Here is a 72089-nt window from a genome sequence, read left to right on the forward strand (position 1 = left end):
CTAACGCAACAGCTTCCAACAAAAAAAACAAAATAATAAAAAAAACTGTATAACAGGCTATCAGCACGTGTATTTCATCTTCGACCTGTTCACAAACGTCATAGGACAATTACTCCCAACCACAATAATCACAAAAGACCAATCCCCTCCAACAATAATAAGCCATGCATTTTTATAATGTCTAACAATAAAAATAGTAACACGAAACTCGACACTATCATTAGAAGCCCTCAAAACCAAGACTAGCAATTCCTACATACACGAAATTAATTATTTTAACTAAAAATCAACACAAAACTACTCCGTTAACACTAAATAACGCACGCACACGCCCCCTGGTGCTACTTACCCACTGCTATGCTCCTATATCTTGCGTCAATTCACCACCTAACCAACAATAGACAAACGAAATAATTAATACAAAATTTCCAGCCGTCTAAATTCATTCTAAGAGATGTTGTAATGTCCATTACCGCAAAAATCGACTTCGTATTGGTGCGGGTAACCCAGGCCTAACTCGAATAAATGTGGGTTGCGTATATCGAGCCTCTAATGGTTATGGGTAGGCGCCGAGATCGGAAACTGCTGTTGTCCGGACTATTTTAGCAGTAAAAACTCACCAAAACGATACACACGACGCTGTGTGCAGCAAGGACCCGAGCCACGACCCGCTGCTACCGAAATCCACGCACCACCGCTGCTGCCCGACACCCGGGCGCCGCTGCTGCCCGACGCCCGCACACCGCTGCTGCCCGACACCCGCGCGCGCCTGCTGCTGCCGGAAAACCGTGCACCCGTTGCTGCTCGACGTCGCGCACCGCCGCTGCCTGGAGTCGCCCGCCGCCGTTGTCTGCCGCGCCGCCTGCTGCTGTCAACCGGAGAAGGTAAGCCGCTACGTCGGAGGTCGCCGTCCGTCGAGTGCTTCGGGGAGGGTTGAGGCGCCGGTAGGAGAAAAAAAACGAAAACTAAAATGGGGGAAATAGAGGTGCTTCACGAATGGGAGGGATTTTGGGGCCTAGGGTTTTCTCCTTACCTTTCTTTTGTTTTTACAAAGAAGGGACCCACTTGGGCTAGGGTTTTTCCTTCTCCCTCTTGTTTTAAAACAAGGAAGACCCAGTTACCCAGATACTTAATTTGGGCCCAACGAACCAAAAGAATTGTAGAGAAAACAATTTCCTCGTTAAACAATAATTAGATACGTAAGTACACATCAACACTCATAACAATTACCGCAGCAGCTCGAAATAAAATGAAATGAAACAATTAAATTAAATAAAAATAGATTTCTAAGAAAGGAGGCCTCGAGACTCGAGGGTAAACTAACCTGAGTAACGCGGGGCGTTACACATTATCTACCCCAATGCCCTTTATCCAAAGAGTGTCGGAGGTCCTTCCTCAGAACACCAAGCAACGGGTCCGGAGCTTCCTCCAACCAAACGCCAGCGATCTGACCATCCACTACCACCTTCGCCACTTCATGAGCGCGTTTGTTCCCCCCTCCCCCCCCGACCGCGGTGAGTAAAGCGAACCTTTCTTAGCTACTTTGAAAGATGAATAATTTCAGACACAAGCATGCCTAACAGAGAACGATCATCCCTGTTTGTTTCAATTAGGTGGAAAACACGCAAAGAGTCGATTCCCACAATTAATTGGCTGAATCCTGTTGCTAACGCCACAGCCAAGGTCTCACGAATCGCTGGTGCTTTCGCTTCATCGGGTTCAAAGACACTGTTGATTTTCTGCATAAAAGTAAGATACACCTCACCTCTCTCATCTCTAATGACCACCCCAAACCCTACCGTCTTCGAGTTTGTTCTATCGACCACATCCGAATTGAGTTCCAGGTTATTAACGCTGGGAGGACACCAATCTGGTCGTTTCGAATGGCCATCTCTACGAGGTACCTTCGTCCCTTCGACTGCTGCTACTTTAGAATTGGATTCTGAAAATTGCAAAATATAGTTTTGTACCCAACTCCAAATGTGGGCTCCCTTCCCATCAAGCAAACTGCCTCAGAAAACGTCACTAAATTTCCTGTTGCGATAGTTCTAAAGAGGCCGAAACATACACCACAAGAATTCAGGGTTTCGGCGACGACAAATTTCGTCTCTAAGAGGTCAAAATTCGTCCCCAAAAACATTTGGTGACGAAAATAAGTCGTCGCCTCAATCGTCACCGTTGCTCGGTCTCGAGAGGGTTTCGGGGACGAAAATAGCTTTCGGCGACCAAATCTAGCTTCAGTGACCAAATGGATTTGGTCGCAGAAGACACTTTCAGCAACGAAATTCGTTTTCGTCTCCGAAGGTAGCTGTAACGCCCCCGATTCTCTGGCTAAGTTATTTTAAGAGTTACTTTGTGCCCTTGAACTTCTCCCTTTTGGATAAGTTAAATTCTTGGATTTTCTAATTTTAGAGTTCTAGGTTTGGGTAAATTAGAACCTAAAGTTTAATTTTGTTAGATTAAGATGAATTAAGTTTTCAAAATCTTTTAAGAGATTTTTTATTAAATCTTAACCAAAAATTTTGGAAATTTAATTCACTTTTGGATTTTATTGTTGGGTCTTGAAAATTAATTATTTTAACCAAATCATTTTAAGAGCGGGATTTCTATTAACATAAAGGATTATAATTTATTTCTAGAGGTAGCTGTTTCGCTTGAGATTTTCTTTTGAAGACCGTTACTTTTAAAGAAAATTAGATTTTTAGTTTCACCGACGGGCTTTTTTTTTAAAAAAAAAAATTGGGTTTTGGGCTTTTGGATTCTAAATCAAAAGGAGTAGAACAAAGAAAAAAAAAGGAAAACAAAGGAGAAACAAAACCCTAACCCACATTGTTTTATTTATTTATTTCTCCTCTCCCACTCTTTCACGTGAATAGCCTTCTCCCCCACCATTATTTTTTGTCATCCTCCTTCACCCAACCGCCCACCCTCCTCCGACGACCACTGACAACCTTCGACGATCAGCGGCACCCACTCTGGCGAACGACGGCGCATAGCTTCGGTGCGCCTGGCGGCGTTTTGATTGGGTTGGCAGCGAACTGGGCAGTGCAGCAACATTTTTGCAGCATGTGGTGGTGTCTCGGTGTTCCGTTGTTAGTCCACAACTTGTAGTAGCTTAGGTTGGGTGACCCACACCCTTTTGTAATGACCAACGACATATTACGATGGTTTTGGCACGCCCTGCTGCTGTAAAACACAAACAACATCCTTTCGTGGTGTTTGGCACTTACCCACACCCATTCGAAGCCCGATTCACATTACCCATCTTGCTTGAGTTAGATTTGAGTTACTCATACTAAACGAAGTTGTTTTGTGTTAATAAACAGCTAAACGAAGTCGTTTAAAGCAGTTTCGCCGCATTTCACTACTGCAAAACATGGACAGCAGTAGTTTCATGGTGTTCCGTGCTTACCCACACCCGTTCGAAGCTCGATTTACGTTACCCACCCTTGCTCGTGTAAGATATGAGTTACCTGCACTCAAACGGATTTGTTTTTGTGGTAACAGACCCTTTGAACCCTTCTTAGAATTGTTTTTTATGAGTGAAACTGTTTTTTTTTTATTTGAATGCCCTGGTATTGAGTCAAAGCGAAAATTAGGAACGTTGGGAGTGGGTAAGTAATTCTTACTTGGAGGGATGTTTGTTGTATGATATATGTGTTGTCGCTTTGTTGCCTGTATGACTTAGTTGATTTACATTCTTTTTACTATCAATATCGGTAGTGGATGATAAATTATTTGAAATTCGTGTTTATCATTGTGAGTAAGTGTGATACTTGATTACGTGTGCTTGCGAGCTTGTGTTCCCAAAGGTAGCTAATGTATTGATTTCTATTATAGATACGTTATAGTTTGATATGATGTATATAGTATTGTTTAGTATCATGGGATTGTTGATGTGTCTTGACTGGATGTGCTTATAAGCTGTGATTTTCTTCTTTGAATCATATTGTCGTTGTTATGGTATACTGTTTGGAATGATCTCTTGAAAGCTCAATGTTTAGACGATAAAGCTTGTTTGGAACATGAATGCTAGATTTGCTTTTTGAGTCTGAACCATGCTAAATGTGGAGAAACAAATATGGTTGTGTTGCTGAATCATTGTGAGTTGAAAGGAGCTATGTATGTATTGGATACATTGCATAATGGAATATTGTGTGATGTTTGATGTTTGAGGTGTGACATAAAAGGCATATTGTAGGATTTGTGTGTAAGAGTTGTTTTGTTGAACTGAATGGGTGAATATCGGGACCAGGGGGTCGATACGTCACTAGTTGTGTATCGAGGCTTCAGGTAAAAAATGGTCGTTGATCAATACATCAAGGTTTGGATAAGACAAGTGTCGAGACCTCGGGTAAAATGGTCGGGGGTCGATGCAATGAGTCGGGTTGGTAGACAAGTATTGGGGCCTTGGGTAGAAACGGTCAAGGGACAATACGTTGCGAGGTCATCGAGACCTTGGGTAAAATAGTCAAGGGTCAATGCAACAGTTCGAGGCCTTGGGTAAAATGGTCAAGAGTCGAACGCCAAACATCGTAGAGTAGTGTCGAGGCGCTAGGTAAAATGGTAAGGGGTCGACATGACTCGAAAGAGTAAGTCTTGGAGGAATAAAGTTTATAAAGAGCTACAGACTCTGGGAAGGTTTATGGTGTGGAACTTGAGTTTGGCATGTAGATGTATGTTTAAGTCAAGATTGTGTTCCACCTATGTATAACATGTTGTTTTAATGAGCATGATAATTTGTTATGCATATCGTGGAACTTTCTGTGATAAGCATGTTGTTTGTGCGTGACCCTTCAGATAAGGGCTGCTTACTGGGTACTGTGGTTGTACTCACCCTCTTTTTCCCTCCAGATTTTGCAGGTAACGGGGTCATTCATAGGATTGGTGATGGCAAGGAGGAGGCTTGATCGGAAAGACCTTAGAGTGCTACGTAGTTAATTTTCTTTTGGATAGGATAGTTAGAGTTGTGGTTTATACTTAATAGCAAGATTTGCTGAGTTTTGTTATGAACCAGAGTTACTTTATGCATAATCAAATATGTTATAGGTTGGGATTCTCTTTTCCTTAAAGAGTTTAAGTTTTGTTTAATTGTTGAATTGTGAGAATGAGTATTTTAAGGTTAATAAAGTGTTCGGTGGAATTGTGGAATAAAAAGTAGCCTTGTTATCGTGAGTGTTCGAATCCGAGTAGTGCAGTGGTAGCGTGGTGAGATTTTTGTCATCACTTATTGTTGCTAGTAGTTTATTTCTCTTGTTTAAGTGGGATTTTTAGGTAGTTATAGTAACGGTCTCTGTCTTGGATGTTGAAAATCCTGGGGCGTTATATAGCCTTCGGCGACGAAAAAGCTGACCTTCAGCGACCAAATGCTGGTTTCGTCGTCGATTTTATTTTATTTTTTCTCTCTCTCTCTCTCTCTTTCAACAATAAACCTAAATGTCATAGATTGAATTTCATATAAAACTTTACAATATTAAATAAAAATTAGTTTTACAAAGTAAACTTAAATTAAACAATATATTCTAAGAAGTCCCAAAATAAAAAACCTAAACGTATGAAAATGTCTCATATCATCAAATTCTTCATGAGAGATAATCAACTTTTTCAGAAGCTTTCGATACAGAAATGGAACGAACCTGAAAAAATAAATAACAAATAAACTTATGTTAACAAACACTTCCACAAGTTAACTCACCACTTCCATTCAAACAAACTTCCAATTCTAACTTATTCTACATGTCAAACTGAACATTCAAACTTTCTACATGCCATGAACTAAAAATGTTATTCTCATTTCATATGCATGAACTCAAAGTAAGCATTAAAAGTTAACAAAAACTCATTAAAACAACTTTCAAATTCACAAAACTTACTCTCACTAAGTCTAAAAAACATGCACACAAACTCTATCACAATTCACTTAAAATTAAACAACGTTATCCAAAAACTCTGAATAACTCACCACTTCCATTCAAACAAACTTCCAATTCTAACTCATTCCACATGTCAAACTAAACATTCAAGCTTTCTACATGCCATGAACTAAAAATGTTATTCTCACTTCATATGCACGAACTCAAAATAGGCATTAAAAGTTAACAAAAACTCATTAAAACAACTTTCAAATTCACAAAACTTACTCTCACTAAGTCTAAAAAATATTCACACAAACTCTATCACAATTCACTTAAAATTCAACAACGTTATCCAAAAACACTTAATAACTGCCCCCACCCCCCTCCCCCCAAACACTTTCATATATTAAAAGCCAGTAAAAACTCTCCAAAACAAACTTAAAGTGCACAAAACTTAGTCTCACTATCAAAACACACACACAACTCTCTTTTCTATATAACTCATTAACTTCAATCCAAATTATACAAACTAAAGGAAAAGTACGTACAAAACTCCCCAAAGTTAAGAAAAATTAATCTTCAAACTTTAAATTCTCACAACTTGCTTCTATTATATAAAACATCCACGATCATCAATTCATTTCACAATTCAACAAAATCATCCAAAACCACATTATACATAAACGTAGCTAAACTATACATGACATATGTTCTAAATGGCTACCATAACTGTAGGATAGCCACATTTACAGTTATTGAATTCTAACAACACCATACTTGACGTACCAATTCAGTTCAAAGATTCACTTCTCAGACAATTCACTTGCTATTAATATCTAAAACACTTCAAACATGCACTCACCAATTCACTTCACAGATTCACCAAAATCATCCAAAAATACTTCAAACATAAACATTCATAATACATGTTCTAAATGGCTACCATAACTGCAGGATAGCCACATTTATGGTTATTGAATTTTAACAACACTCTACGTGGACGTACCTATTTTGACGAGTTGGCTCCACGAGACTGACTCATAAGTTGTAGCACCATTGATCTCAAATCTGACATTTCATCACGTAGACCCATAATCTCAGAATCTTTGGCTGCGAGACGCTCATCTTACTCCTTGTCTTTATGAGAAAGACGATCCTCGAGCTCTTTGTCTTTCTGTGTGAGATGGTCTTGAAATTCTTCTCTTAGAGTATATTTTTCTTGTGACAGCTCTTCTTCCCATTGTGAAGATGGTACACCTGAAGCAGAACCTCTACGAGACTTGGGTTTCGGGCCCCAAGCAGCACTCTTAACGTAGCCTGAACGATAACCAAGAACTGTCTCCAATACTTCTAGGTCTGGTATCGGTTCACCTCCGTCTTGCATAGATGCTTCTCTAATACGCATCATGTCTAGCTGCATACATATTTCAAAAAGAACAAAATGTTTACACATAAAATTCAATGCGTAATTTGAAGTTAATTGCTATAAGATTTGTAAACTTACGTAAGCTGTCTCCGCTCCTTCGACCCAACCTTTAGTGTCAGAGTATCTCGTCTTCCTGAACAAATCAATTTCAGAAAATTAGTCACCTCCCTTGACTGGCGTTATGCTGAACGCACGCACTAAGCGTGGTAACAATTCTATAGATGCAAGCGCACACCTGTCAGAGTAATATAAAATGGATGGAGTATCCAAGTATCGATCCTCAAGGACTTCTAAATAATTTCCAAACTCTAAAGTTTTAATGAATAGTGAACGTTGAAATGAGTGATTTTTGTAAAATGGGAAGTGGTCACAAATAATGGTTTTGGATTTGGGATTTGGTCTTATAATGGTAAAACCTAGCCCGAATTACTTCAAGTTAGCCAACAAAGAATCAAGGATATGCTAAGGACGATATGCATTTTACTTTAGGAACCAACGACTACGCTTTTCACTTGACTTATGTCTAAGCAAGTTCAAAGTCCTAAGACATTCCCTAATTTGTCTATTATATGAGATATCTTAGTTTTAGGATGGAAATAGTCGCAACCTCGGGTTAAGGTCCTATGTCTAGGCTACTTAAGCGGAACCCTTATGTCTAAGGCGCTCCTCTCCTCGGTTTAACCACTCAACAATGCAAATAAGCAACCTTTTCAGTATTGACTTGTTAAGACTTACAGTGGCCTTCTCTAAATCCTAACTTTTTGGGAAAACATGTTGAGCAATGAGTGGAAAGCAAAAACACTACTTCTTAGCAACCCTTTTTAGAAATAAAAGTCTAACTATCCATAACCGGGCTAGAGATGAGAATTTAGAAAGACATATTGAAGAAAATACAGCAAGTAAAATGGTTGAAATGGAATGCATGTGTGAAAAACAAAAGTTAACTAACGGAGAGTTTTTCTTGGGATTGAGAGCTTCGCCATTCTCTTTCAAGCAAGGGGGAGTGTCACGTGCTCTTTCCTCCAAAAACACAACTCTCTTAACTAAAAATAAAGTAAAGGCAAAGGGAAGATAAGAAAATTGCTGGATTTTTATATATTTGAATAAGTAGAAAATAACTAAGTACAAATGGAAACAAAACCATGCTCAAAAAAGGAATGTAAAGTGCTCGGGATTTAAAAACCAAAAGCAACTAATGAAAGCAACTCAAAAGTACTTAGAAAGCAACAAAGAAACACTAAAAATGATCAAGAGAAGGAAGCAAGGCTTGATGACTTTGGTGGAGAAGATGCTGGAATTTATAGCTGTGCATAATTGGTTAGGTAGGTTCTAAAACGATGGTGAATCACCCATTTGAAACATCCTTGACTGACTGAATCGTGCTCAAACTGATAGTGGAACACTTCTTCTACACGTATGCATCGGTTGGAACCACCAAAACGCATTGGAAGACGCGTTTCATTAAGGGCAAAGTTGGAAGAAAACCAGTTTTTCTGCAGGCACGCAGGCGCCTGGCGCCTCCTGAGGTACTTTTCCGTCTTTTTGCTTCTTTTGATTAATTTCCACTCCCAAATGGTCCTAAAATGTCATAAATATAATATAAGCCGACCACAAACCATCATATATGAATTTTGCGTGAATTGGAACTCAAACGACCGAGAAAAAGTCCGAAACAAAGTTAAAACATAGTAAAAACAGCATCTAAAACCTTCTTTTTACGCATGTAAACAAGCGTAATCACACCCCCAAACTTAACTTTTTGCTTGTCCTCAAGCAAAACTTAGCAACTTTAATCAGCTTTCTAACACATGGACAAGGTAGAGCAAAAGCAACCGAGATGTTCAATCATAAATTGTCTCAGGGAAAAGATGTCAAAGCCTACCATTCTATTGCCTTTGTAAGCTTAGTCACTATAAACCAAGTTTGAAATGATAAAAACCTTCTCTTTCAAAATCCTTTTTCCTTTAAAAAACAGAAAACGTTTTCAAATACCCCTAAGGAATCTGCACACTCACTTCTTACATTAAGACTTTTACATCTGAAAGACCGGCTACTAGCCCCTGAGGTTTCCACACACTAACATCGGTTTCAACCACAGCTACTCGTAGAAAGACTTTGAAACTAACAGCTAGGTCATAAGATGACGACAATGAGAAACACGAAGCCACTTATCACCATCCTTACTGCTATTTTCAAAGTCAACACCCAACCTAAAACTAAATGGGTGTCTACAGTAGGACTCGAAAATCATAAATACATTTTCTTTAACTCTCATTGTTTTTACCACTCTTTTCTTTCTAACACAAGTCTTTTCCCCACTCTTATTTTCTCTGAACAAGACTCTTTTTACTCTTTTGCAACTTTTTTTTTCTTCTTTTTTTTTTAAGCTAAGTGCTTTTCAACACTTTCTTTCTTTCCAACTGACTCTTTTTCAAAAGAAAATATCATGATTTTTCAAATATAAATAACACTTTATTTTTCTGAAACAATGACTGAGACAACGACTGTCCCCCCCAAACTTAAGAGAGACAGTGTCCTCACTGGGAAAAGACTTTTGCATCTGATGAAAAATGCTTAACAGTAAAAAGGACAAGGACTTCCTATATAGGGGCAAAGAAAAAGCTTAAAGTTTGTAAAGATCAAAAAGACATAAAAGAAAATAAGTTTATCACATAAACGAAGGAAATAGCTCAAAGCTTAGTCAGGCATAGAACAGAAAACTCAACAATCTCTTAGAATCATCATTGACATGAAATCACATGCACAACACAGATGCTTCAAAGTAGGCATGTGAAAAGCTAAACTAAGGTTAAGTGAAGGCATACTTTAAGTGATCAGAAGATAAACGATATTAATTTATACATACTTCAACTGAGCTCGAAACATAATCAATACAAAAAAAAACATGCGTAGTAATGCTAAAATATGCAAACTACGTCATTAACCAAAAGAGTAATACACAAAAAAAATAGCAAAGAAAGAACCTCCCCTTCATGAAGTCGGAGGTTGTGGACTAGGATCAGTGTCGGTACTGGAAGATGGATGACCAAGGATAGCAGCTAGCGCTGGAGGCCATGAAGGTAAAACCGCAAAATCCAATGAAGCCCTCAAGTTGTAGATATGTTGCACGACTGCTCGAACCTGATCTCACAGCTGTTGGTTCTCCTCTCGAACACGACGGATCTCCGATGTAGGAGACGTCCCAGTACCTTCCCTTCTTTTTAACGCATGTGCGATAATACGCCGAATATTCTTCTCTTCCACAATTGGGGCATCTCTCTTAATTTGATCCTCAGGGAGCTGCACACCTTGTCGCAAGCATAAAGAAGTGATCAAGCGTGGGTGATAAAGCTTACCACGTGTCCGGTGGGCACACTCATGGATACTGGTATTGATCAATTCTCCATAATTCACATCTATGCCCTTTAGCATGACATAAACCAGCAGTGCCCTATCCTGAGTGACATGCTTATCATGCTCTGTTGGCAGAATTCTGTTTTTGACTATGTATAACCATCCTGCAGCAGCTAGGGAAACATCCTCGGGTTTTAGTTGTACCTTGCCATGAGTAGTCAAATCCCAAGTGGCAGAGGGCTTCCCAACACATTCTAAAGCCTCATCAAGCTGTTCTAGAGTCGGAGTCACTAACATCTTATTGCCGACAGCATCTCTGATATTCTTAATGTTGAAGGTGTGGTTGATCTGAGTGGCATCAAACCGTATTTCCTTCCCACGCACGATGGCTATATGGGACTGGGGATGGACAGCAGCGTAGAACTCTCCGACAAACTCCAAAGCCTCACATTGTATGGGCTGAATGAGTGGTCTCCATTCTTTATCTCTAGCGGTCTCCCTCCAATCATCAGGCACATCTCCTAGAGTGAGGTCGAATCCCAATTCTGTCATAATCTTACGGGATTTCATTAAGGAAGTTCGAGTGGCTAAAGTTGCCGCGTTCCATTTCGTCTCGACCTCCTCTCCCTCAGACAAGTCCAGTTCGATTGTATCAACTGGCCCAGGTGCCACTACCTTCTTCTTAGCTTCAGCTGCTTTAGCTTTCGCAGCTCGAGTTTTAGGTTCATTCATGGGCACTGTCAGCTTCTTAGCCTGAATTGCACGACGTTTTGAACTCTTTTTCTTTCGCCTCTTGTATTGGAACATTTCCTTTATCGTCTGCGTGTCCTCAGGATCTTCTTCGCTGGTAGGTTCTTGAGTACTATTCTCCCCAACCTTGGATCTACCTGTATCACACCCAAGCGGGTTAACTGCATTAGAAGGAATAGTGTGAGCATCCCTTACCCCGGGTAGAGTGGCCATCGGTGTGACGTACTCATCCGTTGCCAACGGGGTAGATCCAGTTGCCCCAGTAGGCAACTCTTGGTGACTACAAAATGCTCCTTCTGTAGGTGTATCCAATGGGGAAGGTTCCTGAGTATCTGTTCTCACCACTTCGTTCTCGGTATCCTCTGTTTCCGGCATATTTGAACAATTGCCTCGGGAAACCAGTAGAAAATCATCATTACCATCTACCGGTGTAATAATCAATGGAGATGAATAAAATTGCTCCTCATCCCTATTCTCCATAGACGAATCCTTAGGCGTCAGACGCCTACTACTCCCATCTTCCTCAATTTCTGGGTCCGTCATCACCTCCTTGCCCTTCCTCTTTTGCCCTATCGAAACCCCGGGCTCTAGCCTCTGGCTATGGCTCTTCTCTTGCTCTCCTCCATGTTCAACTCCTGCATCCATTGGCAAATTGGTTGGGATTGGCATCCTAGGAGGCTCTAAGGGTTTTAGTTGTCCCATGTTGAAGGTACTCAGTATGTTAGGGTTCAATTGGGGTGCTTGAGGTCCTCTTTCTAGGAATGGAAGTTGAGGTGGTGGGGGAACCCTAGGTGAAATCATCCCATAATTATGTGGAGGTACCCAATGACCCATTCCATAATAAGGTGGAAGGCTAGGAAATAGAGTAGATGGGTTTGGCATTCCATAAGGATGAACACTAGCTGGAATTTGCATTTGGGACAAGGGAAAATGATAGGAAGGAACCGGGTTAAACATAAACGATTGGTACATACCCGGATTGATCATTGGAGGAGGTTGTTGAGGATTTTCAGCCCTAAACTCACTGTTTTGAGGTATATTAAGGGTGGGTAGTTGCTGAAAATTTACATAACCATGTGGAGCCATTATAGAAGGTTGTGTAAGAGCTTGGGAAGGAGAAGTAGGGAGTGAAGTTTGTTGAGAAGAAGAAGCCATAGAAAGAAATAAAGGCTGGAATTTTCTGCTTCTTCTTGGTTGTGGCCGAAAATCGAAAACAGTGGTGGAGAAGGAGTGGTTTTGCCAAAAAAACAAACGGGAAGAAAAGATGTGTGTGGGTTTTTGTGTGGAGGTGCAAGGCTTAGGCAATGAATCTATTTAAAGCTTTCCCCAAACTAAATCCTAAATGGAAAGGGATTGAGATTTAAGTTCAACTAGGTTTCCTAAACCTAAAAGGAAAAAATAAGTTTGAATTCCAAATAAGATTAGGGAAACAAGAATTGAAGTATTTTTGAGTTTGAGGAGAGATTTGAAACTTAAATCACAAAGGATTAATGTTTGACCCAAAATAAAACCCATAAAAGTCAAAAAATGAAACCCAAATCACGAAGGAAAAAGAAATTTGAACTGCTGGAAAAACAGGGCAGGCGCCAGGCGCCTGCGTAAAATTTTTTCAACGTTTTTTTTTCTTTCTTTCTTTTTGTTTTTCAACGTTTTCAAAAACATTCTCTTAATAAGAAAAACTTTTTATAATTAAACAAAAAGAAAATACAAGATACAAAGACTTCCTTCCTTTACTTTTGTTCTTTCAAAAACGGATAAGAAGGAAAAACATTTTTTGCAAAAATTGATTGACCTGAAAGTTGAATAGAGGTTTTTCCTCTATCCACTGGTTCTCCAAAATACGGCTTAAGTCTCTGCCCATTTACTTTAAAAATATTTCCCTTAGAATCAACTAGATCCACTGCCCCATATGGGTAAACTTTAAAAATTTTAAAGGGACCAGACCATCTAGACTTAAGTTTCCCAGGAAAAAGTTTCAACCTAGAATTGAATAACAGAACCAGATCACCTTCTTGAAGATTGTTCGGTCGAAAACGCCTATCATGCCACTGTTTAGTTTTTTCCTTAAACAGCTTAGCATTCTCATAAGAAAATTGCCTGTGTTCTTCTAATTCCAACAATTGTAACGTCCTCGCTTTACCTGCAGCCGACAAATCAAAATTTAATTTCTTAGTAGCCCAAAATGCTTTATATTCTAGCTCAAGAGGAAAATGACATGCTTTTCCAAAAACTAGCCTATAGGCGGATATGTCGAGGGGAGTCTAAAATGTTGTCCTATATGCCCAAAGTGAATCATCAAGCTTCAAAGACCAATCCCTACGGTTAAGATTTACAGTTTTTTCTAAAATGTTTTTTATCTCCCTATTAGATATTTCGGCTAACCCATTCGACTGAGGATGATATGCTGTTGCAACCCTATGACGCACATTGTATTTAGCCAGCAACTTTTGCATAGACCTATTCACAAAATGAGCCCCCTCATCGCTTATCAGACAACGCAGGGTTCCATAACGCGTAAAAATGTGCTTTTGCAGAAAACGAATGACAACTTTAGAATCATTAGTAGCAGTTGCAATGGCTTCTATCCATTTCGAAACATAATCTACTGCTAACAATATATAAAGCTTACCATTAGAAGATGGAAATGGACCCATAAAATCTATACCCTACACATCAAATATTTCAATTTCAAGGTTCGGGGTTTGAGGCATTTCGTGGCGTTTAGATATATTACCTGTCCGTTGGCATTTGTCACAAACCTGGGAAACGTATGTGCATCTTTGAACAGAGTGGGCCAAAAGAACCCACTTTGCAAAACTTTGGCTGCGGTTTTGTGTCCTGCAAAATGTCCTCCATATGGAGACATATGACAAGCGTCTAATATCGCCTCGTGCCCTTCTTCTGCTACACACCTGCGTAAGATATTGTCAGGTCCTAGCTTATATAAAAAAGGTTCATCCCAACGATAAAATCGAACTTCATTTAGAAATTTCTTTGCCTGTTGCTTGTTGAACTCATAAGGAACTATTTGACTTACCAAATAATTTGCTATATCGGCATACCACGGAACTGAATCAACTCGCAAGAGTTGCTCGTCAATAAACTGTTCATGTATAACAGTTCCATCATCACAGAGCGGGGATTCCAATCTAGACAGGTGATAAGCAACTTGGTTTTCAGTACCCTTCCTGTCCCTAACTTCAATATCAAACTCTTGAAGTAACAAAATCCACCGTATCAAACGTGGTTTCGAATCTTTTTTAGCAAATAAATATTTTAAAGCATAATGGTTAGTAAAAACAATGACTTTTGTGCCTATCAAGTAAGACCTAAACTTATCAAAGGCGAACACAACTGCTAACAGTTCCTTTTCAGTAGTAGTGTAATTGAGTTGTGCACCGGTCAGAGTCTTACTAGCATAATACACAGGATGCAAGATCTTGTTTTTACGTTGTCCTAACATAGCTTCTATTGCATAATCACTAGCATCACACATGAGCTCGAAAGGTAAATCCCAATTAGGTTCGATAATTATAGGGGCTGAACTTAAACCAACTTTCAACATTTCAACTGATTTTAAACAGTCATCATAAAAAATAAATGGTCTATCATGTTCCAACAATTGACACAAGGGTTTAGAAATTTTAGCAAAGTCTTTTATAAAGCGGCGATAAAATGCCCCATGCCCTAAAAAACTTCTAATCCCTTTAACATTTGTGGGAGGAGGTAGCTTTGAAATGATGTCTATCCTAGCGTGGTCTACCTCTATTCCTTGCTTGGAAATTTTGTGACCCAAAACAATACCCACTTGTACACTGAAATGACACTTCTCCCAATTTAGGACTAGGTTTGTTTGTTCACATCTCTCCAATACTCTCTCCAAATTAACTAAACATGCGTCAAAAGTATTTCCAAAAACAGAAAAGTCATCCATAAAAACTTCTAGAATATTTTCTACCATGTCAAAGAAGATGGCCATCATACACCTCTGAAAAGTCGCGGGTGCATTGCATAGTCCAAAGGGCATTCGCCTGAAAGAGAACGTACCATACGGACACGTAAATGTTGTCTTCTCCTGGTCTTCTGGAGCAATAGTAATTTGATTATAACCCGAATATCCATCTAAGAAACAATAGAAATCCTTACCTGTCAGACGGTCGAGCATATGGTCAATAAACGGTAGAGGAAAATGGTCTTTCTTCGTTACCTTGTTGAGTTTGCGATAGTCAATGCAAACTCTCCACCCACTCACAGTTCGGGTTGAGATGAGCTCATTCTGCTCGTTGGCCACCACGGTTATATCCCCTTTCTTTGGTACACACTATACTGGACTTACCCAGCTGTTGTCGGATATTGGGTATATAACACCGGCGTCAAGCCATTTAAGAATTTCTTTCCTTACAACCTCTTTCATCTTCGGGTTCAACCGCCTTTGACTCTCAATAGAGTTCTTAGCATCTTCTTCCAATAGAATTTTGTGCATGCAAAAGGCCGGGCTTATCCCTCGGATATCTGCTATCGTCCATCCAATGGCCTTTTTGTGCTTCTCCAAAATCTGCAATAAAGAATATTCATTAGTAGGTGATAAATTGGAAGCTATAATACCTGGTAAAGTGTCGTTATCCCCTAGATATGCATATTTCAAATGCGACGGCAATGGCTTCTGCTCCAAAGTGGGTGGTTGCACTATGGACGGAAGTAACGACTTGCATTCTTCTTTTTGTATTTTTTCAACAGGATTAGTCACATCTTCTGGTCCTTCTGCTATCTTATCAAGCTCTTCTTCAATCTCTGTAACTAACAAGTCATAAAACTCATCAAACATAACAGGATTCAAGTTAGTTATAGCAGAGCACTCTTCAAAGTCTCCTGGTAATTTCATGGCGTCTAGAACGTTAAATTTAACTTCTTCATTATTTACCCTCATTGTAATTTCTCCCTTCCTCACATTAAAAACTATATCCCCAGTGGCTAGAAATGGTCTTCCCAAAATAATGGGAACGTCTAAGTCCGCCTCGCAATCTAGGATGATAAAGTCCGCAGGGAAAATGAATTTGTCCACCTAGACTAAAACATCTTCTATCTTTCCCTCAGGTCTTATGATAGATCTATCTGCTAGTTGTAGGGTAACCGTAGTAGGTCTAGCTTCTCCTATGCCTAAAGATTTGAAAACTGATAATGGCATAAGATTAATGCTAGCGCCTAGATCACATTATGCCCTTCCTAAGTTTTTTCCTCCTATGGAACATGGAATGGTAAAACTGCCAGGATCGTTACACTTTATGGGTAGCGGGCTGCCTACAGCTTCACTACTACATTTTGTCATGGCTACCAGTTCATGCTCTCCTATCTTTTTCTTCCTAGAAACTATATCTTTCAAAAACTTAGCATAATTTGGCATCTGTTCTAGAGCATCTACTAATGGTATATTTATATGCAATTGTTTTCAAATATCTAAAAATTTTCTAAATTGGGAATCATTATTTGTCTTAACTAATCTTTCTGGAAACGGAGGAGTAGGGGTAAAAGAAGGTTGTACCTGTGGAGGAACACTCGGGGTGTCCTCATTACCTTTTCTAATATTTTCTTTTTCTGGTGTTGTTGGATTTTCTGGTATCTTTAAAGTTGGTTCAGTGGACGGAATCTGTATATCTGTTGTTGGCATTGTTGGTCCATCATATGCCAGTCTACTTCTGAAGGTGACAGCTTTGCACTGTTCTTTCCCTTCTCGTTTTGGTAATTCAGTATGGCCTGGAAAAGAACCTTGTGGTCTATTCTTTAATTCATTGGTGTGTTGTCCCAATTGGGTCTCGAAATTCCTCATTGATGCCGCTTGGGATTGTATCACTGCGTCGGTTCGGGCCATGTACTCCTTCATCATATTCTCAAGATTTGAGTTGTTATTTTGAACTGGTGGAGTCTGTGTTCTCTGAATGTACTGCTATTGCGATGGCGGGATGTATTACTGTGTAGGTGGAACATAGGGCTGTTTGTTCTGCTGGCTCTGCCCTTGATTAAAACCGCTCGAACCTCCTTGACCTCCCCATGAGAAATTAGGGTGGTGCCTCCAACCTGGGTTGTAGCTATTCGAATATGGGTTAAAGTTCCTATTGTTCCCATGTCCTACATAAAAAACGGAAGCAGGGTTATGTGGACAATTATCATAAATATGGTTTTCACTGCAAAATGAACAAATGAGATCGTTGACTTGGCAAACAGGGGCAGAAGTGCAATAATCCGACTGCACAGGTTGTATCAGCGTGGCTAATGGATTTTTTATTCCCAACGCCATCTCTTTCAGCCTCTGGTTCATTGTAACCATCTTTTTTTGCATCGAGGTGGCAATGTCCAGAGCCAAAACTCCAGCTGGATTTTGCTTCTTTGGTGCTGCCCTAGATCTTTGCGAACACCATAGTTCGTTGTGTGAAGCTAAGTCATTTAGGATGTCGACTATCTCGTTGAATGTCTTCTTTGTAAAGGCTTCATTGGCATAATTGTTTAGCATCATCTTAGTAGGATGATCTAAACCTCTAAAGAAATGTTCTATCTGGATGCATGCCGGCAACCCATGGTTCGGACATTTCGTGATTAGTTCTTTAAATCTTTCCACGCCTCGTGAACAGGTTCACGATCATACTATCTAAAGGATATGATCTCCTATCTGATATCAGCGTGGCGAGTAGGTGGGAAGAATTTTGTTAAGAACTTCTCCACTAACGACCCCTATGTGGTGATGGATCCCGGTGGAAATGCATTGAGCCATGCTCTAGCTTGGTCCTTCAAAGAAAATGGAAAAAGTGTTAGTCTAAGAGCATCGTCTGTTATACCAGGTAATCGAAATGCATTTGCAATTTGAATGAATGATTTCAGATGATCATGTGGATCCTCATGTTCCTGCCCTCCAAAATGTCCAATTGTCTGCAACATATGGAACATCATTGGTTTAAGCTCAAAGTTTGCGTGGGCTGGAATAGGGTTGACTATCCCTGAATCAAAGTTCTGAAAAGCCGTGGCGGCATATTCTCGCATTGCCACATCTCCGTTGTCCGCCATCTGGATATGGTTGAATTCATCATTTCTTGCATGATCCCTCATATTACCGTTAACGGCAGGTGGATTAACCGGATCACGCGGTGGAATATCTGCCATTGATGTGCTCGTACTCTCTACCTCACTTTCAGGACTGATTTCACCTTCTCTCTCTTTTTGCTTTTCTAGTTGTTTTCGAAGTCTTTGCTCCTTTCGTGTTTTTCGAAGGGTCCGCTCAATCTCAGGGTCAAGGGGTAGAAGAAAAGATCTTGTGCTCATGCACTTTAACTTACCCTTGTGAGTTAAACGACCAAAAATATAGAACAAAAACAGTGGATGAAAATTACACCCAACAACAATTCACAAAAATAAAAACTAAAAGAATTTGAAAATAATTTTAAAACTAAAGTCCCCGGCAACGGTGCCAAAAACTTGACTGGCGTTCTGCTGAATGCACGCACTAAGCGTGGTAACAATTCTATAGATGCAAGCGCACACCTGTCAGAGTAATATAAAATGGATGGAGTATCCAAGTACCGATCCTCAAGGACTTCTAAATAATTTCCAAACTCTAAAGTTTTAATGAACAGTGAACGTTGAAATGAGTAATTTTTGTAAAATGGGAAGTGGTCACAAATAATGGTTTTGGATTTGGGATTTGGTCTTATAATGGTAAAACCTAGCCCGAATTACTTCAAGTTAGCCAACAAAGAATCAAGGATATGCTAAGGACGATATGCATTTTACTTTAGGAACCAACGACTACGCTTTTCACTTGACTTATGTCTAAGCAAGTTCAAAGTTCTAAGACATTCCCTAATATGTCTATTATGAGAGATATCTTAGTTTTAGGATGGAAATAGTCGCAACCTCGGGTTAAGGTCCTATGTCTAGGCTACTTAAGCGGAACCCTTATGTCTAAGGCGCTCCTCTCCTCGGTTTAACCACTCAACAATGCAAATAAGCAACCTTTTCAGTATTGACTTGTTAAGACTTACAGTGGCCTTCTCTAAATCCTAACTTTTTGGGAAAACATGTTGAGCAATGAGTGGAAAGCAAAAACACTACTTCTTAGCAACCCTTTTTAGAAATAAAAGGCTAACTATCCATAACCGGGCTAGAGACGAGAATTTAGAAAGACATATTGAAGAAAATACAGCAAGTAAAATGGTTGAAATTGGAATGCATGTGTGAAAAACAAAAGTTAACTAACGGAGAGTTTTTCTTGGGATTGAGAGCTTCGCCCTTCTCTTTCAAGCAAGGGGGAGTGTCACGTGCTCTTTCCTCCAAAAACACAACTCTCTTAACTAAAAATAAAGTAAAGGCAAAGGGAAGATAAGCAAAGTGCTAAATTTTTTTATATTTGAATAAGTAGAAAATAACTAAGTACAAATGGAAACAAAACAAAGCTCAATAAAGGAATGTAAAGTGCTCGGGATTTAAAAACCAAAAACAACTAATGAAAGCAACTCAAAAGTACTTAGAAAGCAACAAAGAAACATTAAAAATGATCAAGAGAAGGAAGCAAGGCTTGATGACTTTGGTGGAGAAGCTGCTGGAATTTATAGCTGTGCAGAATTGGTTAGGTAGGTCCTAAAACGATGGTGAATCACCCATTTCCAACATCCTTGACTGACTAAATCGTGCTCAAACTGATAGTGGAACACTTCTTCTACACGTATGCATCGGTTGGAACAACCAAAACACATTGGAAGACGCGTTTCATTAAGGGCAAAGTTGGAAGAAAACCAGTTTTTCTGCAGGCACGCAGGCGCCTGGCGCCTCCTGAGGTACTTTTCCGTCTTTTGATTAGTTTCCACTCCCAAATGGTCCTAAAATGTCATAAATATAATATAAGCCAACCACAAACCATCATATATGAATTTTGCATGAATTGGAACTCAAACGACCGAGAAAAAGTCCGAAACAAAGTTAAAACATAGTAAAAACAGCATCTAAAACCTTCTTTTTACGCATGTAAACAAGCGTAATCATCCATCTTCTTCTTTCTGCAATTGATAACACATAATTGTTGATAATCGATCTTAAGTAATATAAGTATATGGCTAAAAATATATTATTGTATTGTACATTCTCCTTTGCAATAATAGCAAACGCCTTCAGCTTCGCACGATAGTTGAATGGCATCTTCGCCCTGTTGCGTTTGTTGGTTTTAGATTTTTGCTAACAAAAAAAACTAAAATGAGAATATATATTGAATATAAATTCTAAAAAAAGAAGTATAAGTTATATTTGTAAACGACCTTCCACTCATTCGTCTCCTACCTATCGCACAGCATGTTCCATTCGTCTGGTTTTGCCAACAACTGCTCCGGAGGATTGTTGCGCGCAATCGCAGGTGTGGGATAACTCAGGTAATGTTGGTGCAATTTTGCCCTATACGCCTTATGTGTCAATCTCATCTCATGCTTGATGAATTTCATCATAACTCGATCTGATTCGTTGAAATCGAAATGACACTACAACAAAAAAACATCGAACATATATTTAAGTGTTATTATTGTTGCATCATAAAAAATTATAAACATATTAAGTAATTAATCTCAAATCTTGAGATGAGTTATTATTGCCCTCTTCTTAATTTCTTTGACCTCACTCCACTTATTAACCTTTAGGTTCACTTGTTCGCGTGTATGTACCCCGATCGCGATAGAGAATATGGTGGCTATGGGACATATTGGTTTATTAACTGTGTGGTCACATTCGAAATCTACCTTTGCGTTCCTTGCACGAACTTGATTTTCTAGCTCTATCAATCGAGTATATCCTCGCACACTTTATCTATTTATATGTTACCAAATAGTAAATCATACTTATTTATTGTACATATATTTAAATTGACGAACTTGGAGGAAAAGTCGGAACAGGCGAGTCTGTTGGTGGTTGATCACGACCCTGTACGTGTGCCTCTAACTGACCTGCTTGGTCTGGTCTCATTTTTCTGTGAACTTAGGCAACGAACAAAAAGTATTATATATTGACAAAACAAATACTCAACATAAATCAATTTGATGCATAATTTATCCAACATATATTTAAATCGACATACATGGAGGAATACTTATTCGCTATAGTACTCATCATCGACATCATCTATATCATTATCAGCTGACGCGTCCATATCATCTGATTTGTCATTTATAAAATCATCCACATTACTTGCATCTATGCTTCTATTGGACTGTTCTCGACCCTCAACGATAATAGAATCAACTTCATCTCGATGCAATGAACTATCTTGAGTGGATTCATCTATTTCGATCCTATGTCCTACTTCTAACAAAGAAATTTGATCATTTTCAACGTCTTCTTGTTCTGGAATATCCCATACACGTTTATTTAGAATATGTTGCACAACTTTCTAATTATTACCAAGTTTGGGATCATCCAAATAAAACACTTGTTGAGCTTGACCAGCAAGAATTAACGGGTCGTCGACATACAAATACTTAGACGTATTAATCGACTTAAAACCTAAGTCAACTCGAAGTCTATTCTTCTTAGAGTCTGTGTCAAATCACTTGCACTTAAAAAGTATGACACGTCTCCCCTTAGCATAATCTAACTCCCAAACATCACTCAAGACACCATAAAAGTTCATGTTATCCCCTTCTAATCCACACACCATGACCCCACTTTCGACGACTATCGCGTTCTATATTATAAAAGCGTAGTCTGTTTACAATACAACGACTATATGAACGTGCAATTAGTGAGGGCCCTAACGCAAGTGAATAAAGATCATCATTTAATTCGCCTTGTTCCCGTAATGTCAAAACCTGTAATAGATCATAACAAAATACTTAGCGATTTCGTTTTGTGTTCATCTACATTCAAACTCTAAAAATCAATATTAACTTTTTTTTAACCAATCAGGAAATTGTGTATTGTGTCGTTCATATAGGGCTGGAACATTATCTCCAAGAATTCGAATTCAGCTCAAATGTTGACTACAATTCCAAGAGAAAAACAATATTAGTGTTACATGTACTAAGTGTGAAATTAAAGTGAACGTAGCATAAGCCGAACTTACTCGCGATACGACTCTATCTTTGCACAGTTGTCAGTACATACCACTATGCAACTTTTCTTTCAATGACGGATAATGTTTTCAAAGTTGATGCCCCTAAAGGATGTGTTCTTAGCCTGAACACGTCAAAATGTCCACAATTTTTATAACTGACAATAGTATCATTGTTGCATTCATCTCTATTAAATCTCATTTCAATTCCACTCAGATACAATGAGCAGAAAGTCAACGATTCATTCATGACGAATGATTCGACTATTGAACCCTCAAGACGAGCTTTGTTCTTCGTCTGTGCATATTGTTTTAAGGTTCGGAGACTTCGCTCGATAGGGTACATCCAACTGCAACTAACTTGTCCCACAATTATTGTTTCGTATGGTAAGTAAACTGCAAGATGCATCATAACATTAAAAAATGCTGGTGGGAATATTCTCTCCAACTTACATAGTATGATTATAATGTCAGATTGCAATCGATCCAGATCATTGATGTGTACTGTCTTTGCACATATATCACGAAAGAAGTTACATAGCTCAACGATAGTCGTACCCACAAAATTTGGTACGTATGCTCGAATGACAATCGGTAAGAGTCGTTGTAGCAAAACATGACAGTCATAAGTTTTCAACCCCTCATCCTCTACGCTCACACATCTCGATATATTTGACACAAATCCATCTGGAAACTTATCTGATTTCCAGAATTTGCAAATCTTCACCCTCTCAGCAGCAGTCAATGTATACATAGCATGTGGTTTTACAACTTTATTCCCCTCTTTTTGTAAGTGTAAATCTCTTCGAATTTTTAAATCTTCTAAATCCAAACGCGCATTGATCATGTCTTTCGTTTTCCCATCAATATTTAACAAAGTTCCTACTAGATTGTCACATATGTTTTTCTCGATATGCATCACATCCAACTTATGTCTTAACATAAGTTTCGACCAATAGGGAAATTCGAAGAATATACTTTTTTTCGTCCAATTTAAATCTCGCTTTCTTTTACTCTTTTGTTTGGTTGGATTCTTACCAAAATTTGGAAAATTTAGTGTATTTACTTGTTGAAGAATCGCATCTTCATCCATTGACATTGGTGGGGGGCGTCGTTCTAACTTTCCATCATGCAGTCTATTCCCACACCAACTATGATTTTGAGGAAGATAACGTTGATGTCCCATGAACAAATTTTGCTTCTTATTCGAAAAGACGAATTGTCCTCTTTACAGATGAGACATGCTTGGTATCCCTTCGTACTCCATCCAGACAAGTCACCATATGCTAGAAAGTCATTAATAGTCCATAAAAGAGTTGTGTGTAGTTGAAAGTACTCACCACTTGCACAATCGTAAGTACGAACCCTAGTATCACATAACTCTTTCAACTCTTCAATTAATGGCTGTAAGTAAACGTCGATATCTTTTCCAGGTGACTTAGACCCAGGAATAAGCAATGACATTAATAAATTACTTTCCTTCATGCACTTCCAAGGAGGTAACTTATATGAAATAAGTACCACTGGCCACATGCTATACAAATTACTCATATTCCCAAACTAGATTAAACCCATCTGAAGCTAGTCCCAAACGAACATTTCGTGGGTTTGAAGCAAATCAAAGAAATGTGTTATCTAGATGCTTCTACCGCAAAGCGTCAGCTGGATGTCATAAGACACCCTCTGTCTCAACTCGTTCTTCTTTATGCCACCTCATTTCAGAAGCGAAATGTTTTGAAGAAAAGAACCATTTCAATCTTGGTATCAATGGAAAATGTCGTAACACTTTTTGGGGGACTTGTGAAGCTTTCCCATCACTGTTTTTATGATGAGGTTCACCATATACTGGACAACTTTGACATTTAGAATATTCTTTCATGAATAATATACAATCATACTTGCAAGCATGTATGGACTCATATGAAAGTCCTAAATCACACAGTCTTTTTTTAGCCTCAATGATGTACTAGGTATAGATGCAACTATTGTAAAATGCTTCGTTTAACAATTCAAGTAACATATCAAACAATTTATTACTCCAATTGTTAATGACTTTGATATGCATAAGTTTTACTAAAAAATTCAATAATGAAAATTTTGTACAACTTGGATACAATTGACTATGCGCTTCATTGAACAACTGCTCGAAATTGTTAGACGTGTCTCTTCCATGTTCGTTTGGGGGCATCTCAAAACAAAATTGTTCACCTTCTACATTTTCTTCTACCATAGGGTACTGTAAATCATTCAGAAGTCCAGACATATCACCATCCTCATTATTCATAACATTGGGTTCTCTACTTAATTCATTGTGTGAAGGAGTTTCACGTCTTGTATAACAACTTGAACGGATTGGTTCTTCTACATGGTATATGCATTGAGTATATGAAAGTGATATTCCATTTATAAACAAGTGTCTTTCTACCTCATCAATTGAAAGCCACTTTACATTCATACAATATCTACATGGACATCTTGTTTTTCCCATATTGTTGACGTGAAGTTTTGCCAATTCTATGAAATGTTTTACTCCTTGAACATATTCGGGCGAGAATCTATCACTAACCTTAATCCAATCCTTATTCATTCTCCATGATAATACTATTTAAAAAACCTCTAATTCAGTATAAATGGTCAATGTTGAATCCTAAAAGAATCAGATAAAAGATTAGGTTCATTTTGCCATCAACCTAAGGATATTTTTAAAATAAAAATATCTAAAATTTGCATTCAAAGTGAGACGATGAGGACAGGGGTGTGGTCATTATTGTCGATTATGAGTGTTGTAGTTAAAAGTAGGAGAGTTTGAAAGTATTATTGAAGGCTTAGATATATTCCTAAGATATAACCACTAAAAAAAGAACTAAAATATACTTAGAGAGGTCGCTAAAAATCTAGATCAAACATTCACAACCAAAATAACGAATTCATAATTCATTATAAATTCAAAACCAACACAATAAAATCACAAAGAACACATATGAATAAAACAATCATGCGCACAAGCATCGACTAATTTAAGTAGTTGACTTGATCACCACATATTCATTTGGTAGCTTTTAAACTAAATAACTAACAGTATTTCCTAGTTACTAAACCAATAAATTAAATCAGACAAACAATATTTCAACATCTCACAATCAAATAAAGTATGTCAAAATAAAACAATTAACAATTTTCATAATTTCTCAAATAAGTCATTTCACAATTTATCCAATAACTCATATAAAACATCTACTACTAAACAAAACATAACTCAAAGCATGTGTTAAAGATTACAAAACATCAAATAGAATTCACAATTTATCAAATGAAATTGACAATTTCTCAAATAACAAACAAAATAATATACATAAATATAATATTTTTAAAATACGAAAAGACCTAAATAATTCTAATATTATAAAAAAATAACATAAATAGGGTAAAAAAACAACCTCAAGCCTTGTTGAGGCGTCGACACGGCGACGGCAGGTGGCGGCGGAGAAAATGGTGAGGGCTGCGTCGAAGCAGGTACGGGCGGCACGAAATGAAGAAGAGAGGGTGCGGGCGACGCGGACAAAAGAAGGGAGAGTGCGGGATCGGACAACGGTGGGGATGGACGGACGACGACAGTGAGAACGGATGGCTTCGGGAGCGGCAACGACGAACGTGGCGACGAGAGAGATGAGGGGTGGGGACGGCGCGAGAGAGAGATAAGAGGAAGATGAGAAATGGAGGAATTAAGAAGAAATGAGTTGTTTGGATTTTAGGGCAACCTTTAGCGACGACATTTAAAGTCGTCGCCAAAGGTTCAAAAATTGTGGCCGAAAAAGCAAATTTAAAATTTGTCTTTGACCCTTTCGATGAAGAAATCATTATTTCGTTGCCGATGGCCACCTTCGATGACGAAAAGCCAAGTTGCCGCCGAAAGTCGTGCCTCTTTGACGATGAAACATACTTCTCGTCGCCAAAGATGCCCAGAAAGGGGCGGAAATTTTACCGCCTCATAAAATTTCATGGATTAACCCATGTTTTGGCGACCAAATATATATTTCGTTGCCGAAATATGGGTCTTTCGGCGACGAAATTGGTAATTCGTCGCTGAAAGACTAAGTTTCAGTGACGAAACCTGGTTTCATCCTCGAAACAATAAACTTTCGGCGACACATTACCGATTTCATTGCCAAAAGATTGGTTTAGGCAACGAATTTCAATTTTGTCGCCAAAACCGTGACTATCGAGACGAAATTAGATGTCGTCGCTGAAAATCTCTTTCGGCGTGGAAAAAATCTGTGGTCGCCAAAAATTCCGTCGCCAAAAATCAAAATTATTGTAGTGATAGTAAGTAAAAGGTCAAAATCAGTTGTATGCTTATCGCTAAACCACCATAAAATATCAGAGACAATAGAGACATTCTTTGGCCAATCCATATTGTAGAAAGGAGTACATGCCCAAACGAGCTTACTCTATTTGCATCGCCAAAACACATGAAAAGAGTCTTCCTTGCCAGCCCCACACGTAGAACACCTTCCCGATATGTCAACTCCTCGGTTTCTCAGATTTTCTACAGTTGGAAGGAAATTATTAAACAATCTCCAGTCGAAAAGCATCACCTTTGATGGGACATTTGCACTCCAAAGCCGTTTCCACCAAATTTCAGCCTGGCTAATATCTGATGGACTCACCCGAGCCTTTCTAGAATTGGCCACATGATAACCACTCTTCACGGTAAAAATGCCATTCTTTGTAAATTGCCACATGGTTCTATGAGGTTGATTAGACCGAGGAAGAATTATATTGGGAATATTCTCCACATCTCCATTATCAAAGCAATCTCGAATCAGAGGAACATTCCATTGTCCAGTTGGACCCCAAGAATCAGGAATCTTGTGGTCTTTCTCAACAAAAATTTGTTGTCCATTCCCCACCCTCCACCAAGTCCCTATACGTAAAATATTTTTCCCCCACATTAGACTTCTCCACAAAAAGGAGCATTCCGTTTGCATTGAGCTTCAAGAAAGGAGCAGTTTCTGAAACATTTGCTCTTCAAAACTTTGGGCCACAAGGGAGTTGGGAGTCGTGAGAATTCGCCAACCTTGTTTTACTAATAGAGCTTGGTTAACACTTTCCCATCCCTAAAACCCAACCCACCTTTAGATTTCGGGATACACACATTTTTCCACTTGGCCTAGTGGATCTTCCGCTTGTCTTCACTCCCTCCCCACCAGAATCTTGCCATAAGCCGATTACATTCCACTAACACCCTTTTTGACAATGTGAAACAAGACATGGAGTAGGTAGGGATAGTTTGCATGACCGCCTTTAACAAAATTTATTTCCCTCCCACCGAGAAGAGCTTCTCCTTCCAGTTTTGAAGATGCTTCCACATTTTGTCCTTAATATACCCAAACGACACAATCTTCTTATATGAAAGAGAAGAAGGAAGGCCTAAATACTTCTTATGACACGCAACCTCTCCGAGATTGAGAAGCCTTGCTAGCGATCTTTTCATGGCTCTCCCTGTATTAGGACTGAAACAAGCAGCCAATTTTTTAAAGTTTATCTCCCAACCTGTTAAGACTGAATAGAACTCCAAAGCCTTGACCATCGCCTGAACTTCTGCTCTAGTTGCCTTGGTAAAAAATAGGCTATCGTCAGCAAAGAACAAATGATTTATTGGAGGGCTTGCTCTAACAATTTTAATGCCCGAAATTTTCTTCACCCTCTCAAGCTCTGATAGAATCATAGATAAGCCTTCTGCACAAAGAAGAAAAAGGTAAAGAGATAGGGGTTTCATTGACGGAGACCTCTATGAGGAATCAAAGAACCTTTCCGTTCATCGTTTATTACAAAAGAATAACTAACTGAAGAAATAAACCGCATAATCAGGTTGATAAATGAGACATGGAAATCTAAAGCCGTCATGAACTTCTGAATGAAATGTCATTCCACCTTATCGTAAGGTTTACTCATATCAAGCTTTAGAGCCCTCCAGTTTATCTTTCCAGATCTCCTCGATTTAGGCTCTGAATACACTCGTATTCTAGAATTGCGTTATCTGAAATATTCCTCGCCAAGACAAAGGCACTCTGGAAAGGAGAAATAATATAATCTAGGATAAGCTTCAACCGATTTGCAATTGTCTTCGTAACAATCTTTTATAAAACTATGCATAGGCTAATAGGGTGGAACTCGGTGATATACTTCAAGTAAAATAAAACAGAAAAATTATACCAAATAGTAATTCTTCATCCCCAAATCATGAATTAATCTACAAAAAAAAAAATTACATATAGATAAAATCAAGTAAGTTAAGGTTTAAAAATCAAATAAATTTACTTTTGATTTAAACTTGACCCACACCCAAAAAGAACCGCGTAACTTTTGGTTTGAGGTACGGCAGCGAAGACAAATGAAAACTACAAAGAAAAAATGCATGTTAGCTTAAATCAAGTAAGATAAAGTTTAAAAAGGAAATAAATTTACATTTGACCCAAATCGCACAACCTTCTGGCGAAATAACGAAAGAAATGGCGGCAATAGGGCGGTGGCGAAGAAGGGGGAACTATAGATGGAGAAGAAACCCAAGAGAGACGAAATGGGGAGAAAGAAAATGAGGTGGGGTTTTGAAGGGAAAATTGACAAAATAAACGTTGTGTAGGTGTCTCATCGCCCTCTCCAAAACACAAGTTTTCTAGTCACTGCTGACATCACATACTTTGTCAAATGACATTTCATGCCCCTCCTTACTTTTTCTTCTCTTCCAAACTCCATCTCTCTTCTCTCTCCCCTCCTCTTTCCTCTATTTCATAGATTTGCTTGATCTTGTCCATGATTTCTACATAACACATACCAGTTTTTGGCGTCTCCGCTAGGAATTCAACGAGTGGAGGTCCCGTTCGGTTGCCGTCCGCTGCTTCCATCCCGAGCTCTTGCGCCTCCCTGGTGGCCTCTCCGGCGACATTGTTGAACAAGAATAATTTGCATATGAAATAAGATAAAAATTTCCTTATTATTTTTCCCAACTCTTTCACCCTCTCTTCTAAAATCAAATTTTCAAGATTTCAAAAACTTTCCTTCTATATCTCTTGTACGTCCCTCTTGTCCGGACTATCTTCTTCTCCATGAAACCAAATGCGTTGAGGAGGGAGGGGAGAAGAGAGAGAGGAGAGAAGAGAGAGGGACAAAGCGAGAGCGACGTCATCGATAGAGTGAGATCGAGAAAGACAGAGCGAGATCGAGAAAGACGAGAGCGAGATCCAGAGAGCGAGATCCAGAGAGCGGTGAAGAAGTGGTGATAATAAAGAAAAAAATGGGATGGTTAGGAAAAAAATGGATTGTTTTCTTTTGCGAGATCGAGAGAGCGAGATCTAGAGAGCGGTGAAGAAGTGGTGATAATAACGAAAAAAATGGGATGGTTAGGAAAAAAGGGGATTGTTTTCTTTTTCTTTTTCTTTTTTCTTTACTCCACCAAATTGAGTTAAATTAAATTTTAAATTTATGATTAAAGGAGCAGATTTATATTATGAGGAACAGATTAAGGAAAAAACATGATTTTTTTTTATACTTCCACCTAATTAGATAAAATTTTAAATTTACTATTAAAGGAGGACTACCTAATTAAATTATAAATTTGAATTCTACCCCTAATCAAAATTAGGGGAGATATTAAAGGAGAGATTTATGTTAATTTTTCAAATGATTCGTTCAAATAATTTAATAGGAAAAAAACAATTAAGAAAACAAATCTAAATTAAATTTCAAATTTGAATATACTAAAATTAATGCGATTTTATAATTTTAAATTTTAGTTAAAAAAATCTTCAATGCTTAGTATTTTAAATTTGAGATTTCGTCTCTCCATTCCAATTTTTAAAATCGTTTCTCGCTCAATCTCGCTCTCGCTCGCTCATCTCTCGTTTTCTCTCTCTCGCTCAATTCTCTCTCTCTCAACTTTCTGTTATTCAACTCTCTCTCTATCTCCTTCCCCATCCCATCGTAACTTTCTTCCTCTCCTGAGCCTCTTTCTTTGACGAATGACCTCCCTCGTCGGCTTTGATGCATCCGTCGTCGGCGATTGTTGAAGGTCACGGGAATTATGGAGGCTGCTATTTAAAAAATGGTGAGAGATTTAGGTTTTTTCTTTTTATGGTTTAGTAAACAAGAAAAAACTCATGCTTGCGGAAGGCATGGAAAAGAGAAAGAAAGAAGAAAAAAATCTGGAAAAGGAGGAAGATGGAGGTAGGGACCAGAAATAAAGAAAAAGAGAAATAAGGGAGGAAAATGACGAAAACTAAAAAAGCAGTAGAGTAAGGAAGGGCATGGGAGGTCATTTGGCAAACTAGGTGATGTCAGCAATGACTAGAAAACTTGTGTTTTGAGAAGAGCTATTAAAAAACTTAAAAGGGTCTCACAGGAAGCTTATTTTGTCAATTTTCCCGGTTTTGGTTTTGAAGGGGTCAGCAACGAAAAGGGTTTTCGCCGCCTGCCTCCAAAACGACGTCGAAATTTCAGCCAGAACGACATTGTTTGGGAGGTGGGCGACGAAAACTCATTTCATCGCTGAGCGCCAAAATAGTGTCGTATGTTTTAATAAAAAGAAGAGCGCCAAAGTTGGCGCCCATGCGTCGCTCCAAAAGCCGGCGACGAAAACTTTTCGTTGCCCCAATGACAAAAATTAGTCACCTTGCTCAGACGAAATTTTATTTTCGTCGCCGGCGTTTGGAGTGACGAAAATTCATTTTCGTTGCTTTTTTAACGACTATTTATTTTCGTCGCTTTTTTTTTTGCGACAAAAGGTTTTTCGTCTCTAATTTTCCTTGTTGGACAACAATTTTCTTGTAGTGAGTGAGACTTGCAGAGAATCCATAGAAAACGCTAAAAATCAGGGCTAACTTGTTCTACGACCAATAAAAAGTTGAAAAATATATTGTATTTTAATTATATTTGATTTGTTATGTTCAATTAATACTTATATTGTTATCCTGTTTGTTTGCTAGCTAGTGTATACGATGTTCTTTCCATATTTCTTGGGTGGCTTTCAATGCTGCGAGTTTCTTAGGTGGTGTTTGGGGAAGGGAATACTGGGGACACGTGGAAGACCCCTATTGGTGCTCCAAGATGACTCATGAATCATGCCCAGCTCGGAAGGCCGAGATGGCCGCCACCAACGCCGACAAATGCCAAGTGTGAGGGCCGAGGTGAGCCTGGCTCAGGTCCGACCCACCGGGGAGCTCGGTATGGGCCGAGATGCGCAACTGTCTGCGGCGTAATTATCGGGCGTAACCATCGGTCCCGAGATTACCGGATGTAACCGACGGTCCCGAGATTACCGAATGTAACAGTCGCTAGATTAGCGGGACCACCACTCATAAGTAGGGGACCTCACTCCCCGATCAGGTACGATGATTTCTGGCTTCGAACTAGACTTGGAATCCGACCTATACTGACTTGATCGTCGGAGTGCTCACCTTTTTGTGCAGGTCCGCCCGAGTGTTCAGGTCGGTCCGGAGGCTGGGTTCGAGCTACAACCAGGAACACACTGTTGTGCAGATCTTTGCATAAACATTTGGCGCCGTCTGTGGGGACTCGACTGACAATCTGAGTCATCCCAATTCCTTTAAACCAACACGCGAGCGAACATGGTTCAACCAGCGAATTCGACCAATACGACGGATCGAAGGACTCTGGCTGCCAGCGATGCCCACCAGAGGGAGGTCGGAGCAGCGGCGGTAGAGGGGCAAGGTCACAACGGCCTAGCAGCGGAACCCCTCCGCAGGTCGGCACGAATCACCGCGCCTGCCCTACCGCCTGCACACCCGAGGACGTCCAAGGCCACCCGTGGTCGAGGTGGGACCTCTAAGAAGGGCGCCCGGGGTCCAGCCCCGGCTCCAACAAGCGAGAATTTTGATGCGCTCCAGAGAGAGATGGAGGCAATGCGCACGCAAATGCGCTCCATGGAGGCAATGTATAACGAAATGGTGCTAGCTGTAGGCGCAGGGTCCCGATCTGAAAATCGGGCGACGCGCATGGACGTACGCGAGCAAAGGGGTTCCCACCTCGGCCCAGCCGAGGAGGAACGTCCCAAAGAGAACGAGAGTGAGGGGTACACTCGCCAGAGGGGAGACCTCCGTGAGCATCTCAACCGAAAGAGAGGCTCGTCTCTTCGAAAAGGGCAGTCACCATCCTGCTCCCACAGGAGCTCCAATCAGCAGGCTGAATCCTCCCACAACCCCGCAAGGATAATCACAAGGGAGGAGTTCGACCAGCTGAGGGGGGAGCTTGATGCTCAAGTGGAGGCCTTAAAGGCCAAATGTGAGCAGAAAGACGATTCACTGAACGATGGCGACTTGGGAGAATCGCCTTTCACCTCGGACGTTTTGGAAGCACCAATCCCTCCGAAGTTCAAAGCTCCTACCGTGAAGCCTTATGACGGGATGAAGGACCCCAAAGACTATGTTGAAGTCTTTGAAGGCCTCATGGACTTCCAGGCGGCATCAGACGCAATCAAATGTCGCGCCTTTCAGATCGCGCTTACTGGCAGCGCGCAATTGTGGTACCGGAGACTGCCAGCCAGGTCGATCTCGACCTACTCTCAGCTGAGAAGGGAGTTCCTCGCCCAGTTCTCTTCTCGGCACTACGACAAAAAGACAGCGACCCATCTCGCCACCATCAGGCAGAAGGAGGGGGAGACGCTGCGGGAGTATGTCACTAGATTCCAGGAGGAGCAGTTGAAGGTCGCACACTGCTCCGATGACTTGGCCATGTGCTATTTCCTCACCGGTCTAGCCGATGAGGCCCTCACGGTGAAACTTGGAGAGGAGGCCCCGACCACCTTCGCCGAGGTGCTCCAGAAGGCGAAGAAAGTCATCGATGGACAGGAGCTCCTCCGAACCAAAACCGGCCGACCTGAACGAAAGATCGGCCGGGGCAGAAGTGGAAAAGATGAAAGGACAGATCCCAAGTCCAAAGACAAGAGATCCTTTTCCAGCGGCCGAGCTGACTATCGAAGGGCGGAGAACGGACCTACCAGGAGCCGGCCTTACGAGCGCTTCACCCCAACCACGATTCCAATTTCCGAGATCCTAACGAACATCGAGGATTCTGGAATGGAAAAACTACTCAAGCGTCCGGAGAAACTTCGGGGAGCCCCGGAGAGGCGCAGCAAGGACAAGTATTGCCGCTTCCATCGGGAGCACGGCCACGACACGTCGGACTGCTGGGAATTGAAGCGCCAAATTGAAGATCTAATTCAAGACGGCTACTTCAAGAAGTTTGTGGGAAAGCCCGGGACCAGCTCAGCAGAGAAAAAGGAGGAGCGAAAGCGTTCAAGGACGCCACCTCGGCGCACCGACCGACCTGCGGTCATCAATACCGCCAAGCGGGGGTCAATCCGGACATAAAAGAAAGGAGTTAGCCCGTGCAGCCAGACGCGAGGTGTGCATCATCAGGGAGTAGGGGCCGACCTGCCCAATCACCTTTGACGGTGCAGACTTGGAGGAGGTCCACCTGCCCCACAATGATGCCCTTGTGATTGCTTCCTTGATTGATCATGTGGTGGTTAGGAGAGTGCTGGTAGACGGGGGCGCATCCGCTAACATCCTGTCCTTACCGACCTACCTCGCCTTGGGCTGGACGAGGTCGCAATTGAAGAGAAGCCCGACGCCGCTGGTTGGGTTCTCCGGAGAATCGGTCATCCCAGAGGGTTGCATCGACTTGCCGGTCGCGCTGGGGCAGAACCAAACCCAGATCACTCAAATGGCCGAGTTCGTGGTAGTTGACGGTAGGTCGGCCTATAACGCCATCTTTGGGAGACCCATCATCCACTCATTTCGGGCCATTCCTTCAACACTTCATCAAGTTTTGAAGTATCCCACCCCCAATGGCGTGGGCACGGTCCGAGGAGAACAAACCGCTTCGAGGGAGTGTTATGCCGCCGCACTCAAAGGCCCATCGGTCTGCGCCCTCGAAACTCTCAGGGATGGGACGCTCGAGTTTGAGGCCGACCTGCCGAGGAAGGAGTTTGCCGCGCCCACTAAGGAGCTCGAGCTTGTTCCTCTGCTTAGTCCCGATAAGCAGGTAAGCATAGGAACCAAGCTAGGGGCCACCGACAGAGAGGAGCTAGTCCACTTCCTCAGATCCAACTCGGACGTCTTTGCGTGGTCCCATGAGGACATGCCTGGCATTGACCCGCGAATTATGACACATCGCCTCAGCATAGATCCATCATTCCGACCTGTGAAACAAAAGAGAAGACCTATAAACAAGGAGAGGAGTGATATAATTGTTGAGGAAGTTAACAAACTCTTGAAAGTTGAATACATAAGAGAAATTTCGTATCCCGAGTGGCTCTCCAATGTTGTATTAGTTAAAAAATCTAACGGCAAGTGGAGAATGTGCGTAGATTTTACGAACTTAAATAAGGCATGCCCGAAAGATTGCTTCCCATTGTCGAGGATCGATCAGCTCGTGGACGCCACAGCCGGGCACGAACTGCTCACTTTCATGGACGCCTACTCTAGGTACAACCAAATCAAGATGCATGTCTCAGATGAAGGTCATACCGCTTTCATAACAGACCAAGGTCTGTATTGCTACAAGGTCATGCCCTTCGGGTTAAAAAACGCAGGAGCGACCTACCAGAGAATGGTGAACAAAATGTTCGCCAAGCCTATGCCGGGGACAAGCTCCAATTATACCTAGCAGTGTCTGACAGTGCCGTCAGCTCGGCCCTAATCCGGCAAGAGGAAGCGCGGCAAAACCCGGTCTACTATACAAGCAAGGCTATGACCGAAGCCGAGACTAGATACCCTCAGATGGAGAAGTTGGCTCTCGCTTTGGTCACCTCGGCCCGACGACTTAGACCATACTTCCAAGCCCATACGGTGGTGGTGCTCACTAACTCGCCCCTTAAAAGTATCTTCCACAAGCCGGAAGCTTCCGGACGCCTAATGAAGTGGGCAATAGAGCTAAGTGAGTACGATATCCAGTTCGAACCCAGAACTGCGTTGAAAGGGCAAGCAGCGACAGATTTCATAGCCGAGCTCACACCACCTTCCGAGCTGAGCGGGTCCGACCTGCCTTGGACAGTCTATGTCGACGGATCCTCCAATGAGAAGGGGTGCGGAGCCGGGGTCCTCTTGCTCGGACCAGGGGGTGAACGATTTGAGTATGCCTTGCGGTTCAGCTTCCGGACTTCAAACAACGAGGCTGAGTATGAAGCATTTATTGCTGGCCTGCGAATCGCTAGAGCATTGGGGGCCTCTTGTGTTAAGGTCTTCAGTGACTCCCAGCTGGTTGTGAGCCAGATCAAGGACAAGTACGAAGCCAAAGACACCCGAATGGAGAAGTATTTGGGCAAGGTCAGATCATACCTTGCCCAGTTTCGAACTTGCGAAGTAAGCCGGATTCCGCGGGTAGAAAATTCTAATGCAGACGCCTTGGCCAAGTTAGCATCGGCGTACGAGACCGACCTGGCCAGGTCGGTCCCCGTCGAGATCCTAGATAATCCCTCGATCTTAGAACCAGATCTGATAGAGATCGGCGCTCCAGAACCCTCATGGATGGACCCGATCGCGGATTTCATTAGGGGCAACTCACCACAAGACCCCAAGGAGCGCAGAAAGTTGGCAAGGCGGGCAGCTCGGTTCGTGGTTCGAGATGGGGCATTGTACCGACGTGGCTTTTCCCTGCCTCTGTTGAGATGTCTAACCCCTGAAGAGGGCCTGTACGTCCTCAGAGAGATCCACGAAGAGTGTGCGGCAATCACTCGGGCGCCCGGTCGCTGTCAGCCAAAGTGATCCGACAAGGATACTATTGGCCGACCCTCAGCCAGGACGCCAAGAAGTTCGTTAGAACTTGCGACAATTGCCAACGCTACGGAACCGTAATCCACCAACCTCCCGAGCTGCTCACCCCCATCTCGGCCCCGTGGCCATTCGCGCAGTGGGGGGTAGATATCATTGGTCCTTTCCCTTTGGGCAAGGGCCAGACCATGTTCGCTGTGGTTGCTATGGATTACTTCACCAAGTGGGCCGAGGCCGAAGCGCTCTCCCACATAACGGAATCCAGGGTCACGTCCTTCGTATGGACGAACATCATATGTCGCTTTGGTATACCACAGGCCATAGTGACAGACAATGGGAAGCAGTTTGACAACGCCAAGTTCAAAGACTTCTGCAGCAAACTTGGCATAAGTCATCTCAGCTCGTCCCCCACACATCCGCAAGCAAATGGACAGGTGGAGGCGGTCAACAAGATCATCAAGCGAGGCATCAAACTTAGACTGGACTCCAAGAAAGGCAGGTGGGCCGAGAAGCTACCAGAAGTTCTATGGTCGTACCGAACCACCCAACGGGGGTCGACGGGTGAGACCCCGTTCTCCCAGGCCTTCGGCTCCGAAGCTGTAGTCCCGGTTGAGATCGGCATGCCATCTGACAGAGTAGAGCATTACGAGCCTTCGACAAATGAGGAAGAGCTGCTCCTCAACCTCGACTTGTTGGAAGAAAGAAGAGCAATGGCCCAGCTACGCCTGGCGGAATATCAGGGCAGGATGGCCAGACATTACAATGCCCGCGTTCGACCTCGGGCCTTTCAGGTCAGACATCTGGTCTTAAGGAGGGTCCAAACGCATGTGGGTGCCCTTGATCCGGCCTGGAAAGGCCCATTTGAGATCAAGGGCATCGTCCGACCTGGGACGTACGTATTGGCCGATCTGAAAGGAGATGTCCTCGCGCACCCGTGGAACGCGGAACATCTGAAGCGTTATTATCCTTGAAATGCTAAAAGGGTTTTCAATGAATTTGTAACGACTGTTCCAAAAGCATTATGATCGGAATAAATGTGATGATTTAATTTCGTGCTTCCGAGTTCGACCATAAATTAAATGGGGGCCACGGACTCCCACGCGATCGCATTCCAGCAGTTGGTTCAAATTCAATCCTTCGAAGCCTAAGGATACGAGGAACGATATGAAGAGTAGCTACGGATTTTAGCCTTTTTACCTTTTTAAGTTAAGGGTGAAATGTTAAAAATCCAGAGTTGGTGCAATGTGTTGAACATTAAGAGATTCAAACTCAAACTTTCAAATTAGTTTATTTAAAGGCGCGACCTCAAAAGTAAAGAGGTGTGAGGTGACATTAGCCGCAGTTCAAAGGAAAAGCAAAGAAAAGAGGTCAGTAACAACAAAGTAGAAGCGAATGGGAGTCTCTTTATTGAATGAAGAGCAGAGCCAAGGCTTATAGACCTTGCAGCTCTGCCCTGACACTTACAAACAAAAAGAAAAGGGAGGGAGAACAGCGAGAAGCCTCGTGAAGGGTGGTCGTCTAAGAGCCTGCTGGGGGAGCGCCCTCCTGAGTGGAGTCGGCCTGGTCCTCTTCGGGATCGGAGTAGTCAGAGTCCAGATCCTTGACATACCGATCCACCAACGCTTGGGGGCCAGGGGTGCCGCTAGGCCCAGACGCCCACTTCTCGGCATACCTCCTTTTCAGACCACTGAAATCAATCTGAAGGTCGGGCATGTCGGAAGCAATGCCCTTCATGAGGAACTTGAAGCCCGCGTCAGAAAAGTCTTTGGCAAATCCATCGAAGTCAGGATGTTGCCTAAACGATTCCTCCAGCAGGACTCCATTGCTGAGGCGCTCCTTCGCCGTCTCCAGCTCGGCAGTTGCATGCTCCAACTCCTTATCCTTCGCTTCGAGCGCCTGGAGCATGTCGTTCTTCTCCTTCAGGAGCTGGAACTTCTCCCTCTCCAAGCCCCTGGTGATGGCGTGGGCAGCTCGGAGTTGAGCCTTGTGCCTGTCATCCTCCTTCTTCAGTAGCTCGGCCTGAGACTCCACCTCGGCCTTCAAAGTCTCCACCTCGGAGTGAGCCTTCAGCAGCTCATCCTTCATGGTGGAGGAAGCAGCCTCCAAGGCAGCGGAGAACTCCTCTTTCTCCCTCGCTGCCAAAGCTTCCCTCCCATCCAGCTCGGCCTTCATAAGCAGAGCCGATTGAATGGAAGCAACAAACGCCTGAGAAATGGTACAAGGAAAAAGTTAGATCGAACTACCTGTTGGGTGAAATCAAGCAAAAAAAAAAAATGGGGCACTAGTCTTACCTCGGCGGCGTAGTCAATGGTCCTCTGCAGAACGGACCCAGGGGCGCTCACAAATTTGGACGCCCTCTTTAGGCAGCGGTCCAAACTCGCAGCTGAGATGCGGGTCACCTGCTCCCTCACCCTGAGACTTGACGGCTCAATTCTGAACCGCGCCGTCACATCGGACGTCCCGCCCATCCTGGCCGCAGGATCGTCCACCCGATCAGCCCAACCTGCAGGCAAGACCCTGCAGGCTCCGACTTCCGAGGGAGAGATCGCCTTCTTTTTCTTCTTTCTTCGCTTTAGAGGGGCTTCCTCCCTCGCCTCCTCGCCCAAAGGCGGGGCGTCCGCCGCCTCGGTCTGATCCCTGGGGCGCTTCTCCCTCGAGGGACCCCCGGAAGACTCCAGCTCGATCACTGGGGCTGGATCTTCCGAGGCAGGCCCTACCACGGCAGGGGTGGGCGGTTTCGAACTCTGGGCAGCCTCAAGAGCATGGGCTCGGCCCTTAGACTTGCGCTTCACGCCGCTTGCAAATCCGCAAACCATGGCTACAAGATAAAAACAAGGGTCAACACAAGGTTAGAGGAAAAAGAGGGAAGGCAAGTTCGGCATACCAAGTTCAGAGTTCGGCCTTGAGGATTCGATGGGACGAACTGCAGGGTTGTAATCTAGCAGCCCGGACTCAAGCAGCAGTTCGTCAGTCACTAGGGTTCCGACCTTCCTGCCCCTCGGAAAGCGCTCCTTGTAGTATTTCAGAGTGTCGAAGGAGGCTTGCGTAAGCTCGGGGACTGGTCGGATTGAAACTGCACGAAGATAAAATCCGAGTTAGACCTGAAAGACAGAAGAAAATTACGAAAAGTAAGAACTATTCCGTACCTAGGTTCCCAAACCTAGTGGGGACGTCAAAGAAGGGACGACCTGACTCGTCCTTTGCGAGCCATTCCCCCGAAGCGTAGAACCACTTCCTCACCCATCCCTTGATGGAGGTCGGCCCCTTAACTATACCGCCTGTGCCTTTCCTTGCGCACATATAGAACCGACCAGGCTTCTTAGCTATCCTTTTCGCCTCGAAGCACGCGAGGAGCTGGTCTACGTCCAACAGCTCGGCCTCCTCACTATCCCGAGCTCGAAGCCAAAAGAGGATGGCCAAAGCGAAGATGACACCCCACCCATTGGGGACCACTTGAGCCGGAGCCAACCCAGTCCGGAAGAGAAATTCTTGGACAAAAGGGTGAAAGGGAAGTCTGAGGCCGTACTCAAACATTTTGAAGTAGAGAGTGACCCATCCCTCTGGAGGATGGTCAGCTCTCTTCCCCTCCTCCGGAAGCCTGAGGAGGATGTTCTCAGGGATAGCGAACCCCCTATGAAGGGATCCGAGGTAGTGCTCAGGTATCCTAGAAGGGTATTCCAAACCCTGACCTGAAGTGGAGGCATCGTTATCCTCCCCGTCATAGGAGATTATAAAGTGTTCTATCTCCTCGAGCTCGGACTCTAACCTACGAGCTAGATCGGATCCTAGGTTGCTGCTAATAGAGGACGACATGGCAATTATGTTCGAAAGAGATAGGGAAGAGACCGACCTACCAAGGGTTCGAGCTGCCTTCAGATCGAACTCCAAGAATTCAAGGAACGTAAGGTATGATCTGAAGGATTGGGGGCATTTATAGCCCGTCGGAGGAACTTCCCCACCGTACACGTGTAATCAACGAGCGGCTGGGATCCTCTCTGAGATCCGAAGCGTCGGAATATTTGAATATTCCGACGATAAATCTTCCGCGACGGTTGTATTTTCCCACGAATAGGAAGTCGCCACGTGTCCAAAGCAAGCCGAATGAACTTCTCTGCCAGGTCGAGATCGGACCAGACAGAGAGGGGGCCAATGTTTGGGGAAGGGAATACTGGGGACACGTGGAAGACCCCTATTGGTGCTCCAAGATGACTCATGAATCATGCCCAGCTCGGAAGGCCGAGATGGCCGCCACCAACGCCGACAAATGCCAAGTGTGAGGGCCGAGGTGAGCCTGGCTCAGGTCCGACCCACCGGGGAGCTCGGTATGGGCCGAGATGCGCAATTGTCTGCGGCGTGATTATCGGGCGTAACCGTCAACCGACGGTCCCGAGATTACCGAATGTAACAGTCGCTAGATTAGCGGGACCACCACCCATAAGTAGGGGACCTCACTCCCCGATCAGGTACGATGATTTCTGGCTTCGAACTAGACTTGGAATCCGACCTATACTGACTTGATCGTCGGAGTGCTCACCTTTTTGTGCAGGTCCGCCCGAGTGTTCAGGTCGGTCCGGAGGCCGGGTTCGAGCTACAACCAGGAACACACTGTTGTGCAGATCTTTGCATAAACAGGTGGCATCTCCTTTATTTTTTTCAAGTTTTAGAGACATCTTTTCCATAAATCTTGCTCTTACAGCTGGTTTCTCTTTCTGGATTTTATTGTTGCTATGAGAAAAGGTTCCAAGCTATTGTTGTTTTTATTGAACTAAACATCATCACATGATATCGTTTCTTTTTCCTTTTCCTGCATAAGATTAGACATGGAAAAGCGAATCTTTAGTTTTATATCATTTTTTAAACCAAGAATTTCTTATGAAGGGGGTTTTGCGACCTAAGGATTTTATTTCACAAGCAATCTGGCGATGCTCGTGTCCAGGACATTTTGAAACTAATGACAAAAGTATGTGAGAGACTATTTGGACAAAACTTCTTTTAACAACTTTTACTTAGCTGTTCTCTATTACTAATTATTGAAAAAAAAAACATTTCATAGTATTACTTTTTTGTGCACTTATACTTTTGTTTATGTCAAAATCTGATTGATTTAAATCATTCAATACTGTAAAGTCAAAAGTGAAAGTTAATTATCTACAGGAGCATATGTTTTATAAATCCACTAAGAAAACTCATGAAATAGCAAGTTGTTATTTCTGGTTTCTAATGTTCTAGTATTACCACCCATCATTCTGTTTTGAAGATTATTTTGATGAATCAATAGCAGAAAAACTTGTGTCCTCCTAAGAAGCGAAATTTTGAAGTATCTTGATTCTTTGTGAGTTCTTTCCTTCCTGTATACCTAAGTATAGTGTGTTATAATACATAGATGCTAGAGGGCTTTTGTTGGGACCTCTAGAGGGTAATTATCTGGGTGAGATGTTGAGAGTGTTTTGCTTGTATCCAATTCTGATTATAGTGGAACCCGCATCTAAGCAGAAGACTAGACGTAGCCCATAAACTGTTGGAGTGAACCACTATAAATTCTCGTGTCGTTTAATATTGCTTTCCATATATTTCTCTTTCTGTTGTGTGATTGGCTTAGATAACTGGAGATCATTGTGGAAAGGGAAATTGTTTGGAGCGCATTAATCTCCGAACAATAAGTATAGGCTTGAGTTATTTCTAGACACCTCTATACCAAAAAAATATTTAAGAATACCAAGATCTTTCATATAAAAATACTTGCTCAGATACGCTTTACAGCACACAACCGCAATAAAATCATTGTCACAAATGATCAAATGATCAAATATACTATTACATTGAGTTGTAAAAGGACGTAAATTCTGTAGCGGAAACAGGGATCTTGTTCTTGAATTTTGAGGAACAAAACCCACAAATGGAAAATAGGAAAAATACAAGGGAAAGTTTTTCCTATACCTTTGAAGAACCGTTCTTCAAGGAATCGCCAACGAAAACCACCATCGATTTTCCCGCTATCTTCTGGGAACGACAATCTCGCTTGTGGGAGATTTGATTTGGAAAACAAGAGAGAATTGAGGGAGAGCACTTGAGAGAATCATAGGAAGTTTCTTGTTCTATTTTTTTTTTCCTTACAGAACTCTTGTGCAACCCAAAACCAACCAACATGACGTGGGGAGTGACCCCACGTCATTAAACTTCCCCATTCCATTGCAAAATTGCACGGGAGTGTTTTAATATTAATATTATAATAATATTAATAATTAATATATATATATATAAAAAGCAATTAATTAATATTAATTAATTAATTATTAATCGAGTTAATAATTAATTAATTATATATATATATATATTAACTAAATAAATAATTAACACTTAATTATTTATTATCAAAATAGAATCATATTCTAAAAGTATTTCTCTCGTATAACTTATAGTTGTAATGTACATCTTATGCACATTATTTTTAACCTATAGTTTTAATATGAATCATATTCAAAGTAATTTTATTTGAATCTCATTAAAAAAAATTCTCTCATAATATATAGTTTTAATTTAGAATTAACAATATATTATAATGTATCAATATACATACATATAATCCCAAATTTGAACATTTCAAAATTTTCCAAAAGTTTGATCCTCGTTTTACACGTTGTGAGCTAGCAAGGGGATCTAATGGACGTACAGATCCGAAGCTCCAACGATGCAAGATTAATCGGTCAAACTCATTGACCGAGTTAATCTAGATTCTTTAACTACGGGTCATTCCACTAAAGACCTGCAGTTGCACTCTTCTCACTACAGAATGTTTTCGTGTCCATGGATATACGACCATTAATGACGAGTCAATCCTTCACGAGTGTTCGTAACTCAAGGTGGATCAAATTACCGTTTTACCCCTGAGTTACATCTTACTCCTTAAACACCACTGCTCCTCTAATGAACAACCCGGTTATGGTCCAACCAATAACCGGAAGTCCCTCTCGTCCAATGAGTGGATGAGGCCCTTTGTTCAAGTCCCAGAGTCAGCATTTAAGGGAACACTTATCTACTCCCTTAAAGTCGGGAAGAAGTGAATTCCATATTTTGAAGTTATGTTCCCAGCTCCCCACTCGATTTAGTCCCCAAAATGGTAGGAATGTTGAGTCGGCGACTCGGGCCACTCTCACCCATACAGATCAAAGGGCGAGCCCTCACGGGCAGGAGTCCATAACTCACTCAGGATTGAGAATGAGTTGCCTGGTCATCCTAAGAAATAGCAACCTATTAGTTAACGGTGTTACATCTAAAGATTGCCTATTTCGTGGTCCGGTCTTATACAAACTCATTGTATAGGATACCCCCACTCGCATGTCTCCACACGAACGACCTGGATCGAGTCGTCTGTAACCTTTACAGAGTGGGCCGTATCCATAGTGTTGCCAGGATAAGGTACCCAGTCTTATCCATATACTGTAGACCCTTTAGGTTATTCACAGGACATTATCCATTCATATATCAGGGGTATATCAAATATATACCCCGTATATCAACTATATACCCAGTACATATACTGTCCCGATTACATCATAAATAACCTTGGATGTTTAGTTTATTGGATTTTGGACAATGCAAAGCTATGATTCAACAACAAATTTATTGAATAAAACTTTATTAAATAGACATTTGTTTTTACAAAATACAAACTACGAGTTTAGGGTAACACACCCAACAAACACCCACTTGAACTAAACTCGAGTGGGGTGTACATTATCATAAGCAAAGGGAAAATACAATAAACTAGGGCATACACTATACCCAATTACATTTCTCCCACTTGCCCTAGACTAACTGTACAAAGCTCGTAAACCTAGACTTTCTAGATGGCCCTCAAACACTTTAGCTGTGAGTGCCTCTGTAAAAGGATCAGCAATATTGTGCTCTTTAGCGATCTTCGTGACAATCACATCTCTTCGCTGCACTATGTCCCGTATAAGGTGGTACTTCCTTTCGATGTGTTTGCCTCTCTTATGGCTTCGAGGTTCTTTAGAATTTGCCACAGCACCACTGTTATCACAATAAAGTGTGATGGGCAAGTTCAAGTTTGGAACGACTTCCAAACCTGTCAAGAACTTTTTAATCCAAACCGCCTCTTTTGCTGCTTCACAAGCCGCAACATATTCAGCCTCCATGGTGGAGTCAGCGATACATCCTTGTTTGATGCTTCGCCAAACTATCATTCCTTCGTTAAGAGTGAATACTGACCCCGACGTGGATTTCCTTGAATCCTTGTCTGTTTGGAAGTCAAAGTCAGTGTATCCTGTAAGGATCAAGTCCTTAGCGCCATACACAAGCTTGTAATCCCTCGTTCTCCGTAGATACTTGAGGATTCCTTTAACAGCAATCCAGTGATCATATCCTGGGTTGGATTGGTACCTACTGACTATCACTACCACATAACAAATGTCAGGCCTAGTGCAGAGCATAGCGTACATCAGGCTGCCCACTGCTGAAGCATAGGGTATACGTCTCATATCCTCAACTTCTTGAGGTGTCTTAGAACACTGTTCCTTAGACAGATGCATTTCATGCCTGAAGGGTAATAAACCTTTCTTGGAATTCTGCATCGAATATCGAGCAAGCATCTTGTCGATATAAGTTGCTTGAGACAGGGCTAACGATCTGTTTTTGCGATCCCTTAGAATTTGGATGCCAAGAACATACTGAGCTTCTCCCAAATCCTTCATTTGGAACTCAGTCGCTAGCCACTTCTTTATGTCAGTAAGGTATCCTACATCATTCCGAATGAGTAGAATAACATCCACATACAACATTAAGAAGGTTATGGTGTTGTTGACGATCTTCTTGTATACACAAGGCTCATCAAAGTTTTGGTCAAAACCATAAGATTTGATCGCAGTATCGAACCTTATGTTCCAAGATCGAGATGCTTGTTTTAGTCCATATATGGACCGTTTAAGCTTGCAAACCTTTTGCTCTTGACATTATTCTATAAACCCTTCGGGTTGAGACATATAAATACTTTCTTCAAGATTGTCATTCATAAAAGCAGGCTTGATGTCCATTTGCCATATCTCATAGTCATAATATGTGGCAATGGAGAAAAGTATTCTAATAGACTTCAGTATAGCTACAGGGGAGAAGGTTTCTTCATAGTCCACCCCTTCCCTTTGTGTGTAGCCTTTTGCCACAAGTCTCGCCTTATAGGTCTGTACCTTTCCTTCGGCGTCTCTTTTTCGCTTGTAGATCCATTTGCACCCTATGAGTTTTACCCCGTCAGGTTGATCTACAAGTTCCCAAACAGAATTGAAGTACATCGACTCCATTTCCAGGTCCATTGCTTTGACCCATTTATCCTTGTCAGTATCTTCCATTGCCTTCTTATAGGTCAATGGATCCTCGACACCGCCATCAGGCATGACAACTTGAGTTTCAGTTAAACTCACGTAGTGGTCAGGTTGTGACACAATCCTCCCACTACGTCGAGGCACCCTCAACACTTGAGGTGGATGTGACTGACGCGATGTGTTGGCTTCATCAACAACTCTTGTTGTAGTGCCAGTTTGATCAACAACTCTTGTTGACGTGTTTGTAGCCTCTTCGGAAATGTCGTTAATTACTACCTTACTCTGTGGTTTATGATCTCGAACATGGCCTTCTTCTAAGAAAGTAGCATTTGTCGATACAAACACTCTGTTTTCTTTATGATCGAAGAAGAGACCACCTTTCGTCTCTTTAAGGTAACCTACGAATAGGCATACTTTTGAACGAGGTAACAGTTTCTTCGGGTTAGTCATGAGCACGTGTGTCGAGCATCCCTAAATGCAAAAGTGACGTAAACTAGGTTTACGACCCTTCCATAGCTCAAAGGGTGTTTCAGAAACACTCTTTGATGGAACTACGTTCAAAATATAAACTACAGTCTCCACTGCATAACCCCAAAACGAGTTAGGCAACTGAGCATAGCTCATCATTGATCGAACCATGTCCAACAGGGTTTTGTTTCTCCTTTCTGATACACCATTTTGTTGAGGTGTACCAGGGGTTGAGAGTTGGGACGTGATTCCATGTTCTATCATATAGTCCTGGAATCTCAAGTCCATATACTCTCCACCCCGATCTGATCGAAGTGTTTTAATGGTGTTACCTAATTGATTTTCAACTTCAGTCTTGTACTCCTTAAACTTTTCAAAGGCTTCAGACTTATGTTGCATTAGGTATAAATAACCATACCTTGAATGATCATCGATAAAAGAGATGAAGTATTCATACCCTCCTCGAGCTCTAACATTCATCGGACCACAGAGGTCTAAATGTATAAGTTCTAAGGGCTCTTTGGCTCTATAACCTTTTGCAGTAAAAGGTCTTTTAGTTATTTTGCCTTCAAGGCAAGACTCACATGGTGGTAAAGAATCGTCTTCTAACTCATTTAGAATGCCATTCTTAACCAACCTCCCAATCCTATTGAGATTAATGTAACCTAATCTTAAGGGCCAAAGATAGGTATCTTCCTTTTGAAAAACTTTTTGCCTTTTATTTTGAGTTCTAGCATTTTTTAACAACTCGGTATTTAAAACTACTTTAGTTATGGTTGGTCTTAGCACATACAATTTGTTTTCAAGCAAAACAGAACAAATATTAACACCTTTTCTCGAAATGAACGCTTCATTCATATAAAAAAAAATTGAATACATATGTTCTAACAAACAAGAAATTGAAATTAAGTTCCTTTTAATTTCAGGAACAACGTACATATTATCTAATAATATATACATATTCTTTTTTGTAAACAACTTGAGCTCCCCTACCGCCACAGCTGAGACAACCTCTCCCTTTCCGACCTTGAGAGTCATCTCTCCGTCGTCAAGCTGCCTCCAGGAACTCATTCCTTGAAATGAAGAACAAACGTGATTAGTGGCTCCTGAATCCAGTATTCAGGCGGAGTCATCATTCTCCACTAAACATGTTTCCAATACAAGTAAATCATATTTACCTTCGTTGGCTTTGTTCTTTTAATCCATGTACTTTGGGCAATTGCGCTTCCAATGCCCGTCCATATTGCAGTGGAAACACTTTCCATTCTCTGCAACCTTGACCTTGCCTTTCTGGGCAGCAACAGCTGAGTCAGGTTTAGACCCCTTACCAGCAGCCTTCTTCTTCTTAAAAGTCTTACTTCCAGAAGAAGAGGGCGTAGACCTGGTTCCAGAGGACGATCCTCTGTTTAACCTCTTTGAGGTGGCAACATTTGCCTCCCCTTCTTGTCCCATACATTTCATAAGAGACTGGTAGGAGTGCAGCTCGTTTAGGAGCGTGGTAAGAGTGTACTCCAGCTTATTCATAACCGCATTGCTGCGGAATGGTAGGAAACTCTTCGGAATAGATTCCAGTATGAAGCTAACCTGACTCTGCTCGTCTATGATGGCCCCGTTCGACTCAGCCATGTTGAAATGGACGATCAGGTTGAGAACGTGTTCTCGCACTAAGGAGCCTGAAGGGATGTGAACCCCGGAGCGGAAGCGGATCTTCGTTGCTGTTTTTCGGGATACAAAACCGAAATAGAAAGAAGGAAAATACATGGGAAAAAAACTTTTGAAGAACGTTTCTTCAGTGAATTCTCCTCGAACACCACCACCGGATCTTCCCGCTATCCTCTTGGGTCTCGGGATCGTGCTCGTGGTAGCACCTTGAACGAAGAGAGGGAGAGATTGAGAGAAGTTGAGAGAGATCCTGGGAGTTTTTTTTTTCCTTCTGTTCTGTAACATCTCTTCTTCACCTTCTCCAACACTTGGAGAAGAAGAAGAAGGGTGACGTGGGGTAACTCCCCACGTCACAACACCTCCCACTCCCCTGCAATTTTGCAGAGAAGTTTAATATTAATAATAATAATAATAATAATAAATAATAAATAATATATATATATATATAACAATTAATATATATATATATATAATTAATTAATCAAATTAATTAATAAATATAATTAGTTATTAATCCAATAAATAATTAATAAATATATATAGATAAATAATTAACACTTAATTATTTATTATAAAATTAAAATCATATTCTAAAACATTTCTCTCGTATAACCTATAGTTTTAATGTATATCTTCTGCACATTATTTTTAACCTATAGTTTTAATATGAATCTTATTCATATTAATTTTATTTGAATCTCATTCAAATAATATCTCTGATAATATATAGTTTTTATTTACAATTAACTATATATTATATTTTATCAATATACATATAATCCCTTAAGTAATTTGAATAATTCAAATTCTTCCAAAAACTTGATGCCCGTTTTACGCGTTATGAGCTAGCAAGGGGACCTAATGGACCTACAGATCCGAAGCTCCAACGATGCAAGATTAATCGGTCAAACTCATTGACCGAGTTAATCTAGATTCGTTAACTACGGGTCATTCCACCAAAGACCCGCAGTTGCACTCTTCTCACTGCAGAATGTTTTCGTGTCCATGGATATGCGACCATTAATGACGAATCAATCCTTCACGAGTGTTCGTAACTCAAGTTGGGTCAAATTACCGTTTTACCCCTAAGTTACATCTTTATCCTTAAACACCACTGCTCCTCTAATGAACAACCCGGTTATGGTCCAACCAATGACCGGAAGTCCCTCTCGGCCAATGAGAGAGTAGGGCCCCTTGTTCATGTCCCGGAGTCAGCAATAAAGGGAACGCTCATCTACTCCCCTAAAGTCGGGGAGGAGTGAATTCCATCTTGTGAAGTTATGTTCCCAGCTCCCCACTCGGTCTCGTCCCCGAAATTGTAGGAATGTTGAGTCGGCGACTCGGGCCACTCTCACCCATACAGATCAAAGGACGAGCCCTCACGGGTAGGAGTCCATAATTCACTCAGGATTGAGAATGAGTTGCCTGGTCATCCTAAGAAATAGCAACCAATTAGTTAACGGTGTTACATCTAAAGATTGCCTATTTCGTGGTCCGGTCTTATACAAACTCATTGTATAGGATACCCCCACTCGCATGTCTCCACACGAATGACCTAGATCGAGTCGTCTGTAACCTTTACAGAGTGGGCCGTATCCATAGTGTTGCCAAGATAAGGTACCCAGACTTATCTATATACTATAGACCCTTTAGGTTATTCACGGGACATTATCGATTCATATATCAGGGGTATATCAAATATATACCCCGTATATCAACTATATACCTAGTATATATACTGTCTCGATTACATAAAAAATAACCTTGGATGTTTAGTTTATTGGATTTTGGACAATGCAAAGCTATGATTCAACAACAAATTTATTGAATAAAACTTTATTAAATAGAAATTTGTTTTTATAAAATACAAACTACGAGTTTAGGGCAACACACCCAACAAACTCCCACTTGAACTAAACTCGAGTGGGGTGTACGTTATAATAAAGCAAAGGGAAAATACAATAAACTAGGGCATACACTATACCCAATTACATTTCTCTCACTTGCCCAGACTAACTGTTCAAAGCTCGTAAACCTGGACTTTCTAGATTGCCCTCAAACAATTTAGCCATGAGTGCTGTTTATGCAAGGATGTGCACAACAGCGTATTTCAGATTGCAGCTCAAACTCGGCCTGCGGACCGACCTGAACACTTGAGCGGACCTGCACAAAAAGGTGAGCACTCCGACAATCAAGTCAGTAAAGGTCGGATTCCCAGTTTAGTTCGAGGCTAGAAATCATCGTACCTGATCGTGGAGTGAAGTCCTCTACTTATGGGTGGTAGTCCCGCTAATCTCGCAACGGTTACACTCGGTAATCTCGGGATCGTCGGTTACGCCCGATAATCACGCCGCTGACAGTAATTCGCATCGGCCCCCACCGAGTTTCCCGGTAGGTCGGACCTCGGCCAGGTTCACCTCGGCCCTCATACTTAGCATCTATCAACGCTAGTAGTGGTGATCTCGGCCGTCGGAGCTGGGCATGACTCATGAGTCATCTTAGAGCACCAATAGGGGTCCTCCACGTGTCCAAGGTATTCTCTTCCCCAAACAAGTGTCTTTCTAAAAGGATCAGCAATATTGTGCTCTCTATCGATCTTCGTGACAATCACATCTCCTCGCTGCACTATCTCCCGTATAAGGTGGTACTTCCTTTCGATGTGTTTGCCTCTGTTATGGCTACGAGGTTCTTTAGAATTTGCCACAGCACCATTATTATCACAATAAAGTGCGATGGGGAACTTCATGTTTGGAACGACTTCCAAATATGTCAAGAACTTTCTAAGCCTAACCGCCTCTTTTGCTGCTTCACAAGCCGCAACATATTCAGCCTCCATGGTGGAGTTTGCGATATATCCTTGTTTGATGCTTCGCGAAACTACTGCTCCTCCGTTAACAGTGAATACTGACCCCGACGTGGATTTCCTTGAATCCTTGTCTACTTGGAAGTCAAAGTCAGTGTATTTTGTAAGGATCAAATCCTTAACGCCATACACGAGCTTGTAATCCCTCATTCTCCATAGATGCTTGAGGATTCCTTTAACAGCAATCCAGTGATTATATCCTGGGTTGGATTGATACCTACTGACTATCCCTACCGCATAGCAAATGTCAGGCCTAGTGCACAGCATAGCGTACATCAGGCTGCCCACTACTAAAGCATAGGGTGTACGTCTCATATCCTCAACTTCTTGAGGTGTCTTATGACACTGCTCCTTAGACAGATGAATTCCATGCCTGAAGGGTAATAAACCTTTCTTGGAATTCTGCATCGAATATCGAGCAAGCATCTTGTCGATATAAGTTGCTTGAGACAGGGCTAACGTTCTGTTCTTGTGATCCCTTAGAATTTGGATGCCAAGAACATATTGAGCTTCTCCAAAATCCTTCATTTTGGAACTCAGTTGCTAGCCACTTCTTTATGTCAGTAAGGTATCCTACATCATTTCCAATGAGTAGAATATCATCTACATACAACACTAAGAATGCTACAGTGTTGTTGACGATCTTCTTGTATACACATGGCTCATCAACGTTTTGGTCAAAACCATAAGATTTGATCGTTGTATCGAACCTTATGTTCCAAGATCGAGATGCTTGTTTTAGTCCATATATAGACCGTTTAAGCTTGCAAACTGTTTGCTCTTGACCTTGTTCTATGAACCCTTCGGGCTGAAACATATAAATACTTTCTTCAAGATTGCCATTCAGAAAAGCAGTATTGACGTCCATTTGCCATATCTCATAGTCATAATATGTGGCAATGGACAAAAGTATTCTAATAGACTTCAGCATAGGTACAGCGGAGAAGGTTTCTTCATAGTCCACCCCTTCCCTTTGTGTGTAGCCTTTTGCCACAAGTCTCACCTTATAGGTCGGTACCTTTCCTTTGGCGTCTCGTTTTCGCTTGTAGATCCATTTGCACTCTATTGGTTTTACCCCATCAAGTTGATCTACAAGTTCCCAAACGGAATTGAAGTACATCGACTCCATTTTCAGGTCCATTGCTTTGACCCATTTGTCTTTGTCAGTATCATCCATTGCCTTCTTATAGGTCAATGGATCCTCGACGCTGTCATCAGGCATGACAACTTGAGTTTCAGTTAAATCCACGTAGCGGTCAGGTTGTGACACAATCCTCCCACTACGTCGAGGCACCCTCAACACTTGAGGTGGATGTGACTGACGCGATGTGCTGGATTCATCAACAACTCTTGTTGTAGTGCCAATTTGATCAACAACTCTTGCTGACGTGTTTGTAGCCTCTTCGGAAATCTCGTTAATTACTACCTTACTCTGTGGTTTATGATCTCGAACATGGCCTTCTTCTAAGAAAGTAGCATTTGCCGATACAAACACTCTGTTTCTTTATGATCGAAGAAGAGACCACCTTTCGTCTCTTTAGGGTAACCTACGAATAGGCATACTTTTGATTGAGGTTCCTGTTTCTTCGGGTTAGTCATGAGCACGTGTGTCGGGCATCCCTAAATGCAAAAGTGACGTAAACTAGGTTTACGACCCTTCCATAGCTCAAAGGGTGTTCAGAAACACTCTTTGATGGAACTACCTTCAATATATAAACTGTAGTCTCCACTGCATAACCCCAAAACGAGTTAGGCAACTGAGCATAGCTCATCATTGAGCATAAGTTCTATGGGCTCTTTGGCTCTATAACCTTTTGCAGTAAAAGGTCTTTTAGTCATCTTGCCTTCAAGACAAGACTCACATGGTAGTAAAGAATCGTCTTCTAACTCACTTAGAATGTCATTCTTAACCAACCTCCCAATCCTATTGAGATTAATGTGACCTAATCTTAAGTGCCAAAGATAGGTATCTTCCTTTTGAAAAACTTTTTGCCTTTTATTTTGTGTTCTAGCATTTTTAAACAACTCGGTATTTAAAACTGCTTTAGTTATGGTTGGTCTTAGCACATACAAGTTGTTTTCAAGTAAAGCAGAACAAATATTAACACCTTTTCTCGTAATGAACGCTTCATTCATATGAAAAGAAATTGAATACATCTGTTCTAACAAACAAGAAATTGAAATTAAGTTCCTTTTAATTTTAGGAACAACGTAGACATTATCTAATAATATATACATATTCTTGTTTGTAAACAACTTGAGCTCCCCTACCGCCACAGTTGAGATGACCTTTCCCGTTCTGACCTTGAGAGTCATCTTTCCGGCGTCAAGCTGCCTCCAAGAACTCATTCTCCGAAATGAAGAACAAACGTGATTAGTGGCTCCTGAATCCAGTATCCAGGCGGAGTCGTCATTCTCCACTAAACATGTTTCCAATACAAGTAAATCATATTTACCTTCGTTGGCTTTCTTCTTTTCGACCAAGTACTTTGGGCAATTGCCCTTCCAATGCCCGTCTATTTTGCAGGGGAAACACTTTCCTTTCTCTGCAACCTTGACCTTGCCTTTCTAGGCAGCAGCAGTTGAGTCAGGTTTAGACCCCTTACCAGTAGCCTTCTTCTTCTTAAAAGTCTTACTTCCAGTAGTACTCAACCCTTTTGGTTGGCACACCAATCTTGACAGGCACCACAGCCTCGGGACCAAAGGCCATGGTGAACGGGGTTTCCCTAGCTGACTCCCGCGGCGTAGTTCGGTAGGACCAGAGTAGTTCAGGTAGCTTCTCTGCCCATCGTCCTTTCCTTGCGTTTAATCGTAGCTTGAGGCCGCGTTTGATGATCTTGTTGATCGCCTCTACTTGTCCGTTGGCCTTGGGATGAGCTGGGGACGAGTTGATATGACTGATTCCGAGCTTTCGGCAGAAGTCATTAAACTTGGCGTTGTCGAATTGTTTGCCATTGTCTATCACCATGGCATTGGCTATGCCGAAGCGGCATACAACGTTTGTATAGATGAAGCTTGTGACCCTAGCCTCTTTGGTTGTCGAGAGGGCATCGGCCTTAGCCCATTTTGTTAAATAATCTACGGCGACGACGGCGTACTTCGCCTGCTCCTTGCCTAATGGGAAAAGGCCGATCAGGTCCACTCCCCATTGCATCAAAGGCCATGGGGCTGAGATCGGAGTCAGCAGATTTGAAGGCTGGTGGATGACGCTTGCAAAGCGTTGACAATTATCACATGCCTTCAAGAACTCCTTCGCGTCCAAGTCGACTGTGGGCCAGTAATAACCTTGGCGAATGACTTTGGCCGATAAGGACCTGGCCCCTGAGTGATTGCCACAAACTCCTTCGTGTATTTCTCTTAAGACATAGTTTCCATCTTATGTGGAGATGCACTTAAGGAGAGGTAAAGAAAATCCATGCCGGTACATTGCTCCATCTCGGAGCAGGTACCGAGCTGCTTTCCTTGCCATCGTTTTGGCTTCCTTCGGGTCTACGGGGACGTTACCTTCTAGGAAGCTCCTAATCGGATCCATCCATGAAGGAGGTTGAGAGTCGATCTCCATCACATCTGGTTATAAAATAGACGGATTATGCAAAATCTCCACCGGGACCGACCTTGCCAGATCGGTCTCGTATGCTGAAGCTAACTTGGCCCACGCATCCGCATTGGAGTTCCGCGACCTTGGAATCTGATTACTTTCATAGGTTTGGAAATAAGCGAGGTGCGACCTTACCTTTCCCAGATATTTCTCCATCCGAGAGTCTTTTGCTTGGTATTCTTCCTTGATTTGATTCACTATTAGCTGTGAATCGTTAAAAATTAAGAGGTGGGTGACCCCCAACCCTCTTGCCATGTGCAGTCCGGCCAACATGGCTTCATACTCAGCCTCATTGTTTGAGGTATGAAAGTTGAAGCGCAGGGCGTACTCAAAACGCATGCCATCCAGGGCGAGGAGTAGCACACCTGCTCCATATCTTTTCTCATTCGAAGATCCGTCCATGTACATCATCCACGGCTGGTCGGGCGCAGAGGTTTGAGTTGGTGGAGGAGTGAGCTCGGATATGAAGTCTGCAACGACTTATCCTTTCATAGCAGTTCGGAGCTCGAATTGGATGTCGTACTCACTTAGTTCTACCGCCCATTTCATAAATCACCCAGACGTTTCTGGCTTGTGGAAAACTTGCTTCAAAGGCAAGTTGGTGAGCACGATCATGGTATGGGCTTGGAAGTACGATTTTAGTCGTCGCACCGAGGTGACCAAGGCAAGGGCAAGCTTCTCCATCTGGGGATACCTTGTTTTGGCCTTGGTCATGGCTTTGCTTGTGTAATAGATGGGACTCTGACGTACTCCATCTTGTTTGATCAGGGTTGAACTGACTGCATTGTCTGATAGGACCAGATATAAATGGAGTTTGTCTCCTGGCATGGGTTTTGCGAGCAACGGCGCCGAGCATAGGTAGCTTTTGAGTTCTTCAAATGTTTTTTCACACTCAGCTGTCTATTCGAACGATCATTTTCTTCTTAAAACTTTGAAGAAGGGGATGCACTTATCTGTAGATCTGGAGACAACCGGTTAAGGCAGCAATCCTCCCATTGAGGCCTTGCAGCTGCTAAGGGTTTTTGGTGCCTGCATATCGAGATGGCCTTTATCTTCTCTGGGTTGGCCTCAATTCCACGGTTATTAACCATGAAGCCTAAGAACTTGCCAGATGAAACTCCAAAAGCACACTTGGTAGGATTCAACTTCATCGGGTATTTTCATAGTACCTCAAAGGTCTCGGTTGGGTCGGCCAAGTGCGACCTAGACTGCTTGCTCTTGACCAGCATGTCATCCACATAGACTTCCATATTACGTCTGATCTGGCCGGCAAACATCTTAACCATTATTTGGTAGGTTGCCCCTGCGTTTTTTAAACCGAAGGGCATGACCTTGTAGCAGTATAAACCTTGATCAGTTATGAAAGAAGTGTGGGCCTGATATGGCTCGTGCATATTGATTTGGTGGTATCCCGAGTAGGCATCCATGTGAAGGGATGTGAATCCCGGAGCGGAAGCGAATCTTCGTTGCTAATTTTCGGGATACAAAACCGAAATTGAAGGAAGGAAATACAGGGGGAAACCAAACCTTTGAAAAACGTTTCTTCAGTGAGTTCCCCTCGAACACCACCACCAGATCTTCCTCGCTATCCTCTTGGGTCTCGGGATCGTGCTTGTGGTAGCACCTTGATCGAAGAGAGAGAGAGATTGAGAGAATTTTGAGAGATAATTGATGGATTTTATTTCTTGGTTCTGTTCTGTAACCTCTTCTTCACTTCTCCAACACACTTGAAGAAGAAGAAGAGGGATGACGTGGGGTAACTCCGCACGTCACAAAACCTCCCTCCCCTGCAATTTTGCAAGGGAGTTAAAATTAATATTAATAATAATATTAATATATATATATATAATATATATAATAATTACAAAATATATAATAATATATATATATAATAATTAATATATATATAAATAATTAATTAATCATATTAATTAATAAATATTAGTTAATTATTAATTCAATTAATAATTAATACATATATATATATCAAATAAATAATTAACCCTTAATTATTTATCACATGAATAGAATCATATTCCATATCATTTCTCTCGTATAATCTATAGTTCTAATGTACATCTTATGCACATTATTTTCAACCTATAGTTTTAATATGAATCTTATTCATATTAATTTTATTTGAATCTCATTCAAATAATTTCTCTCATAATATATAGTTTTAATTTATTATTAACTATATATTATAATGTATCAATATACATATAATCCCTTAGGTAATTTGAACAATTCAAATTCTTCCAAAAACTTGATCCTCGTTTTACTCGTTATGAGCTAGAAAGGGTACCCAATGGATCTACAGATCAGAAGCTCCAACAATGCAAGATTAATCGGTCAAACTCATTGATCGAGTTAATCTAGATTCGTTAACTACGGGTCATTCCACTAAAGACCCGCAGTTGCACTCTTCTCACTGCAGAATGTTTTCGTGTCCATGGATATACGACCATTAATGCCGAGTCAATCCTTCACGCGTGTTCGTAACTCAAGTTGGGTCAAATTACCATTTTACCCCTGAGTTACATCTTATTCCTTAAACACCACTGATCCTCTAATGAACAACCCGGTTATGGTCCAACAAATAACCGGAAGTCCTTCTCGGCGAATGAGAGGGTGGGGACCCTTGTTCAAGTCCCAGAGTCAGCATTTAAGGGAACACTCATCTACCCCCCTAAAGTCGGGGAGGAGTGAATTCCATCTTGTGAAGTTATGTTCCCAGCTCCCCACTCGGTCTCGTCCCAAAATGGTAGGACTGTTGAGTCGGCGACTCGGGCCACTCTCACTCATACAGATCAAAGGACGAGCCCTCACGGGCAGGAGTCCATAACTCACTCAGGATTGAGAATGAGTTGCTTGGTCATCCTAAGAAATAGCAACCTATTAGTTAACGGTGTTACATCTAAAGATTGCCTATTTCGTGGTCCGGTCTTATACAAACTCATTGTATAGGATACCCCCACTCGCATGTCTCCACACGAACAACCTGGATCGAGTCGTCTGTAACCTTTACAGAGTGGGCCGTATTCATAGTGTTGCCAGGATAAGGTACCCAGCCTTATCCATATACCATAGACCCTTTAGGTTATTCACGAGACATTATCCATTCATATATCAGGGTTATATCAAATATATACCTCGTATATCAACTATATACCCAGTATATATACTGTCTCGATTACATCATAAATAACCTTGGATGTTTAGTTTATTGGATTTTGGACAATGCAAAGCTATGATTCAACAACAAATTTATTGAATAAAACTTTATTAAATAGACATTTGTTTTTACAAAATACAAACTACGAGTTTAGGGCAACACACCCAACACCATTGACGTGAGCAGTTCGTGCCCGACAGTAGCATCGACGAGCTGGTCAATCCTTGGCAGTGGAAAACAATCCTTTGGGTAGCCTTGTTAAGATTGGTGAAGTCTACACACATTCTCCACTTTTCGTTAGATTTTTTAACTAGGACAACGTTAGAGAGCCATTCAGGATATAGAATTTCTTTTATGTATTCTGCTTTTAAAAGCTTGTTCACTTTTTCAACAATTACATCACTCCTCTCCTTATTTATATGTCTTCTTTTTTGTTTAACATGTCAGAATGATGGGTTAATGTTGAGGTGATGAACCATTATCCACGTCCAAGTTCGTCCTAAGGAAAGAGATGAGCTCCTCCCTATTCGCGGGCCCCAGCTTGGTGCCTATGCTCATTTGTTTCTCCGGGCTGAGCAAGGGGACAAGCTCCAACTCCTCAGTGGGTGCCGCTACTTCGCGCTGGACGGTCCTGGACAGCTTCTCCTCGGAAGTTTGTTCTGTCGGACTTGGAAGTTTTTCAACTTCTTCCTGGACGCAGACCGCTGACCCTTTTAGAGTTGAGGTGTAGCATTCACGTGATGCTTTCTTCTCACCCCGTACCATTCCAACCCCATTGATTGTAGAATGCTTCATAACTTGGTGTAAAGTCGACGAAATGGCCAGAAGCGAGTGAATAATAGGTCGGCCGAAGATAGCATTGTAAGTTGATCTGCCATCTATCACCACAAACTCGGCCATTTGGGTGACTTGAGTGTCACCTTGGCCAATGGTGATGGGAAGATCAATGCAGCCCTCCGGGGTGACAGACTCACCTGCAAATCCCACAAGGGGGTTGGACTCTTATTTAACTGCGTCCTAGTCCATCATAATGTTAGGTAAATAGTAAGAGACAGAATGTTTGCAGAAGTGCCCCCATCCACCAGCACTCTTCTAACCTGGACGTGGTCTATGGATGGTGACATTACCAGGGCATCATTACGGGGCAAGTGTACCCCCTCCAGGTCGGAATCAGAGAAGGAAACCGGGCAGGTCGGCTTCTGCTTTTGAATGGTGCAGACTCCCGACGAGCCTCCTTAGCCAACTCCTTCCTTTTGTTCCCGGACTGGCCCCCACTAGGGCCGCCGAAGATGGTGTTGATGACCGCAGGTCAGTCATCCCTTCAAGGTGGCATCCTTGAATGCTTCATCTCTTATTTTTCGCTGCCGAGCCCGAGCCCAACTTACCAACGTATTTTTTGAAGTAGCCATCTTAAATCAGATCTTCAATTTGGCGCTTCAGCTCCAGCAATTTGAGGTATCATGGCCATGATCGCGGTGGAAACGACAGTACCTATCTTTATTGCGCTTTTCTGGGTCTCCTCTAAGCTTATCAGGCCGCTTGAGGAGTTTATCCAAACAGTTCTCCTCAATATTGGTTAAAATCTCGGAGATCGGAATGGTGGTTGGGATGTACTTTTCATAAGGCCCCCTCCGGTTGGAATCCAAATCGGATCTCCCATAATCATATCGTGCCTGGAAAGATGATGCCTTGTCCTTGAACTTGGAGTTAAATTTCCCCTTTTCTTGGCCTCTTGATTTCTTCTGGTCAGATCTTTTGTCTACTCGGCCTAGCTTGGTTTTGAGCAGCTTCTGGTCATCTATAACCCTCTTGGCCATCTGCAAGACCTTAGTGAAGGTTGATGGTGCTTCCTCGCCTAGCTTGACCGTCAAGGTCTCATCGACAGGGCCAGTGAGGATGTCGGAAGCAATGCGCGACCTTGAGCTGCTCCTCTTGGAAGCGGGTTACATATTCTCTTAAAGTTTCACCCTCTTTTTGTCGAATGGTGGTGAGATGAATGACTATTTTCCTATCATAGTGTCGAGAAGAGAATTGACTAATGAACTCTTTTCTCAGCTGACTGTAGGTTGAGATCGACCTTGCCGGCAGCCTTCGGTTTCAGAGTCGAACGCTCTCCGTGAGAGCGATCTGGAAACTCGACACTTAATGGCGTTTGGGGCTGCTTGGAAGTCCATGAGGCCTTCAAAGACCTCCACATAATCTTTTGGGTCCTTGGACCCATCGTAAGGCTTTATCGCGGGCGTTTTAAATTTTGGAGGAATATGGGCCTCCAAGACATCCGAAGTGAATGGCGATTCGCCCATCTCGCCATCATCGAATGGGTTCTCCTTCCTTTCGCACTTAGCCTTGAGTGTCTTGAAAGACGATGGGAAGACCTGCACAAGAGGGCAAAATCTTCGACGCTCAAGTTAGTGAGCAGTTCGGACTGAATATTAAGTTCGAGGAGAAATTTTTATCCCTGATGGTGAAATGAGGCCCTCTATTTATTGGTTTAGGTCCCGATAGGGGTAACGACAGGTAGTTACCTTGGTCGGTTTTGGGGTCGGATATGTCGGGTTCGAGTAGATCAAACGCGGATACTTTCGAGGTTGTGATAAAATTAGGAGTAATGAACTTCCCTCCTCGGAAGGTTCCGAGGAAGAGCTTTGTAAAACAACTCTCCTAAACAATCTCTTCTAACTGCCCATCTCTATCCCCAAACAGTCTCTTTTACACTCTCCATATTACCATTGTATTAGAGGGTAAGGAAGATGAAATATTTGAGGTCAATACACTCTCATTCCCTTAGTAAAAAATTCCTTTTCCTTTCTTTCTCTCTAAAACCCATCATCTTCATCTCTCTCCCACATTTTTCCCTATTTAACAAAGTCTCCTTCCTATATCTCCTTCTCCTCCTCCTTCTCACTCCCATTTTTCTTCACCCACAAACGGGTGGCATCACAACATCCCCAGCATCTGCGACAGTGACAGCCTCCGACGACCCATCCCGGTGCTTCAACGACCAACAATCCAGCGACCTCCACCATTGGTAAGTAAATGTGAGTTTTTTAAGTTTGTAAAGAAAAGAAACTTTCATTCCATATAAAAAAAATACCCTTTGAAAATGAAAGATTTTTTTTTTTATAGTTTTAAGAATCCTTTCTAAAATGCAAAGTAAAAAAAGTTTTACTTTAAAATAAAGGACAAAGAAGTTAAATTAAGTTTAAATAATTTTTTAAAAAAGAAAATAAAGATTTTGATATTTCAAATTTTGTTTTAAAATAAAAAGATTTTAAAGATGTTTTAAAATTGGTTTGAAAAAGATTTATTGTTTTGATGGGTTTGTTAGTACACTTTTACATAGTTTTTAAAACAATATTTGGAGTTTCGAAGCCTTTTTAAAGAAAATATGTGCAGTTGTAAAAAAAGAAGTTTTTCAAAGAAAAGATTTGTTTCATATTTGAAAAAATGGTTTTTAAAAAATGCAAAGTTTTGTTTTCTTTAAATAAGTCTATTTTAGAAGTGAATAAAATATTTTCGTTTAAAGTTTTTTTTTATTTAGTTTTAAGAAAATAAACTAAAACTTTAATTTCTTAAAAGAAATTAAAGTTTGCATGTTAGGGTGTTGTAGAGTTGTAAGATGCTTGAGAATAAATCTTTTTTATGACCCAAGTTCGAGTCTTTGCCGGCCTAAAATACAATTACTTTATTCCATTTTTTTTATCATTATTTTTTTACTAAATAATTATTTTAAATAAAACATTTTCATTTTTTTAAAACAAAATTAAAAAATAAAAAGTTTGTATGTTAAAAAAGAAACTTAGATTGTAATGTAAGGTGTTGTCACATTGTTAAATGGGTTGTCACACGTTCAAGTCTCAATGTGTCCTAAAATAAATTTTATTTATTATTTATTATTTATTTTTTGCTAAATAATTATTTCAAAAACTCTGATGACGGAGATTGGAATTGATCTTCAATGTCATACGTAATATAACATGAGACATTTCAATCAAAATACAAAAATATTTTTTTTTCTTGGACCAAATAAAATAATAGGATAATGTATGATAAAATGTGGTACCGATTTCGAATGGGTGGCGTAGGGTGCTAACACCTTCCCTACGCTTAGTCAACTCCTGAACGAAAACCTGTTTTTCGCAGACCAAGTTTTTTTAATAGGTGACCAATCACACCTCGTAGATGATTGGCGGCGACTCCAAAACCCTTATCTCAAAAGAGACCATTCAGGGGATGAGGTCGGCCGCTCCGCATCGCAATAACGTTGCACATATAATACAGCAAAAGCGAGTATAGCTCAGCGATAGTTGACATATACCTCTAACCTGAGGTTGTGAGTTCAAATCGCTTGATCAACATGTTGTACTAAAAAATATTATATATAATATAAATATAAATATAAAAACTATAAAATAAAATATACGAAAAAAGTTGAAAATCATACCTATTTTTTATGGTTTCTCTCCGAAAAAATGGTATGAATAAGTTAGACGTGCATTAAAAAATGTAAAAATAAATATATACAAAGAGAATAAAAACGTAAGATTTGTATATATCAAAAAAGAATTTCTTTATAAACTATATTCTTCGTACAATTTGAATGTAAATTATTATCACTGCTTATCGATTTGATCCATACTTTCGTTGTCTTCATCGAAATTCCTCTTGAGAGTGAACATTATAATAGGTTTTGTGATGGAAATAAAACATTATAGTGGTATTTTTATTTCTGTCTATAATATCAAGATGTAAAATATAAATCATAAAAATTATGAGCACACGTATAAAAATTGAAAGTTTAATAATGTGTTCAATTTACCTACACTTTGATGAACATGAACTTGTTACTGGAAGGTAGTTCCAAATAAGAGGTTCAAATGAAATGAGTATCCACGTTGACCTTAATAAAGGGTTATGGCATAAATATGAGAACCGAACATAAAAACAATTTTAAAAAAGCAAAAAATCAACTATAATATAATCTATATAGTTGATAAAACAATGAACAAAACAAAACCTGAAAAATTATTGTTGTTTGATAATTTAGGAACTTCAAAAATTCATATTAAACTAAATATTAAATTGATGTGAAATTTTTTCAAAGGAATGTTTTTCATAAATGGTTTTTTGTTTTTTTTTTTTACTAAATGTTGTTATGATATCTAAAAAGTGAAATTTCAAAAATAAAATTTGTGTTGCCATATAAAAAAATGAAAATGCAAAATACTAAAAATAAAAAAAAATTTGTCGCTATCTCAAAAGTTTCAAAATATATATTCTTTTTAAGAAGGCGAAACCTCCATTTTACCCATTATATTAATTAAATGCAGAGTAATAAAAAAAATATTTTAACCTAATAGAAAAATATTTATTATTTTAAGTTTATTTATGTTAAATTAAATTACATATTTAAAATGAATCACAAAAAATTGTAACTATCGTTAAATATTTACTTTTTTTTCTTTTTAAAAAATTTAAATATTTTCCTTTAAGAGAATCAATTTATTACTTAGTTATCTTAGAAGGACTAATTTATTAATTTCAATTTAAAAAGCGAATTTTTAACGTATAATTAATATTATTACCATATCTAAAGGTCAAATTTTTAAAACATTAATGGCTAACATTATTAAAATATGAGGTATTTTATTAAGGAAAATATGAGATAATTAAAAAATACTAATTTTTTAAATCCTATTTACCACATTCTTAGTGGTTTAAACAATATTTTAAACTCTATACTTAATTTTTTCAATATATAAGAAGTCGGATATCTAAAAAATAATTAATTTAATTTAATTAAAATTTATAACAAAACGAAATTTTAACCTATAATTAATAATGTTACCATATCTAAAGGTCAAATTTTTAAAACATTAATGATTAACATTATTAAAATATGAGGTATTTTTTTTTTAACAAAAACATGGGATAATTAAGAAATATTAATTTTGTAAACCCTATTTACCACATTCTTAGTGGTTTAAACAATATTTTAAAATATATAGTTAATTTTTTCCATATATAATAAGTCAAATATCTAAAAAATAATAAATTAAAATTTATGACTCACGTTAACAAAATATGTAGTAATTAAGGAATATATATTTTTGTTAAATTTCCATATCACACACGTTTTACCAAACTCTAACCTACAACATTCAAGTTTTTTTTTTTTGGATGAGTACATTAATAGACTATTTAAAAATCATAATTACATAAAAGAATTGGAATGTATAGAATTTACACTTTTGTCATGAAACAACCCTAATTAGAATGGTACCCATCAGACAAATTACTAATATAACCTTTTATAATATTAAATAATTTTAAAAATCACAAATTCGAGAATTGGGAGGTTACAATTTAAATCCCTTAAAATTTGGTTAATTGTACTTTCCAAAAGTAAAAAAAAAAATTAAATAAACGAAAACCACAAAAATCCCCAAAATCATCCATTTTCGAAAAATTTGAAACCCCTTCCTCTGACTCTTCTGCTTCCTCTGTTTTCCGTCTCTGGCCGACCGTCTCTGTTTTTTGTCTCCGGCCTTTACCTTCGCGGTCAACTGGGTGCCTCCTTCTCCGGCTGCCGTATCCGTTCTTCTTATCCCTCCGCCATCTCCGTTATTCTTATTCAAAAACTTGTCGTTTCCGTCCGCTCCTTCGTCTCCGGTCCTTGTTCCTTTGTCTCCGGTCCTTGTTCCTTTGTCTCCTGTTGCTCTCCATTGTCGAAGTAGTTCGTCTCCATTTATGCCAATCGAAAAGTTTGTATTCCAATATATCCTAATAGTTTTCTCTGTCAATTTAGACAATGTTGAAAACCCTGTTTTTTTTTTTGTACTATTAAACCGTTTCAATGTTCCTTCCATGCCCAAGTAGTTTCCAATGGTTGTTTTAGATTTCGGATTTCGTGTGAACTATTGTATATATGAGGATATAAGAAAGTTTATATTGAATTTAGTTTATATCTAGATATATCTGAGGGTTGTAGTTGGAGAGTGAATTGCTAACAGTGATTTTATTTTATAAGCCTAATAAATCAGGATATATCTAAGGGTTGTAGTTGAAGAGTGAGTTTCTAACCGTTATTTTAGGAAGTTTATATCCGGATATATCTGAGGGTTGTAGTTGGAGGGTGAGTTGCTAACAATGATTTAATTTTAGAAGCTGAAAAAATCTGGATATATCCGAGGGTTATAGTTGGAAAGTGGTTAGAACTTTCTCTACCGTCAAAAACATTAGAGACTCGTACATGCGCACACAGTCGCAAGTAATATGTGGTAGTAATCCAAAATCAAATCCTCAGGGACTTACTGCTTTCAAATCAATTTTAAAGAAGTGAATAGTTCAAATATGCAATTGTACTTTATGAAGAAAATAGTGGTGAAATGTTGATGTTTGGGGTTCTAACTAGCGAGAAATTTAATAAAACTTAACCTCTTTGCTTCCTACCTTAGTCTCGATGCAAACCATGGAAAACACACTATGTTGGGGAAATTTTGCCAGACGCAATTCTTGACTTTTCTTGGGATTCGAGTTCTACTATTTCACTACCGCTTTTGGCTGCTGCAGATGCTAGGGTAACCTACAATCATATGCCTATGTGTGATTACAATCCTAGAGAATATCTACCAACTCACTTGCATTATGGGTCAGAGGGCCTATGTCTAGGACCATGTTTTATGCATTTATGCCTAAGTCACATCCTGTAACACCCCAAGTTTTCAGGTTATTTTTATTTTAAGTTTTAAATTGAGCGTTTGGATTTTTTTCCTCGAAGCTATTAAATTAAATTATTTGATTTTTAATTGGGAGTTCTAATTTTGGGTAAATTAGAATTAAGTTTAATTTCTTCGATTTAAGATAATTTAAGTTTTCGAACTTTGGAGGAGAGTTTTAATTAAATCTTAAATCCAAGGTTTTGGGAAATTTAAATCTTTAAGTTTTGGATTTTATTCTTGGGTCCTAGAGTTAAGTTAATCATTTTGTGTTGGGTTGTGGTGGATTTTTCTTAATTACTAAAGTGTTTTCTTTGGGGTTTTGTTTTGGGTCTTCTTGTAAAATTGAGAATTTTGGCTTTTTAGTTTAAATCCAAAATTAAGATGTTGGAATAAAAGAAAAGAAATTAAAGGAAAATGTTTTTAAATAAAACAAACCCTATTCCTCCTCCCTCTTCCTTGTAGCCGCTGCCCCCCCCCCCCCCCCGATTTCTTCTTCTTCCTCCTCACCATTATAGCCGCCCCACCCCCAACCATCCCTCACCACCGGCGACCCGTGCAGCACCGCCGTCATCAACGACGACAACGACTCAAGATGACTTGTAGCAACGGCGGCGCATCAATTCGGGTGTTCCGGTGGTGTGTAGCACTGATTTGTGTCGGTTGGGGTCTTTTCGGTGCGTTTTGCTGCCGTAAAAATGCAAAAAAAAAAAAAAACTTAGTTCTTGGTGTTCAGCAATTACCCATGCCCGTTCGAAGTTCGATTTACACTACCCACACCTTTTCAAGCTAGATCTAAGTTACCCACACCTAAGCGAAGTTGTTTTGTGGTAACGGACAGCAAAACGAAGTCGTTGGAAGATGTTTCGGCGCGTTCCTCTGCTGCAAAACGTGGAAAGCAACAGTTTCGTGGTGTTTGGTGCTTATTGACACCCGTTCGAAGCCCGATTCACATTACCCACCCTTGCTCGAGTTAGAAAAGAGTTACCCACACCTAAGCGAAGTCGTTTTGTAGTAACGGATAGCAAAACGAAGTCGTTGGAAGTTGTTTCGACGCGTTCCTCTGCTGCAAAACGTGGACAGCAGCAGTTTCGTGGTGTTTGGTGCTTACCCACACCCGTTTGAAACCCGATCTATGTTACCCACCCTTGCTCGAGTTAGATATGAGTTACCCACACTCAAACGAAATCGTTTTTCTGGTAACGGACCCTTCGAACCCTCCTTATAACTGATTTTTTATGACTGAAACTGTCTTCTTGACATGCTGTTTTTTTATTTGAATGCCTAGGTGTCGAATCAACCGAAGAATTAGGAACATTGTGAGTGGGTAAGTAGTTCTTACTTTGGGGATGTTTGTTGTATCAATATGTACAAATTGTTTGGTGCTTTCGGCGTGTTTATTATTTATTAGTATGTAAGTTGATTGTGTCTTTGTAAATATTGGCTAATGATTATAAGTAGTTTGAATGAAATTATGTTGGTTCTGGTTGTTGATAATTGATTTGCTTTTCGTTGTTGGATTTGATGGTTACTGGTATTTCTGAAAGCATTATGGATTATGAATGATTTTATCGTTGTATGGTTGTGTTCATAAAAGCATACTGAAATAATGTGGGAGAAATCTGTTGTGTTGCGCATGCATGGGGACCTGTCATTTTATTTTTTTTAGCTTACTGTTTTTGGTTTCGGAAGCATGCTGGTTTTATTGTGTGTTGAGTGCTGCATGGGTCATGGCCTAGAAAGTATGTAGTAGGACTCTGGTGGGAGTTTGGTCCTTAATGAAGTGAATGAGTTAGGTTGTGTTCTTGTTACTATGAAATTTTTAGAGTCTTGGATGCGTATATGGATATATGTTGGTTACGTCTCTTTTGTGAATTATCTGCGCTATCGTGTGTAAAGCATGCTGAGTGTTGAGAGAAGGGTGTCCTCGTGATCTTGGATGGCCATGTCTGGATGATAGTGACATAGGTGTTGTGCATAACGTATGTTCCATTGTTGTGAGATAATTTCTGCATGGGTCATGGCCTAGAAAGTATGTAGTAGGACTCTGGTGAGAGTTCCGGGATGTAATAAAGTAAATGGAGAACTAACAGGGCAAAAAGGCTGGCACGTCACTAGTTGGGTATCGAGGCTCCAGGTGCAAAAGTCGGGGATCGATACCCCAACTTGGTAGAGATGAGTGTCGAGGCTCCCGGTACAAAGGGTCGGGGGTCGGCACGGTGATTCTATTTTGTTGAATTAGTATTGCGTCTTGATGTGGTGGCGGTCAAGGACCAATACGTTGAGTAGCCGTCGATACCTCCGGGATAAATGTCAAGGGTCGATGCACAGTTCAAGGCTTTGGGGATAAATGGCAAGGTCGAACGCTAAGCTTCTATAGATGAGTGTCGGGCCTTAGGGATAAAAGGCAAGGGCTGATACGATTCGAGGAGTTAGACTTGGAGGACTAATATAATGTGATGCACAGTTTGAAGCCTTGAGGATAAATGGCAAGGTCGAACGCCAAGCCTCTGTAGATGAGTGTCGGGCCTTGGGGATAAATGGCAAGGGTCGATACAAATCGAGGAGTTAGACTTGGAGGACTAACATAGTGTGATAGGTTAGGAGTTGTTTGGAGGCCAAGGACCAATACATTGAGTAGTAATTGAGGCACTGTGGATAAATGTCAAGGTCCAACACCGAGCACCGTAGAGAAGTGTCGATGCTTTAGCTGCGCGAGGTCAGGGGTCGGTACGACTCGAAGAAGTAAGTCTTGGAGAAATCAAGAAAGAGCACTAGTGAGTTAAGATGTGAGGCTGAGTTTGACATGTATGGTATATTTTTAGTTAAACTTATACATAAACTACTTCTTGAAATATGTTTCTTTCATTTAAGGCTCGAGATTAATGATAAGCATGATGTGTTGATTCTTTGATAAGCATGACACGTTGTATCCTTGATAAACATGCTCATTGTGTGTGACCCTTCAGATAAGGGCTGCTTGCTGAGTACTGTGGTTGTACTCATCCCTCTTTTTCCCCCTCCAGTTTTGTAGGTATCGAGGTAGCTCTTGAGATGGTGATAGCGAGGAGGAGACTTGACTAGAGAGACCATTTAACGTTGCATTGTTAAGTTTCAATTAGAATATGATAGTTATAGTTGTTTATTTGTAACTGAGTCTGTTGTTAGATTATTAAATTGGGTTGTTAAGTTCTTTTTTTTTAAAGGATGTTTTAGGGCTGACAGTTCACAATTCGTTTAAGAAAATTAATTTTGTTTAGCTACTTAAACTTTGATGATGTGATCTATTGAGGTTATTTATCAGGATAATACATTTGTTCAAGCTGAACTTGAATTAGCCTTTGCGTCGCTGTTATTCGAGAAAGTTAATTTTGTGTAGTGAATAGTTTATGGTTAGTGAAGATTTTGGTGCAAAGTTTTTATAAGGTTGGATTGTTACTAAATTATTAACCGAGAAGAATTTGAGTTTCGTTAGAACTTTAGTGGTGTTTGTTTTGTTTAGTGCAAGCTTTTGTAAGTGTTATTAATCAGAGTAGCACAGCGGAAGCGTGGTGAGAATTTGTCAAAGTTTGTATTTCTAGTGGTTTAACTCTCTAGTACGAGTGATACTTTTTAAGCGGCTTTTAGTAACGTTCCCTGTTTGAATGTTGAAAATCTTGGGGCGTTACACATCCAATATTGGTTTCCTATTATTTTACCTAACTCACATTTCCTAAGGTTCGACTTTGGTGTATAAATCAAGTTCCCACCAGCCAGATGGAAAAAAAGATGCAAAGAGAAGTTTTAAGAAACCAACCCAAAAAAGTGTCAGGCGCAATCTGGCCAAAATCCCAAGCGTGTTGAAAATAAAATCATTTTGTCTAAGGCATTCCACAAAAAGGTTAGTAACTAATTTTGAACAAAATTAAAGAAAAGTAAATGCATGAAAACATAAAGAAAGTATTTTTCATTGAATTTAAATGAATAAATATGCTGTACAATGAGTTCTAGCTTGACCCTCTTCTCTCTCGAGCATGAGGGGAGTTGAAACTCGCTAAAGAACTTTAAAGTAACATAATGAACAAATAACGGAAGTAAGAACTTGAATTAAAAGCAATACAAAAGGTAAAAGTGTGAAAAACAAAGAAATGAACAATTAGAACATAAACATAAACCCTAAAAACGTGTTCTACAACTAGAGAGCAACTAAAAGAAGATGAAATGAAGCTTGGAAGGGATGAAATTTTGGTGAAGGGATGACTTCTTTTTATAGCACCATAGGTTGGTTGAAACTCCCCACCATTTTAGGTGGTAATGAGTTGAAATTCATCTAACCACCTCACTTGGACTTGGACTCCCGGTTTGGGATGTTTTTGAACATGTGGGAAATGTCTTCTCTACCCCTCATTAATCAAAACGCATGTTTTGTCAAAATAGTCTTCAAAATTGCGCTAGGCGCATTTTCTTGCAAAAAACATACTTCTGTTATTTTCTTCTAACTTTGACAACATTTTTCTTATATTCTTCCTAAAGGACCATAGTTTGACTTTCTTGCAGAAATGTTCTATGCATGTTCTACTTTAAGAATATGTGGTTCTTTTTGGCAAATAGTGATGGGAAGGAAGTAAAAAAACGTGGTCAAACAGGCCTACGGACACATGCTTCTTCAGAAAAAATCAACCCTAACACACCCCCAAACTTAGCCATTTGCTTGTCCTCAAGCAAAAACAACAACAACAAATCTAAAATAATCAACATGCTAGAAATATGAATGAGCAACAATCTAAAGATTCTAAGTAAATGAATCATATACGTCTCAGGAAAGGCTCCACAGACTAAACATCCTAAATTTAATCTCAAGCAAACCATAAATCATCCTTTGTTTTGAAGATAAAAATGACTCTAAACTTCTCATTTTCAAAAACACAAAACTTTTTACAAAACCAAGGAATATGCACACTTCTGTTTTGAGTCAAAACGTTTTACATCAAAAAGACACATGGATCGACTACTAACCCCTGAGGTTTTCAACACACTAACATCGGTTTCAAACCACAGCCACTCATAGAAACTTGTTAGGTAGCAACCCGGCACAAAATGATGTCAACAATTGTTTTCACGAAGTCACCTTAATATGTAGGCTACTACCATCCAACATGCTAACGCCACCCATTAAAAGAAAATGAATGTCTACAGTGGGGACTCGCGAAAAGGTAGGTGTGTTTTCTTGCCTCTCATATTTTGTACCACTCTTATCTTTCTCTTACTTTTATTTTTCTTTTCTTTTCTCCACTCTTTTCTCTCCAGACTCTTTTTTGACTTGCTTTTCTTTTTGAGTGATGCAAAATTTTTGCACAAAAAGGACGAGGACTTCCAAAGCAATGAAAAAATTTAGGTTTGAAAATAAAAAGAAGCAGAACAAAGTTTTATAACCAAAATAAAAAGAATGGAAAATGACTTATGGCTTGATCATAAAACTAGGAAATTTAACCTATTCATGCCCTTAATTATCGTCATCGACATAACACAAAAACAAATAACAAAGGAAAACATTTCATTAAAAAATTGAACATATTGAGAGATTAGAAAAGATGCATTGAAGAAGCTAAGGACAAGCTAGTAGCTAGAACAAGGAAGCATGCAAGCTTGAACTTTAAACATATGCAAAAACACAACTGATATACATTGCTAACAACACAACATACATCCCAACAACTATCCTAAAACTAAAACTAAACTAAACTACCTAACAAGCAAACTAAACTAAACAACCAAAACAAACTAACCTAATGTACAAGATAAAGATCAACATATATAGTATCAAAGTAAGGAGAGAGAGATACTCCTCTAATCATCATCTGAAGACTCATCGTCGGTGGAATCGGTAGGAAGACGGGAAGAAGATGGTAAGTCGGCCGTAAGCACATCGCGGAAAGAAGGTGCTTTATCACTATATATCTTCTTAAGGAACTCACATGTGGCATGTTGAGTAGCCAAAAGAAGCTCATATTTGTGCCTAAGCTCATCGTATTGCTCCCTCGTCACCACTCCTCGGGTCTCGGGATACGTGGTGGTAATAGGAGAGTGTTCCTCTCGAACAAGCGAATATCCCCGAACTCTCCTTAGGGATGTGACCGGCTTCTTAGGCGTTATTACATTTGCATCATCGACCTCTACTCTCACCTGCAAACATAACTCGGTTATTAGTCCAGGAAAAGGAAAAGACCTACCATTTTCTCTGAGCAACTTCGTATCTCGTTCCTTATGAGCTCCACAAAGTTTAACTCAATGCCTTTCATAAGAATGTACACCATCATCACCCTATTGCGCTTAATGGAGGAATCGTGAGAAGTTGAAATCAATCGGTTTTTCACTACATATGAACAAACCGTCTCTTGCTCATTGATGTCGAGGGGCTTTAAGGAAAGCTTCCCTGTTGTTGAGACGGTCCAAGTCTTGTGTGGGCGACAAATAAATTTCTCATTCGATGGATGTACCAAAATTTCATTACTTATTGCATTAAAAACATCCAACAAACCATAGTGAGTATTAATAATGGAAGGCGAGAATTTTACCACTTCACCCCATAATCTCACTATATCCCGTCGGTTTGGGTTGATGGCAGTGTAAAACTCTTCACCAAGGCCTTGGATACATGTGTAGTTGGGGCAAACAACGTCTTCCAACCATTCTCCACAAGCCTCCTCCTAACATATTCCGGCACGGGCTCTTGCACTTCATCAAAGCCTCGCTCAAGTAGGATATCACGTGTCGTGAAGTTGGGCCTCCCCACTTCCAATCTCACCCTTTTTACTCTTGATGGAGTTTGTTCAGTAGAATCGTGCTCCTTTTCGTTAGCCTCCTCAAGTGGCTCTTCGGCCACTCTTTGCACCCTACCTCTTGGCTTTTTTAGATGGAGCAGCCTCGACCTATTTTTGGGCAGCCAAACATGCTACACGACTCGGGTCCTATGCCTGAAAATTGCGCTAGGCGGAATTTTTGCAACATTTTTCTTCTTTCGTGCTTTCTTCACCACTTGGGTCAAGCACAC

The 72089-nt window shown here is 40.7% G+C and overlaps 2 protein-coding genes and 1 pseudogene across 2 annotated transcripts; all 3 read right to left on the reverse strand.

The window, feature by feature from the left end:
• Nucleotides 1-1538: 1538 nt before the first annotated feature.
• On the reverse strand, nucleotides 1539-24173 carry LOC148209116 (uncharacterized; annotated as a pseudogene).
• Nucleotides 24174-26904: 2731 nt separating this feature from the next.
• Nucleotides 26905-27408, reverse strand: LOC148209117 (uncharacterized). Its single transcript, XM_088117418.1, has one exon. It carries the CDS (start codon nucleotides 27406-27408, stop codon nucleotides 26905-26907), a length of 504 nt encoding a protein of 167 aa, XP_087973544.1.
• A 362-nt stretch (nucleotides 27409-27770) lies between these two features.
• LOC111025719 (uncharacterized) lies at nucleotides 27771-29361 on the reverse strand. Its single transcript, XM_022303618.1, has 2 exons — nucleotides 29292-29361; nucleotides 27771-28195 (listed from the first exon to the last, which is right to left on the reverse strand). Exons 1-2 carry the CDS (start codon nucleotides 29359-29361, stop codon nucleotides 27771-27773), a joined length of 495 nt encoding a protein of 164 aa, XP_022159310.1.
• Nucleotides 29362-72089: the final 42728 nt, after the last annotated feature.

The sequence above is a fragment of the Momordica charantia genome (assembly GCF_013281855.1).
Source record: "Momordica charantia cultivar OHB3-1 chromosome 9 unlocalized genomic scaffold, Mcharantia_2.0 BLBB01000009.1, whole genome shotgun sequence".
Classification (NCBI taxonomy): Eukaryota; Viridiplantae; Streptophyta; class Magnoliopsida; order Cucurbitales; family Cucurbitaceae; genus Momordica; species Momordica charantia.

Excerpts from the sequence above, each read along its gene's own strand:
- LOC148209117 (XM_088117418.1), bottom strand. The coding sequence starts at position 27,408 with ATGTGGGGGAAAAATATTTTACGTATAGGGACTTGGTGGAGGGTGGGG.
- LOC111025719 (XM_022303618.1), bottom strand. The coding sequence starts at position 29,361 with ATGGAAGCAGCGGACGGCAACCGAACGGGACCTCCACTCGTTGAATTC. Across the intron at positions 28,196-29,291 it reads AGCGGAGACGCCAAAAACTG|AAGGCTTATCTATGATTCTA; the intron begins GTATGTGTTATG and ends TTCTTTGTGCAG.